Source organism: Lactuca serriola, chromosome 3 (assembly GCF_051521515.1).
Source record: "Lactuca serriola cultivar US96UC23 chromosome 3, Lser_US96UC23_V15, whole genome shotgun sequence".
NCBI classification, from domain to species: domain Eukaryota; kingdom Viridiplantae; phylum Streptophyta; class Magnoliopsida; order Asterales; family Asteraceae; genus Lactuca; species Lactuca serriola.
The window spans coordinates 291,379,135-291,451,223 of NC_136410.1; the positions used below are offsets into that span (position 1 = coordinate 291,379,135).

The following is a 72,089-nucleotide window of genomic DNA, read 5'->3' on the forward strand; positions in this document are numbered from 1 at the left end:
GTTTTGCCCTAAATACTGCCATGGCAATTTGCCATGTGATGTCCATTTCCTCAACGTCCTCCAGATGGATTTGATCAAGATCTGCAAAAGACAATTAAGGTGGAAGCTCCGCAGATACAAGTGCATTGTAACAATTAACTAGCCCTGCTGCAAAGACAAGGTTTTCATCACCCTCCTTTCCTTTTGAAGAAGAGGCCACATTTGAAGATGGAGCGGTTTGAGTAGACAGAAATGATTGACTTTGTGGGTAGTAGGGCGTGACTGGTGCAGAAGAAGATAAACCTGCAGAGGAATAGGAGAGAGAAGAAAGAGCATTGTTAGATGATATGCCAAGGTTTGCAGTCGAGTATGAGTTGACATGATTTATCTCTCTTTGCTTCTCATGAATATCACATGCTTTGATGACAGCCATCACTTCAGCTAGAGTAAGGCGATTGAGATCTTTAGTCTTTTTAATTACAGCCACATTCATGTCCCAAGATTTTGGGAGAGCATTCAGTAGCTTCTTGTTAATCTCAGACTTTGTATAGAAGATCCCTGCTACAGTCATTTATGTGTTGAGAGTTGTAAATCGCTACAGCTGGGCTTCAAGAGTCTCTCCGGGCACATAGTTGAACATGTTAAACCGTTGCCTTAACATGTCTTGGCGACTTTCTCGCATGTCCTCGTTTCCCTCATACACCTCGATAAGGGCTTCCCACAGAGCCTTAGCAGAAGTATACTCTTTGAACTCTTGAGCAATATCTGGAGATAGGGCCATAGTCAAAATGGCCAATGCCTTTTCTTGTTCTTCTACACTCTCAAAATCTTCATCAGTGTAGTTTTCGATTTTCTTGTCAACCACCTGCCCCCCAACTGTAGTGGTCATTTTGACTGGATCCTTTATGACACATTTCCAAATCTTGAAGTCCTTCATCTTTATATATTTCTCAATTCTATATTTCTACTCGGGGAAACCATCAGCGGACATGAGTCTTGGAATGCACGTGGTTGTTCCCATCACAGCATCGAGTTCTTGATATTGATTAGGATTTTGTGATTCCATTTTTTTTATTTAAATTAAAGTTTAAAATAAAACTTAATTTTCGATTTAAAAAGGATTTAATAAAATTTTTTTTTAATTTTTTTTACTGTTTATGGTGAATTCCAAAAATTAATTAATTAAGCTTCAAGACAAGTTTACTGCCGAGAAATGTTTACGGCCGTAAACTCCTTGTTTACGGCCCGTGAATTTTTTTCGTATTCTGAAACAGAAAATTAAAGACGCAATTTATCTAAAATCGATTATCAGATAATTGATTTACGGCCAATGATTTTCTGTTAAAAGTTTATTTTATTTTTAAGAATTAAATGCAGTGAAATATGATTATTTAAGCCTTAAATCAGGAACTCAGTTTACTGGAGAAGAAAATCGTTTGCGGTGATTGAGCCTTGAATAGCTTGCGGCCATCAACTGGGTGTTTACGGCCGTAAGCTAGGACCGTGAACTTCTGAACACATGAAATTCAACTGGAATAAAACCCTTCTTTCGCTGTGAATATCGGTTTGAGCAAAATCGCAACTGTAGGACGTCTTTGACACTGGTCTCACTCTGATACCAATTGTAAAGCCCGAAAACGGATCTACCAATGATCAAAGACAAATAACAGAAGCAAAAGATGAAACAATAAGCAAATAACAAACGAACCAAGCTTGCATACGCCTTAAAGCAATAAAACGTCAGATACAACTTGGAGAAAACACGAAGGCATCAACAACCTTTAAAGTCTGACACAATGCCCTATTTATAGGCCTGACTTACAACCGACTTACAACCGCAAGGAGTTTACGACCGTAAACACATAACAACCATAAACTACACAAAATCGGCTTTTCCTACACAATCACTACTACTAACTAGTATGCCTAGACCAAACCATTATACAGGGTCTTTCACATACACATAACATATAGCACATAATCTCATCCATAACACATAAGACCCTCCGTTCTACACAGTATACCACTCTAGGTAAGTATAGTGAGAAGACTCACCTCGATGTCTCGAAAAATATCTATCTCGGAATAAATGCGATCTAGCCTCCACCTAACCACACAAAGTAATACACTCATAAACACAACTGCACTCAACCCTAAAGGTCAACAAGGTCAACGGTCAACTTTGACCGGACTCGGCGAGTGCACTAGGGCGACTCGGCGAGTCTATACGTGTCTACTGACTCTCTTGGATCCTCTCTTGACACGCCGAATACTTCTCTGACTCGACGAGTTTCACCTGGCATGAATCGCGGGGCCACCACGACTCAACTCGCCGAGTCTCAAGAACAACTCGGCGAGTTCCGGCTAGACTCAATCCCCCTGACTCTCCCTAACTCACTAAGTCGACCCCTCAACTCGGCAAGACCACTCGCTGAGTGGTTACGGGCAAACTTCATGCTACTCGTCGAGTCTGTTCTTCAGACTCGGCGAGTTCATGCCATGCATAAACTCAAAATCACTTCTGAGGTCAGATCCGTTCCATACAATCATAGATCTGGCCTCCCCAAGCATGATAATCACGTAAAGTCCAAACCTTGGTGCTCAAACAACAACTATTTGCTCCTATATGATGTTTTAGACCCATATCTCATAACCCTTGGTTAAAACTCCCATGAATCCTCATAAAGCTTAAGGAATAAAGCTTATCTAGACCTCTATGGATCCCATTTCAAGCCTCATCACAAATAGGGACGAAATGGACATCAAATCTAACCAACAAAGGGGTCAAGAAACCCTAAACCCCCATGTTATCATAACAACAGAAAAGGGAGCCAAAATATACCTCCAAAATGATGCTCTGAGCTTCAAATTCAAAAGATGTCCACCTCCCCTGCCTCCTCTTGGCTGGAAACTCCTTTGCCTTGCCAAACAAAGCGTCAAAGGTTAACAATGGCCTCTTCTCTCTCCCAAAACACTCAAAATCTCTTTAGGGTTTCTCTCTGAGGTTGGTGGCCGCAAATGATGGCCATAATCCCCTTTAAATAGGTCTCAAACCCTGGAAATCAAGGCTTCATTAAACAACGTGGACTCGGCGAGTCCAGACGCGAACCCGTGTGCAATACCGCGATCCTACTCGGCGAGTTTAGACTCCAACTCGCGAGTCTCCTCACATCATTCAAAAATTAAAAGAATAAAAATAATACATGGTAATCCGGGTGTTACAGGACCCAAAAATGCCAAATTCAAGAAATCTTAAAAACAATATAAAGTTTCAGTGACTCGAGCCTCCCAGCACTCTAAAAACTCCTTTCTGCCTATTCCCTTTTATATACCCTGCTTGGGGACATAATTCCAACTATACTTACGAGCCTTTGCATGTTGACTTCAGTCCCTCGAAAAATCTCTTAGAAGCCCCTCATGGTAATAGAACGTCTATGTTCCCACAATAGAAAAGTCAAGGACGTAAATATAAAGAAATAAGCCTAGCAAATAAATTGACAAGAGTATTATTTGTTGTCTTAGATTTTGATAAAAAAAATAAAAAATATATATTATTAAGTTAATCTATAACCTTTGGGACTCGAATGAGTAAACTCTTAGGGGTGTTCCACACCTAATTGCCTAAAGTTAATTTGTTTGGGACTAATTGGTTGAAAGTTCGTTACATGTGTTCCATAGAAAGTCATGAACTTGATAATATTAAAAATATATATGTATAGGTATCCAAATAAAGCTAATCTGTGGCCTTTGAGGTTCAGGCAAGTAAACCCGAGGGATCTCTTTAAATCTAGCACACTAAGGTTATCTGGTCTGGATGTGTTGGTTGGAAGCCCGTTACATAGATTTCAAAGAAATCCATGAGCTTCATTTGTAGGAAAATATAATTAGATAGTTTGTATATATTTATGTCTATAGTTTAGCTGGATAATATGTATTATTGTATGTACTCAAGTTAGGAAAAATGCTTGGCTGCCAAAAGATTCTCTTGGACTTGGAATTAAACTTTAGACATTGGAACTAAATGTTAACTACTTTGACTGGTGCTTGAAATTTTTAACCAATCTAGATAAATATTAGGGAATTTCTAAAAAAGATTTTTTAGAAAAAGATTGTTGTTAATCAACAAATAGCTGGAGTCGGTCATTGTCATATTTTGTAAAACAAAGATGATTGAGCATATTTTTGTTACATACATTTTCACAAGAGTAAGACCATAGTTCGTTCCATGAGTTGACTCGATGCTAGTAAGAGCGAACAGATGTTGTGACTTTTGATTCTATTGAGTTGCATTATGGAATGGCCAAAAGTCTTGTCTTTTAATGTTATATAATATTGTGGGACTAACGCTAAGTTGACTCAAGGCACGACAGGTACATTCTCAACTATGCTACAAAATGAGGTTAATTGGGTTGGATCTCCTTCATTTTGTTTTGGTTATTGTTTTAAGTTTCAAAAGTTTGGATTTTGATCTTTGTTACTTTTCTTTTATTTTCTCCGGTTTAAAATTTTCTTGTTCTTTCTTAGGGACAAGAAAGGTTCAAGTTTGGGGAGATTTGTTAGGTGCATTTCATGCACTCATTTTGTAGCTTTATCTCATAAAAATGCATTGAATATAGGCTTAAACTCATGCATTTTGCATGTTTTTCGGGATTTTTCATGAGGCTATTTCATTCACACACTTTTGTGATATTTTAGGGACTTTTTGAGGTAGGATCTTGCTTGAGGAGGTAAATAAGAGATGTGGACAAAATTTCAGGTCTTGCGGAGCACCGGGGATGAAGATATTGAATAATTGAAAATTTTGTCAATACATGGATTTACACGGCCATGTAAACTATAGCCTTGAGCATCACACTTTGAAGGACCAACCAATTTAAGCAATGTACTTTCTCAATTACATGGGTCGTGTAAACGACAATGTTAATTTACATGGGCCGTGTGTAACTCCCCGTCTTTGGTATGATGCTTTCGTGGTTTTTATTTAGAAGTTTTATTGAGGGACTCGGCGAGTCTATGGCCTGACTCGTCGAGTAGGGTCGAGTTTTCGTGCACGTGTTAGTTGGCAACTCGGCGAGTCCATATTCGGGACTCGGCGAGTCTGCCTGCCTGGAAGAAACCCTAAATCCCCGGGTTGCTCACTATTTAAGCAATGCTTTGTGCCCCAAACTTGCCTCCTTTACCCTCAGAGAGCTGTGAGAAAACCCTAATCCATCCCTTGTTTGTTTTAAGTGCTTTTGTGTGCATTTTGAAGGCTTGAAGAAGAAGAAGAAGAAAGGAGCAAGGAGAAGAGGTTTTGAGCAAAGATCCAAGGGCAAAATCAGAGTTCATTGAGGTATTTCTCGGATTCCTTCTGTTTTATGCTTTAGATTTCCAATTGAACTCTTCTAGGGCTAGTTTGATGCATTCTCCAAGTCTTATAGTTGTTTGGATGCCTTAATAGGTCGAGATATCCCTAGATCTGTTCATTTAGGAGTTGTAGAGCCCGGATCTATTGCCTTTTTGAAGATGCTTCGCATAAGAACCCTAGATCTACTCTTCTAAGTGCCTTTTTAGCCTTTATCTCCTTTTTCATGTGTATGTACATGTAAAGTTGGAAACTTTACGTGGTGAATCTGTAACGCCTGTGTTTCCGAGCTTGCCATTTTTAGCAATGTAATAGTCTAGGTTAACTTTTGTAACCCGTTTTGAAATAATAAGAATGTATTATTTGAGTATTATGTGTTTTGTGCTTAATTGCTTAATTATGTGGTCTGATTAATTAAGAACAAAAATAAGCGTCAAAATTTAAGTGTAAAATAAACTTAATATCTTTGGTTAATGTTGTAGTAGTCGAAACGAGGTTTCCGAATATATATAGAACGCCCAAATCTGACTTCGTATGAGGAAGTTATGATTTATCGAAGTTCCGGCTTAGCGGTATACAGCCTGAAATACTCGAATTGAGATCGAGCGGTTGTTAGCCGAAGCAATCTAAATGAGAATCGAAGATCTCATTGTTGGTGTCGAAGCGATAAAAAGTTAGGCGAGAACGGACGTCAAACGAAGAAGTTATGAATTTATAACGAAAGTTTCTGTCGCGGCCTATTAAAAATAATTAATAAAAATAAATTCAAAATTAGCCGACGGAGTCTAAACGAAAGTCGTAGAGCGTGGTCTCACCTTTCCGTGGATATAAAGAACGTCGAAAACGGAGTTCGTATGAAGAAGTTATGAATTTCTGAAGTTTATTAATCATTTTGTATTTATTTTTAATTCAAAATCGAAGGTATTATCCGAAGCCGTGTCACCGGTGTAATCCGGAGTACGCCCCGCGTACGAGGTTACGCTATCGCGTAACTCCGATAGTGTCGACACTTCGGATGACGCATGCAATGACGATTTCGGACGCGTACGCGCTGCGTACGCCTGTACGCCCCGCGTACTCCGAGGCTCCAGCCTCTATATAAAGGATCCGAAGGCAGCCTCATTTCTTGTTCATTTTCTTCTCTTCTCTCTAGTCTTTTGCATCGTTTTTCGTGCCGAAGCTACCCCGAAGCCCCGGTATCATACTCTAGCCCCGAGGCAAGTCCCGAGATCCCGAAGATTCCGAGAAGCGCGGTTCCCGAGTCAAAGCTCTGCCCGCGAGAAGTTCGATTTTCGAAGAGATCTTCCAGATCTGCTGAGGAATACTACTTCTATAAGCCGCAGTGCTGTCGGATCGTCTTCTGATCAAGTGAGTGTGTAGTTATTTCTTCTAATACAATAATACGAAGTATTTTATATAAAAATACGTGCTATGTGTATATATTTGGTTGTGTTATGTGTGAAAGAGTATTCACACTCTTCTATCTTATAGATCTGCTTATTTCTTTATGAGATATGTGTTATGTGTGTGTGTGCCTCGTCTGTTATGTGATATATGTGTTGATTCAAGCATGCTATACAGGTTTTCTTTAAACTATGTATACAAATGTATATTTTTATCTACTAATATGTTGGGTAGAACATGGGTAGATAGTTGGTGTGTAATAAACAGATGAGAGGCCTCGATGTTGTTGTTGTTGTTGATCTAGTTATTCAGCGGAGTATGGATAACGACCACGGACTCTTTCTAGACAGTCCAGTGGAACGCTAGCAGGTTCATAACATGTAGGTGTTTTGAACGATGTGTTCACCGGTGTACTCTATCCCCCTCATGGTTGCCTTTAGGATATCTATTGTTGAGGAAACCCCTTCGCAGTGATGTCCGTCCCGATGAAAATCCTAGATTAGGTCCCTTGAGATAGTTGTTTAGGGACGTAAAGTGAGGATAACGGGAATGGGTAATCGGGATAGTGATTGGTTGGTGAAATTAAATATAACTTATTTATTGTGGGTTGAAAACCCTATATGCTCACCAGGCTCCCAAGCCTGACCCACTCAGTTTTATTTGTATTACAGGAAGTGGCACAAGGGCGTAAGATGGATGGATCATCTTGTTGTTTTGTTTACAAGTCTGTATATGTATATATTTGTTGAATGACTTGTAATGTTTATCGTTTATGCTTTATGGTCTGTATCGGAACATGACATCCCGAGTTTTGATTATATAATGAAATGCATCTCTTGATGAAATGCTTTGATAAATATTATTTTATCATGTTTTGTTTTGGGAACAAATTCCGCAACTCTTTCAAATCAAAAGGATTTACTCTGAAAATATTTAAAAGCATAAATGAAAATCAGTCTTTTCTGGCCGAGATTTTGGGGATGTCACATAATCAGCTTATTGGACTCAGATCTATCATTTGTATGCAATGGATTCAAGCAGAATCGAGTTTAGAGTAGTTGCATGGATGTGACTCGGCGAGTCGGAAGAACGACTCGGCAAGTCGGGTCGCGAGTCCCTTTTTCCCCTTTTTTGAGTGATGTCGAGTGGAAGCCTGTGAGTAGTAGAGTGGACTCAGTGAGTTGGAGAGCAGACTCAGTAATGGAGGGACTCGACGAGTTGTTCATACAACTCGGCGAGTCCAAGGCAATCTTCTTAAGCTCAAGAACAACTCGGCGAGTCGGATGCAGATTGTCGAGTTGTTCATATGACTCGGCCATAATGCCGGCCTGTTTAGCTAGCAGTCAGCTTCGGACCTCGATCTGATGTAGTAGTTAGTATGTTTGATGCCTTCGTGGTTCAGACAGGATTTATGTGTTTATGCTAGTTGATATGTTTATGCTATGTTCAGTCAGCTTCGGACTTCGGTCCGATGTAGGGGACATAGGTCCAGTCAGCTTTGGACTCCGGTCCGATGTAGGGGACGTAGGTCCCAGCCAGCTTCGGACTTCGGTCCGATGTCTCAGTCAGCTTCGGACTTCAGTCCGATGTCCTAGTCAGCTTCGGACTCGGTCCGATGTAGGGGACGAAGGTCCCAGTCAGCTTCGGACTTCGGTTTGATGTTCCAGTCAGCTTCGGACTTCAGTCCGATGTAGGGGGCAAGGCCCCGGTTAGCCGGACTTCGGTCCGATGCAGTGGGCAAGGCCTAGTATGTGCTTTATATGTTATTGTGTGGTATGTGGTAGTTTGGGGGAGCTCACTAAGCTTCGTGCTTACAGCTTCAGTTTTGGTTTCAGGTACTTCCGCAAGCAAAGGGAAGAGCTCGGGATGATGGTATCGCACACACCACAGCTACAGTTTTTATCCTGGGAGTTGATCAGCTATCTTAGATATGTTTTGATACAGTCGTGACACCGTTTTCTCATTTGTATTTTTGTAACGACCCGTTTCCGGTATGCTAATTAATTTGATTTGGGCTAAGTTTTCAAGAGGGACTCGGCGAGTTCTAGCCTGACTCGCCGAGTCAGGACGCGCATCTTGTGCACGCGGGAGCCGGCGACTCGGCGAGTCCATATCCTGGACTCGGCGAGTCCGTCCGTCTGGGTGAAACCCTAACTATGACATCCCCAAAATCTCGGCCAGAAAAGACCGATTTTCATTTATGCTTTTAAATATTGTCAGAGTAAATCCTTTTGATTTGAAAGAGTTGTGGAATTTGTTCCCAAACAAAACATGATAAAATAATATTTATCAAAGCATTTCATCAAGAGATGCATTTCATTATATAATCAAAACTCGGGATGTCATGTTCCGATACAGACCATAAAGCATAAACGATAAACATTACAAGTCATTCAACAAATATATACATATACAGACTTGTAAACAAAACAACAAGATGATCCATCCATCTTACGCCCTTGTGCCACTTCCTGTAATACAAATAAAACTGAGTGGGTCAGGCTTGGGAGCCTGGTGAGCATATAGGGTTTTCAACCCACAATAAATAAGTTATATTTAATTTCACCAACCAAACACTATCCCGATTACCCATTCCCGTTATCCTCACTTTACGTCCCTAAAACAACTATCTCAAGGGACCTAATCTAGGATTTTCATCGGGACGGACATCACTGCGAAGGGGTTTCCTCAACAATAGATATCCTAAAGGCAACCATGAGGGGGATAGAGTACACCGGTGAACACATCGTTCACAACACCTACAGGTTATGAACCTGCTAGCGTTCCACTGGACTGTCTAGAAAGAGTCCGTGGTCGTTATCCATACTCCGCTGAATAACTAGATCAACAACAACAACAACATCGAGGCCTCTCATCTGTTTATTACACACCAACTATCTACCCATGTTCTACCCAACATATTAGTAGATAAAAATATACATTTGTATACATAGTTTAAAGAAAACCTGTATAGCATGCTTGAATCAACACATATATCACATAACAGATGAGGCACACACACACATAACACATATCTCATAAAGAAATAAGCAGATCTGTAAGATAGAAGAGAGTGAATACTCATTCACACATAACACAACCAAATATATACACATAGCACATATTTTTATATAAAATACTTCGTATTATTGTATTAGAAGAAATAACTACACACTCACTTGATCAGAAGACGATCCGACAGCACTACGGCTTATAGAAGTAGTATTCCTCAGCAGATCTGGAAGATCTCCTCGAAAATCGAACTTCTCGCGGGTAGAGCTTCGACTCGAGAACCGCGCTTCTCGGGATCTTCGGGGTTTCGGGACTTGCCTCGGGGCTAGAGTATGATACCGGGGCTTCGGGGTAGCTTCGGCACGAAAAACGATGCAAAAGACTAGAGAGAAGAGAAGAAAATGAACAACAAATGAGGCTGCCTTCGGATCCTTTATATAGAGGCTGGAGCCTCGGAGTACGCGGGGCGTACAGGCGTACGCAGCGCGTACGCATCCGAAATCGTCATTGCATGCGTCATCCGAAGTGTCGACACTATCGGAGTTACGCGATAGCGTAACCTCGTATGCGGGGCGTACTCCGGATTACACCGGTGACACGGCTTCGGATAATGCCTCCGATTTTGAATTAAATAAAAATACAAAATGATTAATAAACTTCGGAAATTCATAACTTCTTCATACGAACTCCGTTTTCGACGTTCTTTATATCCACGCGAAGGTGAGACCATGCTCTACGACTTTCGTTTAGACTCCGTCGGCTAATTTTGACTTTATTTTTATTAATTATTTTTAATAGGCCGCGACAGAAACTTTCGTTATAAGTTCATAACTTCTTCGTTTGACGTCCGTTCTCGCCTAACTTTTTATCGCTTCGATACCAACAACGAGATCTTCGATTCTCATTTAGATTGCTTTGGCTAACAACCGCTCGATCTCAATTCGAGTATTTCAGGCTGTATACCGCTAAGCCGGAACTTCGATAAATCATAACTTCCTCATACGAAGTCAGATTTGGGCGTTCTATATATATTCGGAAACCTTGTTTCGACTACTACAACATTAACCAAAGATATTAAGTTTATTTTACACTTAAATTTTGACGCTTATTTTTATTCTTAATTAATCAGACCACATAATTAAGCAATTAAGCACAAAACACATAATACTCAAATAATACATTCTTATTATTTCAAAACGGGTTACAAAGGTTAACCTAGACTATTATATTGCTAAAAACGGCAAGCCCGGAAACACAGGCGTTACAATTCTCTCCACCTTAGAATGATTCCGTCCCCGGAATCACACATCAACAAACAAATGCGGATAGCGACCCATCATGTCACTCTCCGTCTCCCAGGTGAGATTCGGCCCATTCGTGTGTTTCCATCGGACAAGCACTAACCCAACCATCTTGCGTCGCAATTTCTTAGTCTTTCGGTCAACAATTGCCTCTGGTTCTTCAATCAACCTTTTGTTCTCATCAATTCTCAATTCAGAAATTGGAATTATGTCGGGAACTTCTCCCGTGAACTTCCTCAAATAACACACATGAAAAGTGTTATGAATTCCATTCAGTTCTTCTGGTAGTTCGAGCTTGTAAGCTTGGTTCCCAATCCTCTGAAGAACTTTAAACGGTCCAATAAACCTTGGACTTAACTTTCCCCTTTTACCAAATCTTATAAGTCCCTTCCACGGCGAGACTTTAAGCAAAACCAAATCTCCAACTTCAAAAGTCATCGGTCTTCGCTTTTTGTCAGCATAGCTCTTTTGACGATCCTGAGCCGCTAACATTCTTTCCCTAATTATTTTCAACTTTTCAGCAGTTTGATGAACCAACTCCGGTCCCATAAACTGCTTTTCCCCAGCCTCAAGCCAACAAGACGGCGTACGACACTTCTGTCCATACAAAGCTTGGTAAGGTGCCATCTTAATGCTCGAGTGGAAACTATTATTATAGGAAAATTCTACCAACGGTAAATGTTCATCCCAATTACCTAGGAATTCCAGAGTACATGCTCTCAGCATATCTTCAAGTGTTTGTATCGTTCGTTCGCTCTGACCATCAGTCTGCGGATGGTAAGCTGTACTTAAACACAACTTGGTACCCAATTCCTCTTGTAGACTTTTCCAAAACCTCGATGTGAAACGGCTATCACGATCCGACACAATCGTTAACGGAACACCGTGAAGCCTCACAATTTCCTTCACGTAAGAATTCGCAAGCTTATCCATAGACCATTTCTCCCTGGCCGCTATGAAATGCGCACTCTTAGTGAATCGATCAACGACCACCCAAATCATGTCGTGACCATTCTTTGTTCTGGGCAGTTTAGTGACAAAATCCATAGCAATGTCTTCCCACTTACCCATAGGCACAGGCAAAGGTTCTAAACTCCCGTACGGTTTCTGATGTTGTGTCTTGACTCTCGCACAAGTCACACACTCGGCCACATACTTTGCAACATCAAGCTTCATCGTCGGCCACCAGTAGTAGGGTTTCAGGTCCCTATACATTTTAGTGCTACCCGGATGAATCGAGTACATGGTCTTGTGAGCTTCTTCCATCAGAAGATCTCTGACTCCTCCTTTCTTAGGTATCCAAATCCGATCTTGGAACACCTTCAGTCCATGACTGTTTACACCGAACACCAACGTTTTGCCCAAACGTTCCTCCTTTCTGTCATTCTTCTCAGAAGCTTCGCTCTGAGCTTTCTTTATACTTTCCAAAATAGTTGAGACAACTTCAATTCTCAACGCTCTTGGCCTTTTCCTTTCGGGATTGACTTTCCGACTGAGAGCATCAGCAACAACATTAGCTTTACCGGGGTGGTAAAGTATCTCGCAGTCATAGTCTTTAAGTAATTCTAGCCAGCGTCGTTGCCTCATATTCAATTCTTTCTGATTAAAGAGGTATTGGAGACTCTTATGATCAGTGAAAAGTTTGCACTTTGTGCCATAGAGGTAATGCCTCCATATTTTCAGAGCGAAAACTACCGCTGCCAACTCCAAATCATGAGTCGGGTAGTTCTTTTCATGCTCTTTCAGCTGTCGAGACGCATATGCTATCACCTTTTCTCTTTGGGTCAAAACACAACCCAATCCAACCCCAGACGCATCGCTATAGACAGCGAAGTCTTCAACTCCATCGGGTAGAGAAAGTATCGGTGCCTCGCATAGCTTCTCCTTTAGCTTCTCAAATGCTTCCTTATGCTTCTCACCCCAAGCATAAGTAGCTCCTTTGTGGGTCAAAGCTGACAATGGACTAGCGATCGAAGAAAAGCCTTGGATAAACCTTCGGTAATATCCGGCTAATCCTAAAAAGCTTCGAATCTCCGTGGGACTTTTCGGTTGTTCCCACTTCGTCACAGCTTCGATCTTTGCTGGATCAACCATTATCCCTTCTTGGTTGACCACGTGACCCAAGAATTGGACTTCACGAATCCAAAAATCACATTTGGAGAACTTAGCATACAGCTTCTCCTTCTTCAGAACTTCCAACACTTCTCGCAAGTGTCTGCCATGCTTCTCCTGGCTTTTCGAGTAAATCAGAATGTCGTCTATAAACACTATCACGGATTTATCAAGGAACGGGTTACAAACCCTATTCATCAAATCCATGAACGCTGCTGGAGCATTGGTTAGTCCAAACGACATAACCAAGAACTCGTAGTGTCCATATCTAGTTCTGAATGCAGTCTTCTCGATATCTTGCTCTCTTACTTTTAGCTGATGATATCCTGACCTAAGATCGATCTTCGAGAAATAACTCGAACCTTGCAATTGATCAAACAGGTCATCAATCCTCGGCAACGGATATCTATTCTTTATTGTTGCCTTGTTCAGCTCTCTGTAATCGATGCACATTCTCATACTTCCATCTTTCTTCTTTACAAATAACACCGGAGCTCCCCAGGGCGATGAACTAGGTCTAATGAAACCGTTGTCCAATAACTCCTGAAGTTGCATCATTAGCTCCTTCATCTCCGTCGGTGCTAATCGATAAGGTGCTTTTGCAATTGGTGTCGTTCCTGGCAACAAGTCAATACGGAATTCCACTTGTCGATCAGGCGGTAATCCAGGAAGATCTTCGGGAAATACTTCCGGATAATCACACACCACTGGAATATTCTGCATCACCTTCTTTTCCTTCTTAGCATCAATCACGAATGCTAAAAACGATGTACACCCCTTGGTCAAACATTTTCTGGCTTTCATCAATGAAATGATTCCAGAATTCACTCTGCGTTTATCTCCATACACCATAAACGAATCTTTCCCAGGCGGGTTTACTTTGACTATTTTCTTCTTGCATAAAATTTCGGCGTCGTTGGCGCTAAGCCAATCCATTCCCAATACGATGTCGAAACCATTAAGTTCGATAGGCAATAATTCCTCGTGGAACTTATTCCCATTTAGATCAATTAAGATGTTTTTCATGCGATAGCTAACAGGTACAAACTTGCCACTAGCAACTTCGACTAATAAAGCATTATCTAGTCTAACAACAGGCAAAGCTAGCTTTCTACCAAATTCATGCGATATAAAGGAGTAGTTGGCTCCAGAATCAAATAAAATTTGGGCAGGCAATTCGTTAATGAGAAAGGTACCTGAAGCGACATCAACTTCATCTTTAGCAGCTTCCAGTGTCATCTGGAATGCTCTCGCCTTTGGCTTTGGCGGAATGCTGGGTCTAGCTGCCTCCTTCTTCTTCGGGCAGTCTCTCGACATATGACCCTCCTCACCACAACCATAGCAAACTTTCTTTGTGAGGTTACACTCATTGGCATAGTGCCCTGGCTTTCCACACTTGTAGCATGAGTTCGCCACCTCACATCTTCCATGATGCTTCTTCTTACATTTGTCGCACCATTTCGCTTCACCTCCACCTCCCCTCGAACCAGACTTCGAGAACTTGTTTTTCTTGTTGGACCCTGAAGTTCCATCGAACTTCCTCTTTTCTCCAACATCCATTCTTTCCAGACCCTTTTCCTTCTGCTGGGCCTCCACATTCTTAGCTGCACGAACAGCCGTTTTTAGAGTGGTTGCCATTTTGACTGTCGGACCAAAGTCAGCAGGCAGTCCGTTAGCAAACCTCTCAATCTTGGAGAGTTCCGTCGGCACTAGGTACGGAAACAACTTCATCTTCTCAGTAAATGCAGTAGCATAGTCATCTATGCTCATCTTCCCCTTCTTTAAGTTTTGAAACTCATTGTTCAGATCAATCAGATCTATCTCCGAACAATACTGCACCCTTAACTGTTCCAAGAACTCCTCCCATGACATTTTCAGGGCTTCTCCTCGTGGCATAGTATCTGCCAACAACTTCCACCAACTCAAGACCCCAGTCTTCAGTTGTCTAACCGCAAAGACGGTCTTCTGTTTGTTGCTACAGTCGCAACTTTCAAATACCATCTCCATTTCGGAGATCCAATCCATTATCTCAACAGGCTTTGGGCTCCCAGAAAGACTTGGCGGTTTGGCGCCCAAGAAATTCTTGTACATACGCCCATCCTTGTTGTTTCTCCTTTCCGGATCGTTCCTTCGTTCCTCTTGAGTCCCAACTTGACTCACCATGCGACTATTGTTCCCTTCCTCCGATTGCTCGGGAATCAATTCAGGTTCCTCAATAGGTATGACAGGTTCATCCCTATTATTATGCAACATTTGTCGCATCTCCTCCCTTTGTTCGGCTAGCATATCCCGAATCATGGCTTGCACCGCAGCCATTGTTATTGGTTCTGGTGCTGCTGCTACAACAGGTATTTGCTCAATCACTGGCGGTTGATTCCTGTTTTCATCTGCGTTTCCAACGCCACTCCTTGTTCTCACCATTTTGATCTACACACCGAATACGGTGAAATTAGATCCTCATTCATGATAGATATTCAAATCATCCTTATCACTCCGAAACGTTTACATGCTAGTTCTAATAACGTAGGCATACGCTCAGAATCCTACACACATAAGGTTCCCAGATCCGGTCGGCAACAGACCGTATATCCGAACAAATAATATCATATATGGCAACATATAACATTTAGCACATAAAACATTTTAGGCAACTTTCCTAAAATAACTAGTGCTCGTGTCTAAAATCCCACAGACACACATCTCTTCATTCCATTTAGCATTCTAAGTTTAAGTCTAGAAATCCTACAAATTCCTAGTTCGCTTAAACTAATGCTCTGATACCAACTATGACATCCCCAAAATCTCGGCCAGAAAAGACCGATTTTCATTTATGCTTTTAAATATTTTCAGAGTAAATCCTTTTGATTTGAAAGAGTTGCAGAATTTGTTCCCAAACGAAACATGATAAAATAATATTTATCAAAGCATTTCATCAAGAGATGCATTTCATTATATAATCAAAACTCGGGATGTCATGTTCCGATACAGACCATAAAGCATAAACGATAAACATTACAAGTCATTCAACAAATATATACATATACAGACTTGTAAACAAAACAACAAGATGATCCATCCATCTTACGCCCTTGTGCCACTTCCTGTAATACAAATAAAACTGAGTGGGTCAGGCTTGGGAGCCTGGTGAGCATATAGGGTTTTCAACCCACAATAAATAAGTTATATTTAATTTCACCAACCAAACACTATCCCGATTACCCATTCCCGTTATCCTCACTTTACGTCCCTAAAACAACTATCTCAAGGGACCTAATCTAGGATTTTCATCGGGACGGACATCACTGCGAAGGGGTTTCCTCAACAATAGATATCCTAAAGGCAACCATGAGGGGGATAGAGTACACCGGTGAACACATCGTTCACAACACCTACAGGTTATGAACCTGCTAGCGTTCCACTGGACTGTCTAGAAAGAGTCCGTGGTCGTTATCCATACTCCGCTGAATAACTAGATCAACAACAACAACAACATCGAGGCCTCTCATCTGTTTATTACACACCAACTATCTACCCATGTTCTACCCAACATATTAGTAGATAAAAATATACATTTGTATACATAGTTTAAAGAAAACCTGTATAGCATGCTTGAATCAACACATATATCACATAACAGATGAGGCACACACACACATAACACATATCTCATAAAGAAATAAGCAGATCTGTAAGATAGAAGAGAGTGAATACTCATTCACACATAACACAACCAAATATATACACATAGCACATATTTTTATATAAAATACTTCGTATTATTGTATTAGAAGAAATAACTACACACTCACTTGATCAGAAGACGATCCGACAGCACTACGGCTTATAGAAGTAGTATTCCTCAGCAGATCTGGAAGATCTCCTCGAAAATCGAACTTCTCGCGGGTAGAGCTTTGACTCGGGAACCGCGCTTCTCGGGATCTTCGGGGTTTCGGGACTTGCCTCGGGGCTAGAGTATGATACCGGGGCTTCGGGGTAGCTTCGGCACGAAAAACGATGCAAAAGACTAGAGAGAAGAGAAGAAAATGAACAACAAATGAGGATGCCTTCGGAACCTTTATATAGAGGCTGGAGCCTCGGAGTACGCGGGGCGTACAGGCGTACGCAGCGCGTACGCATCCGAAATCGTCATTGCATGCGTCATCCGAAGTGTCGACACTATCGGAGTTACGCGATAGCGTAACCTCGTACGCGGGGCGTACTCCGGATTACACCGGTGACACGGCTTCGGATAATGCCTCCGATTTTGAATTAAATAAAAATACAAAATGATTAATAAACTTCGGAAATTCATAACTTCTTCATACGAACTCCGTTTTCGACGTTCTTTATATCCACGCGAAGGTGAGACCATGCTCTACGACTTTCGTTTAGACTCCGTCGGCTAATTTTGACTTTATTTTTATTAATTATTTTTAATAGGCCGCGACAGAAACTTTCGTTATAAGTTCATAACTTCTTCGTTTGACGTCCGTTCTCGCCTAACTTTTTATCGCTTCGATACCAACAACGAGATCTTCGATTCTCATTTAGATTGCTTTGGCTAACAACCGCTCGATCTCAATTCGAGTATTTCAGGCTGTATACCGCTAAGCCGGAACTTCGATAAATCATAACTTCCTCATACGAAGTCAGATTTGGGCGTTCTATATATATTCGGAAACCTTGTTTCGACTACTACAACATTAACCAAAGATATTAAGTTTATTTTACACTTAAATTTTGACGCTTATTTTTATTCTTAATTAATCAGACCACATAATTAAGCAATTAAGCACAAAACACATAATACTCAAATAATACATTCTTATTATTTCAAAACGGGTTACAAAGGTTAACCTAGACTATTATATTGCTAAAAACGGCAAGCCCGGAAACACAGGCGTTACACTAACTCCCCGGGTTTGCTCACTATTTAAACCCCATTATAGCCTCCATCTCGTCACTTTCCCCCTGAGAGCACTGTGAGAAACCCTAAACCTTCCTCTTGTGAGCTTATAAGTGATCTTGTTCCATTTTGTGAAGGGGTGAAGAAGGAGAAGAAGAAGGAAGCAAGGAAACGAGTTCTAGTGCCAAGATCCAAGATCAAGTGTGAACTTATTGAGGTATTTTCGGAGTTCTCTTCTGGTTTCATGCTTAAACTTCCATTAGAGCTCTTTTAAGGGCTATTTGATGCTTGTTCCAAGCTTTATGCTTGCTTGATTGTGTTATTGAGCCGAAATACCCTTGGATCTAAGTGTTGGGGTGTTGAAGAGTCCAGATCCACTGTCTTTTTGGAGTTATATTGCTTATTAGCCATGGATCTACCCTTATTGTGCATGTTTTAGTCTTATTTCCCTCATTCATGTGGTTGTGCACGTAAAGTTGGAAACTTTACGTGGTAAAACAGCTTAATGGACCTAGATCTATCATTTGCATGTGTTGGATTCAAGAGAAATCGAGTAAAAATATGTTGCATGGCGGCGACTCGGCGAGTCGGAGGAACGACTCGACGAGTCAGGTCGCGAGTCCCGAGTTCTTCAGTTTCTTCAGTGTCGAGTGTACGAAGTGAGTTAGGGAGTGGACTCAGCGAGTTAAGAGTAGACTCAGTAATGGAGGGACTCGGCGAGTTTGTTCATACAACTCGGCGAGTCCAAGGCAATCTCCTTGAGGATTAAGAACAACTCGTCGAGTCTGTTCATCTGACTCGGCGAGTCGGATGAAGATCATCTGAGTTTTTGGATCCAGAGGGTACTCGTCGAGTCGATGCCACACTCGACGAGTAACAGCAGGTAAGAGTTGAACGGAGAGTCTAGGACTCGGCGAGTCGGGTATCCCGACTCGGCGAGTCAGCCCTGAGTAAGTCAACTTTGACCAAGGGTAAAAGAGTCATTTTACCCTGAGTGTAGTGCTAGTGATTGATTGAGTGTGTTTATGGATTTGTAGCCGAGGAGATTCAGGAGCAGCAGCCGTTAGCTTTCCGAGCCGCACTCTCATCCGCTAGCTTACGAGGTGAGTTTCCTTCCCGTAGGGGCGGGTCTAAGGCCACAATGCCGGCCCGTCCAGTTAATAGTAGTTTCCGGACTTCGGTCCGATGTAGTAGTTAGTATGTTTGATGCCTTCGTGGTTCAGACATGTTTTATGTGCTATGTGTATGTGTTTATGTTCCGGGCCACGGCCCGATGCAGTATGCAGTATAAATTGTTATGATATGCTATGCTATGCGCAGTCAGTCCCGGACCTCGGTCCGATGCAGGGGACACGGTCCCAGTTAGTTCCGGACTCGGTCCGATGCAGTCAGTTCCGGACTTCGGTCCGATGCAGTTAGTTCCGGACTTCGGTCCGATGCAGTCAGTCCCGGACTTCGGTCCGATGCAGTTAGTTCCGGACTTCGGTCCGATGCAGGGGACAAGGTCCCAGTCAGTTCCGGACTTCGGTCCGATGCAGTTTTCCGGGTCCCGACCCGATGCAGTGGGCAAGGCCCAATATGTGTTTATATGTTGTTGTATGGTATGTGGTAAGTTGGGGGAGCTCACTAAGCTTCGTGCTTACAGTTTCAGTTTTGGTTTCAGGTACTTCCGCAAGCAAAGGGAAGAGCTCTGGATGACGGCATCGCACACACCACCGTTTCAGCTTTAGTTGGATTTGATTTAGTTGTTGTTTTGGATATAGCATGTTACATTTTCCGCACAGTACCTTATTATCTTTTGGGACATATCACGCATGGTTTATCTATATGATACTCTGATTATAGTTTTGATGGTATTAAAAACGAAATTTTTGGGTCGTATTTTTGGGTCGTTTCAAGTTGGTATCAGAGCCCTGGTTTGAGGGATTCGGATACACTCACGGGTGTATCTGAACTCAAACTAAAGGGAAATAAAAGATTTTTAATAAAATGTTTTTACAAAAGAATTTTGAAAACACTTAGAAGGAAAAGAATTGTTTTAAGAAAAAGGTGTGTGCATGCGGTCAACCGAGCTCAAGTAAGTACTCCCAAATTACCCATACAAGTTATTTGTTCAATTTCAGTTTAGTAGAACAGCATGCTAGAATAGGACTAAGGGTGTAGGAGAACGCCTTATGTGCCTGCTTATGTGTTACAGCTCTATGGATATTGCATGCTGGAATTGAGTAGACAGCAGTAGGATAGCCTGTTTAGGTTACGCCTGATCGTATGAGCTTAGCATCCTATGCTAGTGCAGTTTCTTGTTATAAGAATAGCTTGTGTGAGTCTGTTTCCCTTGTCCGAATGCTGCTTGCTTTGTGCTTAGTGGGATTCCGAGTAATGGGAGTTAGCCATTAGGTGGACACGTCACACCACATGTAATCAGGTTTGAATAATCCCAGAGTGCTGGAACTGGCCCTACTGCGCAGCTCTTGTTTGAGTCCAACCGTTGTAGGGACGGATCTTTTACTTGAAGGATTATCCGATCCTCATCACATGTGATGGTGTTCAGGTGATGGCTAACTGGCAGTGCAAGGAGACCTACAGCAGCTGAGGACCAGTCGTATTGAGCTCGAGTTTTCTCTAGGGCAAGCCTAGGGTGAGAGTAGCAGGGAATAGCAGCAGTAGAAGTGACTTGGGGAAGTCGAGGCAGTTCTTGAGGAAAGTATGGATAGATGTGGAAGGTAGTAGGGGCCCATACTACTGGAAGCAGAGGATCCGTATTCGAATCAAGGAAGGCCAAGATTAGACCAGGAAGCTAGTAGTCGTATCATGATCCCTTGAAATATTTCAATGTTCTGATGTTGTTATGATATGTTTCAGAATGGTAGTTTTGCGTCCGAGGCCAGCAGCCGGCAGTTCAGATGTCGGAGGAGGATCAGGATCGGGATCCGACCCGGAGGTCGGACAGATCGATGAGCAGACCAGAGAGTTCCTTTCTTCTGAGATTACTCGCATCATACATGAGCAGACTCCTGTGATCTTCGGTTCGATCAAGGAGGGCATTTTGGAGATGATGGATGAGAGACTGAGTACCTTCCGTACTGAGATGGCGGCAGTGATGGGGTCGCGCACACTCACTTTCAGGGAGTTCAGGGCATGCGGGGCTCCTGACTATCACGGGGCACGGGACCCCATAGCGAGTACCAGGTGGTTGGCGGATGTGGCCAACGCATTCCGCACTAGCAGATGTCCTGAGGGGGACAAGGTCAGATTGGCGTCCTGTCTCCTGAAGGACAGGGCACGTGACTGGTGGGAGGAGGTAGGACATACCATCGGGGATGATGCGGCATTGGATGCCATGACCTGGGCTGATTTCTCTACCAGGTTCAGAGCGGAGTTCGCACCGGTCATTGAGGTGCAACAGTTAGCCAGGGAGTTCCAGGATCTTACCCAGACTACCGAGACAGTGGCGGAGATCACCGCCAAGTTCAGGGAGCGGGCCCTTCTTGTTCCTCAGTATGCAGCAGACGAGGAGATGAAGAAGGCCCGTTATCACGAGATGTTGCGGAGCGACATTCGTATGTTTGTGAGCCGGTCCAGTTGCAAAACACTGGACGACATGATTGCTAGAGCCAGAGAGAGGGAGATTGATCTCGAGATGGAGAGGAAGAGGAAACCGGAGGCGGTTTCGGGTGCAGGCAGTGTGGGCAAAAAGCCCAAGGTTTCAGATCACAGGTCCAGGGGTCAGCAGAGCCACGGTCGATGTGGCAAGTGTGGGAGGTTGCACGAGGGGGCGTGCAAGGCAGGGAGTTCCGGCTGCTACAAGTGCGGTCGGACCGGGCATATGAGTAGGGATTGTACGGCCCCTGCCACTACGGTTACAACATCGGATCTGATTTGCTTTCAGTGCAATCAGAGGGGACACAAAAGGTCCCAGTGTCCCAGTTTAGCTGCAGCAGGGAAGGTGCATGCACCCGCCCCTGCTACTTTGAGGATCACAGATGGCCGTCAGGGCCGAGCTGATGCGCCAGTGGCGAAGAGCAGGGCATTTCAGATGACAGCAGAGGAGGCGCGAGCGACTCCTGATGTGGTGACGGGTATGTATATTTCTTTCATCTCTTAATTATTAATATATCGTTTGAATATTATTTGATGGTACGCTTTATTTAGGGTCGTTCTCGGTGAACGGCATCCCTGCTTTGGTATTGTTTGACTCGGGGGCCACCCGATCATTTGTATCGCTTGCGCTTAGCAAGAGATTTAGCAGAGCTCCGGGGGAACTGGATTGTCCGTTAGAGGTTGAGATAGCAGATGATAGGACCGTGAGGGTCGACAAAGTATATAGAGGGTGTTCCCTTCAGATATTTGAGGAACAGTTTTCAGTGGACTTGGTTCCGATTCCCCTGCGCGGGAATAAAGTTATTGTGGGAATGGATTGGCTAAGCCCCAATGGGGCGGTGATTGATTGCGAGCTTCAGCTAGTGAGGGTTCGCACTCCCAGTGGGGGAGAGATAGTGGTTCAGGGCGAGAGGCCCCAACGAGGATTGACCTTCTGCTCTGCTGCTAGGGCGAGGCGCTACGTTCAGCAGGGTTGCGCCGGTTATGTAGCCTACGTCTTGGATGCCCGGGATAAGGGCAAGACGACGATCGATGATGTTCCTATTGTTCGAGATTACCCGGATGTGTTTCCCGAGGATTTGCCGGGGATACCTCCTGAGAGGCAGGTTGAGTTCAGGATCGATCTGGTTCCTGGTGCGGCTCCGATAGCCAAAGCACCATATCGACTTGCTCCCCCTGAGATGCAGGAGTTGTCTACACAGCTTCAGGAGCTGTTAGACAAGGGTTTCATTCGACCGAGCAGTTCGCCTTGGGGAGCGCCGATCTTATTTGTGAGGAAGAAAGACGGGTCGCATCGGATGTGTATCGATTACCGGGAGTTGAACAAGGTAACGGTGAAGAACCGTTACCCACTTCCGAGGATAGATGACTTGTTTGATCAGCTCCAGGGAGCGTCTTGGTTCTCCAAGATCGACCTACGCTCCGGTTACCACCAGATGAGGGTCAGGGATGAGGATGTGCAGAAGACTGCTTTCAGGACCCGGTATGGTCATTATGAGTTTGTGGTGATGCCATTTGGGCTCACCAATGCCCCAGCCGCGTTCATGGATCTCATGAACCGCGTGTGTAGACCGATGTTGGATCGGTCAGTGATAGTGTTCATCGATGACATCTTGGTGTATTCCAAGACGCAGGGACAGCACGAGGAGCACCTGCGGGAGGTGTTGGAGACTTTGAGGAGGGAGAGACTGTTCGCTAAGTTCTCCAAGTGCGAGTTCTGGTTACGCGAGGTGCAGTTTCTTGGGCATCTCGTTAATCAGAAGGGTATTTTGGTTGACCCGGCCAAGATTGAGGCCGTGATGCAATGGGAGGTCCCGAGGTCTCCATCTGAGATTCGGAGCTTCCTAGGATTGGCAGGGTATTATCGGAGGTTTATTCAGGATTTCTCCAAGATAGCAGTGCCGCTCACCCGACTAACCAAGAAGTCGGTAGTTTTTCGTTGGGGGCCTGAGCAGCAGGCGGCGTTCGAGACTCTCAGGCAGAGATTGTGCGAGGCTCCGATCCTTACCTTGCCAGAGGGTGTTGAGGATTTCGTGGTCTATTGTGATGCTTCGATCACAGGTATGGGAGCAGTGTTGATGCAGTGAGGCCATGTGGTGGCTTATGCTTCGAGACAGTTGAAGCCTCACGAGGCTAATTATCCTACCCACGACTTGGAGCTGGGGGCAGTTGTATTTGCCCTCAAGATTTGGAGGCATTACCTGTATGGGGTCCGCTGTACTATCTACACGGACCACAAGAGTTTACGATACCTTATGGATCAGCCGAGTTTGAATATGAGACAAAGGAGATGGTTGGACGTGCTGAAGGACTATGACTGTGAGATCCTGTATCATCCAGGGAAGGCCAACGTGGTGGCCGATGCCCTGAGCCGCAAGGTGTCGGCGGCCCCTATCAGGGATTTGTGTATGAGAATGACGGTAATCACTCCTTTGTTGGAGCGGATCAAGGAGGCTCAGATGGAGGGTCTCAAGGAGGAGAGGCAGAAGTGCGAGAGGATAGTGGGTCGAGTAGTTTCGTTCGATTACGACAGTCGGGGTTTGATGACGCTTCATGGTAGGGTGTGGGTACCGTACTGGGGCGGGGTACGGCAGGTATTGATGGACGAGGCTCATAAGTCTCGATTTTCTATCCATCCAGGGGCGACGAAGATGTATCGAGATCTTCGACCTGATTATTGGTGGCCCTGCATGAAGCGGGACGTCGCTTGGTACGTTGAGAGGTGCCTGACCTGCCGAAAGGTCAAGGCGGAGCACCAGAGACCTCACGGCAAGATGCAGCCGTTGGATATTCCCGTGTGGAAATGGGAGGACATCACCATGGATTTTATCACCAAACTTCCCAGGACCGCACGTGGAGTAGATTCGATATGGGTAGTGGTGGATCGGTTGACGAAGAGTGCCCATTTTATTCCGATCCAGGAGAGTATATCGGCGGAAAGGTTAGCCGATATCTATGTGCGAGAGATTGTGGCACGTCATGGAGTGCCGGTATCGGTAGTGTCGGACCGAGATGTTCGCTTCACGTCCAGATTCTGGAAGCGGTTTCACGACGAGATGGGTACTCGTCTCCATTTCAGCACCGCTTTTCATCCTCAGACTGACGGGCAGAGCGAGAGGACGATTCAGACTCTCGAGGACATGCTTAGGGCATGCGTTCTGGATTTTGGGGGCTGTTGGGATACGTATCTTCCCTTAGCGGAATTCTCGTATAACAACAGCTATCATGCGAGCATTGATCGACCTCCTTTTGAGATGTTATATGGCAGGAAGTGCAGGACCCCGATTTGTTGGGGCAAGGTCGGTCAGCGGGTTATGGGGAGCACTGAAGTGGTGCTCAAGACGACGGAACTGATCCAGCAGGTCCGTAGTAGACTGCAAACTGCGCAGAGTCGGCAGAAGAGCTACGCCGACAAGAGGCGTTCAGACTTGGAGTTCCAGGTAGGAGACATGGTTCTTCTGAAAGTCTCACCTTGGAAAGGTGTCATCAGGTTCCGGAAGAGGGGCAAATTGGGCCCCAGATTTATTGGTCCTTTCAGGGTTTTGGCCCGGGTGGGTCGGGTTGCTTACCGGTTAGATCTTCCTGAGGAGCTCAGTTTGATACACAACACCTTCCACGTGTCGCAGTTAAGGAAGTGTCTAGTGGACGAGACAGCGGTCGTTCCCTTGGAGGATATCCAGGTCGATAGCGGCTTGAATTATATCGAGAAGCCGATAGCAATTTTGGAACGGAAGACCAAGACCTTGAGGAACAAGGTAATTCAGCTGGTAAAGGTGCAGTGGCAGCATCGGAAGGGGTCTGAGTGGACATGGGAGGCTGAAGAAGAAATGAGAACGCACTACCCGGAGTTATTCGCAGATCCAGCCGTAGCAGACTTCGAGGACGAAGTCTGAAACAAGTGGGGGAGAATTGTAACGACCCGTTTCCGGTATGCTAATTAATTTGATTTGGGCTAAGTTTTCAAGAGGGACTCGGCGAGTTCTAGCCTGACTCGCCGAGTCAGGACGCGCATCTTGTGCACGCGGGAGCCGGCGACTCGGCGAGTCCATATCCTGGACTCGGCGAGTCCGTCCGTCTGGGTGAAACCCTAACTCCCCGGGTTTGCTCACTATTTAAACCCCATTATAGCCTCCATCTCGTCACTTTCCCCCTGAGAGCACTGTGAGAAACCCTAAACCTTCCTCTTGTGAGCTTATAAGTGATCTTGTTCCATTTTGTGAAGGGGTGAAGAAGGAGAAGAAGAAGGAAGCAAGGAAACGAGTTCTAGTGCCAAGATCCAAGATCAAGTGTGAACTTATTGAGGTATTTTCGGAGTTCTCTTCTGGTTTCATGCTTAAACTTCCATTAGAGCTCTTTTAAGGGCTATTTGATGCTTGTTCCAAGCTTTATGCTTGCTTGATTGTGTTATTGAGCCGAAATACCCTTGGATCTAAGTGTTGGGGTGTTGAAGAGTCCAGATCCACTGTCTTTTTGGAGTTATATTGCTTATTAGCCATGGATCTACCCTTATTGTGCATGTTTTAGTCTTATTTCCCTCATTCATGTGGTTGTGCACGTAAAGTTGGAAACTTTACGTGGTAAAACAGCTTAATGGACCTAGATCTATCATTTGCATGTGTTGGATTCAAGAGAAATCGAGTAAAAATATGTTGCATGGCGGCGACTCGGCGAGTCGGAGGAACGACTCGACGAGTCAGGTCGCGAGTCCCGAGTTCTTCAGTTTCTTCAGTGTCGAGTGTACGAAGTGAGTTAGGGAGTGGACTCAACGAGTTAAGAGTAGACTCAGTAATGGAGGGACTCGGCGAGTTTGTTCATACAACTCGGCGAGTCCAAGGCAATCTCCTTGAGGATTAAGAACAACTCGTCGAGTCTGTTCATCTGACTCGGCGAGTCGGATGAAGATCATCTGAGTTTTTGGATCCAGAGGGTACTCGTCGAGTCGATGCCACACTCGACGAGTAACAGCAGGTAAGAGTTGAACGGAGAGTCTAGGACTCGGCGAGTCGGGTATCCCGACTCGGCGAGTCAGCCCTGAGTAAGTCAACTTTGACCAAGGGTAAAAGAGTCATTTTACCCTGAGTGTAGTGCTAGTGATTGATTGAGTGTGTTTATGGATTTGTAGCCGAGGAGATTCAGGAGCAGCAGCCGTTAGCTTTCCGAGCCGCACTCTCATCCGCTAGCTTACGAGGTGAGTTTCCTTCCCGTAGGGGCGGGTCTAAGGCCACAATGCCGGCCCGTCCAGTTAATAGTAGTTTCCGGACTTCGGTCCGATGTAGTAGTTAGTATGTTTGATGCCTTCGTGGTTCAGACATGTTTTATGTGCTATGTGTATGTGTTTATGTTCCGGGCCACGGCCCGATGCAGTATGCAGTATAAATTGTTATGATATGCTATGCTATGCGCAGTCAGTCCCGGACCTCGGTCCGATGCAGGGGACACGGTCCCAGTTAGTTCCGGACTCGGTCCGATGCAGTCAGTTCCGGACTTCGGTCCGATGCAGTTAGTTCCGGACTTCGGTCCGATGCAGTCAGTCCCGGACTTCGGTCCGATGCAGTTAGTTCCGGACTTCGGTCCGATGCAGGGGACAAGGTCCCAGTCAGTTCCGGACTTCGGTCCGATGCAGTTTTCCGGGTCCCGACCCGATGCAGTGGGCAAGGCCCAATATGTGTTTATATGTTGTTGTATGGTATGTGGTAAGTTGGGGGAGCTCACTAAGCTTCGTGCTTACAGTTTCAGTTTTGGTTTCAGGTACTTCCGCAAGCAAAGGGAAGAGCTCTGGATGACGGCATCGCACACACCACCGTTTCACCTTTAGTTGGATTTGATTTAGTTGTTGTTTTGGATATAGCATGTTACATTTTCCGCACAATACCTTATTATCTTTTGGGACATATCACGCATGGTTTATCTATATGATACTCTGATTATAGTTTTGATGGTATTAAAAACGAAATTTTTGGGTCGTATTTTTGGGTCGTTTCAATTTTAGTATGGTTTTGAGATTTGCAACACATGGTTTTATTATGATATACTCCGTTTTATGATTTTGGTTATATTAAAAATGAAATTTTCGGGTCGTATTTTTGGGTCGTTTCACCGTGTAAACGTGGCCGCGGGTTAAAAAGTAGTTTTTCATCTTTCTTAAAAGAGTACAACCGGTTCCATTTTTTTCATGTCGATTTTTAGAGCAGAGACGGCGATTTTCTTGAGGATTTTGGAGTTGATTAACACTTGGTAACATTTGATTTAATTTTGTAAGAACTTTAATTTCATTTATAGATTTGTGATCTTGTTCTAGTCATAAGTGGCTAGAACCGTAGTTTCTCCAACTTTATGTCTTGACTTCTTAGTTGTGATTCCAATCATGTGACTTGATGTTTGCTTTCAATTTCTATCTAGCGAATTTGATTTTCTTTCAATCAAATTTTTGATTCTAATTGTGATTCTTATTGGCGATTTGAATTATGGGTAGGTCATTCAAGTTATCTAATTGCAAAATCTATAATTGTTTTGTAAATTGGACTAGGTAACAAGTACTAAACTGATTTCTATTGAATGAATTCAGTGTAAATCTTATTCACACATTCTTACGCTCCCGAGCTTATGAGGAGTATTGAGTGTTGTTGGGAACATTCACATAAATCTCATTGCAACCTTTTTATTTCTATCTAAGAGCTTGTTTAGACTTAAATTAGAAAGCTAGGTTATTTTCAAAGAACTTGTTTTGAATTTGACAATGTGGTGAATGGGAAGTGTTAGAGCTTGTTAGCACTTCCAAGTACCAACTTAGATAAAATTGAAGAAATATCATCTCATCCACAGAATCACATTGCTAAATGGTATCTTGAATATGGTTATTTAATTGGTCATTTACTTATTGTTTTATTCTCTTGTTTAAATCATTGTATATAAACCCCCCTTTCCTGGGTCTATTATTGTACCTTCCGCAAAAAGGTATAAACATTTGTTCCGTGTCTCTGTGGATCAACCCTGCTTACCTTGTATTACATTTTTAGTGCAAAGTAGTTGTGTTTTTGGAGTCATTTTGTACCCTTTTATTTGTTGGCTTTGACACGCCTAACACCTACTAAACCGCCCCTGTGTATGCAACATTACCATCGACATTGAAGGCCACCTAGGAACCGCCCCTGTGTATCCCACATTACCATCAACATTGAAGGCCACCTAGGATATTCCATACCCCATGCCATTCCACAATGCCTTATCAACTAAAATAAATAATGATGATACTTTAACACAAAAGCAAAAGAAATACACATATATCCAGTTAGTAAAGGTTAAAACAACAGAAATAAACACCAAAATAATAGAAGGATGCACAGAAGAAAAATTACACATAATGGCTACACACTATGAACACTTTACCAGGAATAACAACAAAGTTTATAAGACAACCGTAAACAACAGTCACTAAGGAAAAACTCTAGAAACAAAAGCCATCGACTCACTATGGAAAAAATGCAAATCAAGACCATCTTTAATAGCTCAAAAGATCATCCAGGGGAAGAATGGTCATAAAACAACAAAATATTACATCATTTTAATAAGCTTCAACAACAACACCAAATAATGATGAGAGTTACAGGGCATAAGCACAAATATGTTTTACCAAATTCAGTTAGCAACACTAGTTACGAGGAAAAGAATTCCCTGTCAACAATAGGTAGAAAGGTTGTCATTACGTGGAACTCTTGTCAAGTAAAGAAGAAAACAAAAGGACAACTACTTTGTTGGTTGTTTGATGTTGGTTTTTAAGTTATAGCAGTGATTATATTTTCAATTTGTTTTGCTGGTTTTGATGACTTTATACTAAACAAAACATGAGTTGGAATGATATATTGAATTCTTGGGTACATAGCAATAAGTCGAACGCTCCCCAAATGATCAGACTCTTAATATTTTAGTGGGACAATACAAAAAAACAAACCCAATAAAACATTTTTCTTTATATTAGTACAAGTTATGTATTTCATTATTAGGTATAAGACTCGTGTATTACATGAGTTAATTAAAAAAAAATTAAATATAAATGTCTAAATATTTAAGAACTTTGGATTTATAAAAAAAATAAGAAAAATAATGAATTATTAAAATTGATTTTTTTATCTTTTAAATTTAAATAAATAAACAAAGTAAACTAATGAACTTCAATTTGGAAATTTCAAAATAAGAAGGTAAGTCTATTAATGAAATTGATATTCATTAATTACTATATTTTTTTGTAATTATTACATTAAAGTATTATGCAAAATTTATTAAAATAGAAAAATCCGTGAAATGACATGTGGAAAAGAAATTAATTCAAAATAATCACAAAATAACATTTGACAAATTAAACGAGAGTGTGACATGTAACAAAAAATATTATTTATTAGAGAGTTGATTTGCATAATTTGTTGGTATCTTCTATCGAAACCATACCTTATACTAGGGATGAGCATTAGGACCGCCGGAACCAGAACCGAATCGGAACCGAACCAGAACCGGAACCGATATTGGTAACAAGGTTCGGTTGCCGGTTCTCCATTTTTATGAAAACCGATCTCGGTTCTAAAAACCGGAACCGGTTTGACAATTTTCCCGTTTTTTAAAATGTGCATAACTCACTCATATGAAGTCGGAATTATTTGATTTTTTTTTTCCAACATGTAATTTGGAGTTTGTAATTCATTTCTGACTATACAAACATATGTTTTGGTTAGATATTGAATCAAACATATGACCCGAAAGAAAGAATATCGATGCTGCATTTTTTCTATTTCAATTTTTTTTTGAATCTGTCCCATTTTTTTAAACGTGCATAACTTATTCATATGACGTCAAAATTACTTGATTTTGTTTCCAGCATGTAACTTGGTGTTTATACTTCATTTTATACTATAAAAGAACACATATTTTGGTTAGATATTGAATCAGTTATAGACCTTGGAAGACAACATATCGATGCTGCATATTTTCTGTTTCAACATTTTTTTTGGAATCTGTTCTGCTTTTAAAATGCACGTAATTCACTCATGTAATTTAGTGTTTGTACTTCAATTTAGAATATAAAAAGTCATAATTTGGTTAAATATTAAATCATCTATAAGCTCATAACATATCATCTATAATATTTCAATCGGTTCTAGTTTGAAAAATAACCGAAAAACGGCTACCGATCCGGTCCTTATAATATATGAAAACTGGCTTCGAACCGGTGAGGTTCTAAATTTTAAAGCTCATCCCTACCTTATACCAATTGAGCGCCTTATTACCTCCATCCCTTCAACCATCCATGTCTGATTTTTAGCCAATCGTCAACTGAAACCGGAGAAAATTATTTCACAGGGAGAAGTAGCTATCTCAATGCACTCCAATCTGTAAATAAGGCAAGTTTTTTGGAGGGGAAGATAGAAAAACCCTATTTCACTTCTGCGGATTTTCAATATTGGGTTCAATGGAATCGGGTAGTACAATTGTGGATTTTTAATGCAATTTGTAAAGTTTTGAATGACTTTGAGTTTGGGTAACGATTTACTCAGCGGAATGCACAACAAGAAAGGTCGGCAATTTCTACCAGTCCTACCTGTGGGATTGATTAAGAATGCAAGATATGTCTGAAGAAGATAATGTATTTAATTTCTTGATGGGTTCTTAATTCGATCTCAAATCTTGAGCATCGAAGTCCAATCAAACTTGGCATTTATATTGGGAGTGATTGCATTAACTTGCATCCATTAATGGTAAAGTGGTAAACCAAGACTAGACACTTTGTAATGCTCTTCGAAACTTAGCACACTTGCTTGTCTTTTTGATAAATGCTCTCTAGAAGAATATTCTTATCTGCCTCCTTTAATTATGGAAATTATTAAAAATTTCTTCTTGTTCTTGTTTTCCCACTTCACAATTCTTGAAGCAAACAACAAGATTAATCGTATTCAAGCTCCCTTTATATTGCATATGAAATCATATCTGATTATTCCTGAATTCCAACCAAAATGTTCATTCTTCATATCATCTTCACCTTTCTAGCTACAACTCTACTACTAGTTCTCATAACCTTTTTAGCTCTCATACTAAAAATCTTCATCGGAAAATCAATAAAAGACCCAAAATACCCCCCGGTTGTTGGCACTGTTTTTGGTCAACTCTTCTACTTCAATAAACTTCATGACTATTTTACCGATATTGCCCTCAAACACCCTACTTTCAGGCTTCTTGCCCCCGATCAAAGTGAACTATACACTACTGATGTTCGAAATATAGAACACATACTTAGAACCAACTTTGAAAACTACTCAAAAGGCGAGTATAACAAGGATATAGTAACTGACTTATTTGGCAATGGGATTTTTGCAGTTGATGGCGTTAAGTGGAAACAACAGAGAAAGCTTGCAAGTTTTGAATTCTCAACAAGAGTGTTAAGGGACTTCAGTTGTATAGTTTTCAGAAAAAATGCAGCAAATTTGGTTAGAGTCGTTTCAGAGTTTGCTAAGGCCAATAAAGTTTTTGATGTACAAGTAAGCCTCTTTTTTTTTCTTCCTTTAATCAACTTAAAAAGACTTTTACGCATACATGTAAGTATGCAACCCTCTATTGATGCATGTGGGATGAATTGTTATAAGATCATTGAACTGTTGTGTCTTAAATTTTTTAGAACTTGCTTATGCAATGCACCTTGGATTCAATATTCAAAGTTGGCTTTGGAGTTGATTTGAATTGTCTTGAAGGATGTAGCAAAGAAGGGGGTGCATTTATCAAGGCCTTTGATGACTCTAATGCATTAATATACTGGCGCTATGTAGATCCCTTTTGGAAGCTCAAAAGATTTCTTAATATTGGTTGTGAAGCTAATCTTCGAAAAAACATCAAATTGATCAATAATTTTGTTCTCAATTTGATAAGCAAGAAAAGAGAGCAACTAGAAATGAATCAACACTATGTAAGTTTTATGCTATCTCTATTAATTAAGTCGCTAAATCAAATAAAATAGTCAAAGCAATTTGTGTTTTTTCAATTAATTGACTTTTGTGGTAAACTATTGATTTTAAGAATGAGGAGAAGGAGGATATACTTTCAAGATTTCTGATTGAGAGCAAGAAGGACCCGAGAATGAATGACGAATATCTAATGGATATAATCCTCAATTTTCTGATTGCTGGAAAAGATACTAGTGCAAATACACTTTCTTGGTTCTTCTACATGCTTTGCAAAAATCCACTTGTGCAAGAAAAAGTTGTTCTAGAAATACAAAAGCTTATTGGAAATCAAGAAAATGGGTCTACAATCGAAGATTTTGTTGATAAAATAACTGATGAAGTACTTGAAAAGATGCATTATCTTCATGCAGCTTTGAGTGAAACCTTGAGATTATACCCTGCAGTGCCTCTGGTAATTATAAAGATCTTTTAAGAGATTGACTTTTTTACCATTTTAATTGACTTGCTAACAAAACAAACTTATTCTAAAAATGGTCAAAGTTTCTTATAGTTTTCACGAATTAGAGATTTTAGACAAACACAACATCATAGTGCTATTTTTTTTACAAGCTTATTCTACAACCACGGTTAATTCAGGACCATAAATTGTCTACAGTGGGGTTACAAATAAACCATTAGGTAATTTTTTAAATAAATTACATTTTTAGTCCTTGATTATAGTTGACTTTTGCAATTTTGGATCTTAAAACATTTTTGATCCCTACTACAAGTAAACATATATTTTTTGGACGGAAATTGCAAAAATCAGCTATACTCGCAACCAAAAACAATATTTTCACATGTATCAGGAAAAAAAATGTCACAGAAACCTCAAAAAATAACCCAAATTCCAAAAAAAAAAAAATGTTTACGAAAATTGCAAAAATCGACCGTACTCTAAGTACCAAAAGTCAGAAAAACAATATTTTTACTTTGGATAAGGAATGAAAAATGTTACAAGAACCAAAAATAATGACCCAAATTCCAAAAAAACGATTTGAGACAAAGAAAAAAAACGACCATACACTAAGTACCAAAAATGCAATTTGTTATAATTATTAATTATTGTTGTTAGTAATAGATAACTCGAATATATTTGTACCCTTTATCTATATTGTTATTAATAAAATTAGAAACTTAAAAAAAAAAACTTTAAAACATCTTTGTAAACTTATTTTATAGGTGGAATTCACCTACATTATATGTAAATAAATAATGTATGCTATATCTTGTTGTATATTTTGTTCTAAGGATGGGAGAGTTGCAGACATGGATGACAATCTCCCTGATGGCTTCAAGTTAAAAAAAGGGGACGGTGTGTATTACATGTCATATGCGATGGGAAGAATGGATTACATATGGGGAGATGATGCTGACGATTTCAAACCCGAAAGATGGATAAATGATGATGGAGTTTTCCAACCAGAATCTCCTTTCAAATTCGTAGCATTTCATGTAAGTAAATGTCATTCGCTATTTCACTATATGGATCGTCTTTTGACTTTGAAGTCAAACTTATTGCTACGAAGTCACGAAGATAGTCTTCAAGTAATGTTTGGTCTATCGTTATATTTACCTAATATAATATAGGGAAACATCATGAAAATAGATCATACTTTAATAACACCAAATCTTATTTTTTTTGCATTGATTTTGATGCAAAATTGCTTCCAGACAATACCAAAAATAGCGTTGAGAATAATAAATAGCAAATATCATGTTAAAGAATTTATTAACATCAAATTTGGTTTTTTATTTTTATTTTTATTTTTATTTTTAGTTTTATTTTACAAATCGGTCTTTCAGTATTAATTTTTATGTTTTTTGTTGTTTATTATTTGTCTATAATAATGTGTGTGTAATTTTTGCTATTTGGACATGTTATATAACAAATCACGTTGATATTATTTTATTATGGAATTTGATGTTTTAATAAACTTATTTAAACATATATAATGTTTTTTAAGTTTAATGTTTCATACTTATTTAAATGGTTGTTTAAATACTATAACAATTAATTAAATATAAGTAATTTATTTTGATTATAATTGTCTAATAACATACTATTTAAATTATTGGAATATTATATATTAAATTTTAAAAGTTCGGAAAAAGGATAAACCTAGAATAAGTTAAAAGAATAATTACTTTTGCAGCAAATATTCCAACATTTTATGATTCTAGCCCAATTTTGTTTGGCACATATAAACTAGTTTAGTTTTTGAGTTTATTAGAATGTTTGATGTGACCACAAAAAATGCTTATGATAATTTTTTAATACACTATTTTTAATAGCTTATTGATAATATAGTTTATGAGTTAAAACTAATTTTTTTTTGCTAACACGCTAGAGACGTCATTGGTTGAAATGACGTTGGGATTTAGTTTGAAAATTATATTTTCAAAACATAATTCACTTTAAAAGATAATAATAATAATTATTAATTACATTTTGGGTCTAAAAACCAATATGATAAAGTTGTATTTGTAACATGACAAAGTTATAAATGAAACATTATAATACTTTTATATTATCTATTTTCGATTTCGATGTTAGTGTTCGAATATATGAAATTTGTATTTATTTTCAAAGTCACCACATTATGTGTTAAATTCGGTTATTTGCAAGCCGGGACCATATATTTCATCGAGGTTAACATATAAATTACTAAATATTATATTTTCATTCCATTTCCCGTATAATAAGATCCAAGCAAAATCCAGAAAGTATGGCAATTGCTGAATAAGTGTTCACATGTTTCTTTTCTTATGATTACTATGTATGTTATGGACTCTAATATGACAACTTAGCAGGCTGGTCCAAGGATCTGTTTGGGGAAGGATTTTGCATATCGTCAGATGAAGATAATTTCGATTGCTGTTCTTCGTTTCTTTATGTTCAAATTAGCCGATGAATCAAGAAAAGTGACTTATAGAACCATGTTCACACTTCACATTGACGAAGGTCTTCATCTTTTTGCGGTTCCAAGAACATCATTATAAGAATGATCATAAACATAAGTCTTGTTATGTTAGTATATATGAATTACTTTTTGATATGTAACACCCTAGCTTTAGAAATATAATTTTCTAACTATTAATAAATGTTTTCTAGAATTTCCTTTGATTCTAAACTAATTATAAATACTCAACTATTTATGTTGCAAGTATCCAAATAATGATTTGGGGAAGGGATGAAAATAAAAAGTAAATTTATCGGGTGGCTTGGCAAGATGTCTTAAGTCCTAAAAATCTTTGTGGCTTAGGGGTTGGAAGTCTTAAATGGTGTACCTTTGCCTTCAAAGTAGTTGTCCACATTAAATGTAGAAGACAAACCTTTATGGATGAACGAAATTGTTGCCTTTAATAATCTCACTATCTATGATGTAAACCCTTTGGCCAAGAAAGGTTTACCATGGGTTTCTTATCAATTCCAAAAGTAAGGGAAGATCTAATGGATTTGGGTATGGACTTTAAAAGTTTGTGTTGTAGAAAGCCTTAGGTATAAAAGAAAATGATAAACGAAAACATATATGTGAAATATGAGAGATCAAAAACGAAATCAAAGCACACGTAACACATGGATTTAAGTGGCTCACACTATCTTGCCATAGGCTACGTCCACTGTTGAACAAGAGAGAGAGAGATTTTATTCCACACATGCTTTTCTGCTACAATGTTACAGATACGGTCGTTCATAAATATATAAACGAGAAAATCTGACATAAACCTAAAAGGCAAAGCCCGAAAAAACACACACACTAAAAAAAGCCCAAAAAAGTTTCAGTCTTTAAAATTCCAGATCTGATGATAAGTCTCTAGATCTAACAATCTCCCACTTGGAGGCTTGATCAACATTCAACTGCCAACCAAGTCCGTATTCTATGTAACACCTCTCTCTCTCTCTCTCTCTCTCTCTAGTCCCTGCCTCCTTTTCAAGTTTCTAGAACCTAGCTGAAGCCATGCACATCTTCAACTTATGAGTTGGTAACACCTTAGTAAACATATCAACTAGGTTCTTCGTACCAAGGATAGTGAAAACATACACAGTAGTGCTTTTTCCCGCATCCGCACATCCCCCTAAATCAGCATTAGTTAATCCTTCCAAAACCACTTTATTTCTGTTGAAACATAAAACGACTTTAGAAGTACCTTTCAAGTAACGTAGCAGCCACTTGAACCCATCCCATTGCTCTTTACCCGGATTTGACATAAATCTATTCATAATTCCTACTGCATGTGCAATGTCCGGTCTGGTGCACACCATAACATAGATCAAGTTGCCAACTGCTGATGTATATGAGATTTTGACCATTTATTCTCTGTCTTCATCCGTCTTTGGGGACTGTTTCTTTGAAAATTTTATCTGACTTCCCAAAGGTGTACTTCTTGGTTTTGCATCAGTCATGTTGAACTTCTCTAGAATCTTTATGATATAATTTTGCTATGAAAGATCTACAGTTCCAACAACTCTGTCTCTGACTATGCTCATCCCAAGAATTTGTTTGGTAGCTCCCAAGTCCTTCATCTCGAACTCTTTGGAGAGCCGCTGCTTCAGTTTGTTGATTTCATGTATGTCTGATCCAACAACCTGATGGGTTTTAGCCATAAGAACATCCTATGTGCTCATGCAAACCCTAATGCTTGGATCTAGGTTTCTCTATTGTACATGCAATTCATCCAAGACTTTAACCTTAGTTCTAGCATACAATTAATGATATTAACATGTGAAAGGGTTTTAGATCTTACCTTGATTGTTATGTAGTAATAACAATCTCAAATCCTCCTTGTAATGACTTTAGAAAGCTTAGAGTCACAAGTGTCACTCCTCTAATGGTTCACAAACACCAAGAGCAAGAGGATGAAGAATAAGGAGAGAGGAGGCTGCCCAAAACGTGTAGAAACTCCAATGGAACTCTTTTTCACATTTTTGGGGCTTAAGGGTACTATATATATATATATATATATATATATATATATATATATATATATATATATATATATATATATATACATGTAGGCTATTAGGGTTTTCAACTAGGAAACCCTAATCTGACTGCTTAAGCCCTAAGCAGCCCATGGACCCTTTTATAATATCCTTTGGACGATTTCTAATGGGTTTCCCCATAGAATTCGTCCAACCTATTATTCCAAGGTAATCCATAGCCCAAATGCAATTATCTTATAATTACAGTTCCAGTCCCTTAAGTTTAATTAATCTCTTTTAGCCACAAAATTAATTATCAATTAATTCTTGAATAATATTAATTAAACAATATGATTTCTCCTTTAATATATTATTCTCATAATATATTAATAAATCATAATTAATCTTCTCTCTTCATAATTCATCCTATCAAGTTGCTTTGGTGAAGGCAACCCAAAAGGACCATGCACCATCGGGTCAAGTACATACCAAAATAGTTATGGACTTAGACAATAATCCACCACAACCAACGTATCATCAACATATAATGTTGGGTCAAAAATGTGGTTTATACTTTACTTTTCTAGAAAAATGTATTTTTGTGTCTTGGACCGTAAACAACTTGGTGTTTACGGCCGTATACGTGTTTACGGCCGTAAACAGGTTTATGGCCGTAAACCCATTTACGACCCATGTTCACCAAGCCTATATTCTCCAAGTATAAATATAGGTGTAAGGTGTGAGGAGTAGATTGATGAATAGAAGAGAGTTTACGGCCAGAGAGAGAGAGAGAAAGGAGCGTATGTGTGTAACTGTGTGAATCTTGTATCCGGATCATCATTATATTCAATGCATACAAGATTAATCATATTCTTCTTCTCTTTCTCTTCTATTTTATCTGACATCATTTGTTTGATTAGGATTCTGCACCATCAAACAGATCTAATTGATACACAGGCAAATTAGGGACTTACACTTGGTATCAGAGCTTGGTTGTATCAGTTAATTTTGTCAGATTCAGAGCATTATTTGATCTTATTTTCAAAATATTTTTGCGTTTTTTGGATAGATCTCTGAAAAATAAGGGGGGTTTGTTCTTCGTGTTTTTCATAAAAAAGGTTTTTGATCGAGTTTTGGAGCTTCAAAGTCGAAAAATCGGTGTTTTTAGTCGAAATCTGCGAGGGTGTAGCGGAGTTTGCGGCCGGCGGCTAGGGTTTCGGAGTTCACGGCCCGAGGTTCACGGTCCGGAGTTTGCTTCCCGAGGTTCACGGTCCAGAGTTTGCTGCCCAAAGTTCACGGTCCGAGCTTGCTGCCCGAAGTTTACAGTCCGAGCTTGCGGCCTCGGAGTTTACGACCGGCTTCGGTTTGCGGTCCTCGGTGGTTTACAGCCTCGTCCTCACATAGCTTCTCGCCTCGCATCAAAAATAAGACACGCTTTCGAGGTGCTGGGGATCGAACACGCGACCTCCAGCTCATAAACACAGCGTCTTACCATCTTAGCTAGCAAGCTCCTTGTGTCATTCCTCCGAAGTTTAAAACATAACCCGTCTTTTTCGCTTCAAGTTTCGCACTTTTGACACTTTTAACCCCAAAATTCAATTCCTTTTAATTTTAAATTCATTTTTCATCCAAAATAAAAAAAAATAATAAATAAATAAATAAAATAAATTAAATTAAAATTAATAAATAAAATTATATTTTAATTTTTGACTTTTATTTTTTAACTTTTGACCTTAAATTTTGACTTTGACTTCCAAGTTAGACCTTTGACTTTAAATTTTGACTTTTTCGTTTAACTTTTAAATTTTCAAATTTAGCTTTTCGGTTTGACTTTTAAGTTTGACTTTTCAAGTTTGACTTTTGAGTTTAACTTTTTAAATTTGACTTTTAAGGTTGACTTTTGAGGTTTATTATCAAAGGGTTTGACTTTTAAGTTTGATTTTGGCTTCTAGTTGTGCTTTTTAATTGATTTTAAGGTCTACGAGGGAGTTGAAAACATGAAAGAGATTCGTCAGGTTATGTTAAGACAAAATTTCAACATTTTCGATATCCCTGGAGAAACTCTCGAAACTCAGTTGCAACGATTTACTACACTTACTACTGAGATGAATATAGCTGAGATCTTCTTGTCTAAGTTTGAGATAAACAAAAAGCTACTGAATTCACTTCCGAAATCGTGGGATATAAACGTGGCTATCATCAAGAATATAAAAGATCTCAATCATCTTAGTCTTGCTGATGTAATTGAAGAACTTGATGCTTTGAAGTGTGGAAATACAATGAGTTCTGTAAGCCTTCCGGACAATGAAGTTTCATGTTCTCAATCATGTGAAGTTTCATGTACGCTATCTAGTGAAGATACGATTAAATTTCTTCGAGAACAAATTGATTTATTAAAAAAAGAAGTTGAGGACCCGAGATATAAAGGATATCAACTCAGGAAAGGACAGAAACCCCTGAAGGCTGAATTAGAAGCAAAAACCAAAGACTTTAGGAAGCTTCAGGAAGAGTATAGCAACAAGTGTGAAAATTATGACTATATTAAGAGACAACTTGCTGCTGTAACTGAAGAACTTGACACATTGAAAATTAAGTGTGGAAGAACAGATGTCAGTTTCAAAAATTATACCGCGTCAAGTCAGACAGTCGAGTCCTTATTTGAAACCCAATTAAAATTTAAAGATAATCAAAACAAAGGTATAGGGTATGATAGTGTTCCTCCACCTTTCAATCATAACTACACATCCATCCCTATGACACAGGAAGAAATTGCCAGGGAGGCACATCTTTAATATGGCAAATGAGCTGGATTTGTGTTAGGAGGAGTTATTAATGTTGAAAAGACTAATGTTTCTACTTCATGTGCAGGTAAAGTAGTAGAAGATGAGAGCAAGGAGAGCACTACTAAACAAACCAATGACTCTTTGAACTCATAATCTGTTGCTTCGAATTCTGTTACTCCTAAAAAACATGCCGTTGAGAAATACAGGCCTCCAATTCCAGCGCAACAGAATGCTTGCTACAAGTGTGCGTGTGGGAAAAGCAAGAGACAAGGCATGGATACGCCACCAGGGGTAGGAAGAAACAACTTCACACTGAAGAAAAATACTTGTTTTCACTGTGGAATACCTGGACACATTGCCAAAAATTGTCCTAATCGCGCATACGTTCCCTACTATGCACAAGGCTGGCAGAACGCGCCAAGAGGGAGATTTTTCAAAAGAAACCCATCAAGGTCACGTTCAGACAATGCCGACTGGAATGCCATGAAGGCCAAGCATCCGAATCCCAAGGGCAAGAAGGAAATATTAGCCAACAAGCCCAATCCAAAAGATGATCCAGTGATATAAAGACCGGTTAAGTCAAAGTCATCTCGGCAGCCGGCTTCAAGTTCTAAAGCAAGTGCCGAGGCACCCATCGGATCGAACAAGAAATGGGTTAAACCTGAATATAGATGGGTACCAAAGGTGAAAACTCCCAAATCTTCTAATGACTCTAATAGTTCATCGTCTTCTGTTTGTGATAAGCGGGATATGTCATGGGAGAGAGTACCCTGCATTGATGACAAAGGTCGACCCAGTTTCAAAATGGACTGGGTTCCAAAGACCAACCAATCCCGCTCTGTGTTGGAGCAGCTATAGAGGCATATCATCAGACTTCGATTTGTTGGTAGCGGCTGCTCCTGGCATATGATTGGGGACATCTCTCAACTGTATAACATTCAGACCTTTGTTGAGATTATGTGTCCTTTTGCGGGAAAGGAAGAAAGGAAGAGATCACAAATGGGGTTAGTGCTTAATGATATGAAGAATTTTTGGATCTGTTATGAGATTATGCTTGCTGTTCTCAGACCTTCTGAATGCAGATTCAATCGGTGAATTACGGTTTGCGTTTTCTTCTCTATACTCTTGAGTTTTTCTTAAGCTGATTCGCTTTAAAGATAAAATTTTGTTTTAGGATAGTTTAAATTTGCGCATTTACTTTTGTTTCTCTCTTATGCACAAATTTAGGGGGAGAAATAAAAACAAAACAAAAATTATAAAATTTAAAAAAAAAATCCAAAAACATTAGAAATCAGAAAATCAAAAATATGGTGTTAATGGAATGTGCTTGCAGGAGATGTTTTGGGAAGTGATATAACCATGTGATAATAGGCAATCTGAATCTGTGTAAGGGACTAAATCTGAATTGTCTAGGCTCTATGTTCGATGCGCTGGTAGGCAAGAGAGATTAAAATGGACTTGACTAGGAAGATTTGAACTTAAGGAATTCAAGGACTTGACAAATTTTGAACTAGTTAGATTCCTTTAGCCTGACTATACGACGCTCGGATAGCTTAAGCAGGGAGATATACATGAGAATCTACCGGTCACATTATATAACCCGTATCTAGAACTGTGGATTCACTTTTCCTTGATGTGTGGATTCTGTCCTTAATTCCGGTTGGATGGGGTGACTAAGGAATTCCGATAAATTAGGTCTATAGAAGGTTATTTTCTTTCTTTCTGTCTGTTAATCATATGTTGCCTGCTCTGCGTGATCGGGAGATTCGACCTGGACTGTAACATATGCAACTCTATTTCTCTGCATCTTCTATCTATGCAATTCTTTCTATCTGTTAGCCATATACTGTCTCCTTTGTGTGACTCATAATCCGACCTGGTACACAGTATATGCACCATTCTCTTCTCAATCCCTCTAAAAACTTCAGTTAGTCATATGTTTCATCCTCTGCGTGATTGGAAGAGATCTGACCTGGATGTACATCATATGCATTCTAAATCTATTTTCTCTCTTAATAATTGTCTGCTCACCCGGTGTAAGGAGTATTCTGGAAGTCCTTGATGGCTAGGGCGTATCAAGAAGCGGGAAACATGTTCTAGTACAATTAAAATTGAACACATGCAGTTTGTCTGTAGATCTCGCTGCTCAATTTAGGTGGACAACAATATCTTTGGTCATCGTCAGCTGAATGGTCCTTAAGGAATATTATCTAGGAACTTAGGATCACATTGTCTTGTCACTTATAGTATGTCCTAATTTTGTCACAATCTCTCGTGTTTAAGTGGACCACAATACCGGCAATTGACCAGATCTATTCATGAAGGGAGAGGTATTGATAAACGGATAAAGGCTGTCTAAAAACTTTGATCCCAAATCACTCTTAAAGTTAGCTATTATTTTTGTTTTTGTTAAGTTTCTTCATAGTGTTCTTCTAATTTAAATATAAGGGGAGAATTAAAAAAAAAATCAGAAAATTCAAAATAAAAAATAGTGTTATTTCTGTTTTATTTCTTGTTCAGAAAAATAAAAAATCCAAAAATATTTTTTTATGTTTTATTTTTTGTTCAGAAAATATGAAAAACCCAAAAATATTGTGTGCTAAATTTTCTTTTAGTTTTGTTTTGTCTTGAAAAGTGATTTCAGGTGAAGATGAAACTGATGGAGTTTGTGTCGAAGATTTCTGAGCCAAAGGCTTCGTCCGTGAGCATCGAAGAATTCTCATTCGAAGGAGCAAGAAATGAAGATTATTCTTTCAACATTCAATCTTTCAACCCCAGAAGCAAGGTGAAGCAAAAATTGAAGATTATGTGACAGATTGCATTGAAGCCTCCTAAATCAGTTTGCTGCTATCGTTGTACCTACTAAAGTGATCCATAAGATTATTTCTCTTTGATGTTCTCTCTGAAGGTTTTCAAGCTGAAAGCGTTATCTTTCAAGAATCGGTACATCAAGCCTCCTCACCAAATGTGCGTTCAATGCCAAATTATGAAGAAAACCTCAAGTGCTCAAGATGAAGTCATTCATTAAAGATTCATATGTTCATCTTAATGCTGTGAAGAAATCGAAGGTTAAAGCTGAAGCCAAGCTCCCATTGAAGATTGACAAGAAGAGCCAACTACTTTTTAGGAGGAGCTTGTTGGGTCAATTAAGAAAAGAAAGTTATAAACCAAGGGGGAGATTGTTGGGTAAAAAGTATGGTTTATACTTTACTTTTCTAGAAAAATGTATTTTTGTGTCTTAGACCGTAAACAACTTGGTGTTTACGGCCGTATACGTGTTTACAGATGTGTTTACGGTCGTAAACCCATTTACGACCCATGTTCACCAAGCCCATATTCTCCAAGTATAAATATAGGTGTAAGGTGTGAGGAGTAGATTGATGAACAGAAGAGAGTTTACGGCCAGAGAGAGAGAGAGAGAGAGAAATGAGTGTATGTGTGTAACTATGTGAATCTTGTATCCGGATCATCATTCTATTCAATACATACAAGATTCATCATATTATTCTTCTCTTTATCTTCTATTTTATCTGACATCATCCGTTTGATTGGGATTCCGCACCATCAAACGAATCTGATTGATACACAGGCAAATTAGGGACTTACATATAATAAAAGAATAATGTATGAGGAACTTAACTTCTTCAGATAACAACAATGGCCCATCTCACATCTCTTGTACCCATTTTTCTACATGAAGTTGTCGAATTTTAAATACCACTACCTTGGGGCTTGTTTCAGTCCATATAAACTCTTCTTCAGTTTACACACCAGATTCTCCTTACCATTCACCAAAAAACCTTCTGGTTAGGACATGTAAATATCTTCCTTAAGTTCTCCATGTAAGAAAGCAGTCTTAACATCCAGCTGTTCCAGATGTAAATTTTCAGCAGCCACAATACTCAAGACCAGTCAAATAGTAGTCATCTTCACAACTGGTGAGAAGATTTCATTGTAATCAATCCCCCACCCTTTTTGTTGGAAACCCTTTACAACTAGTCTGACATTATACCTCTTGCTGCCATCGGATTGATCCTTGATTTTGAACACCCATTTGTTTTGCAAAGCTCTCTTTCCTACTGGTAATTTGACCAAGGACAAGGTATGGTTCTTTTCAAGTGAATCCAACTCCTCCTTCATGGCTTTCTTCCATTTTATGGAGTCTTTCAATTTCAACACCTCTGGATAAGACTCTGGCTTTCCATTCTCTGTCAGTAACATGTAATTAACCGATGGATAATATTTGCTAGTGGGTCTTCGATCTCTGGTCGATCTTCTAAGGTTAGGAGTTTCAACGCCTGTATGGTTTGGGGCTTTGTTTTCTGAATGATCTGGTATTTCAGTTTATGAGTCTTTATCTTCTTCAGAACTCCCACTGACTTCAATATTTACTATATCTTCAAAACTCACACTATTTCTGAGCCTTCACCTATTTCAGGTTGTAAAACATCAGCATTTGTCAAATCTTTGAACACCACCTTCTGAATTTGTTTTCTTTTGCTCATATCTGTAACTATATCATCTTTATAGAGGGCATCTTCATTAAAAGTGACATCTCTGCTGCTGATCACTTTCATGGTTTGGTTTTCCCAACATCTATAGACCATATCATCCAGCCCGTACCCGATAAAGATATACTTCTTAGCTTCTACTTCAAGTTTGTCTTTTTCTTCATCTTTAACCTTGACATAAGAATTAAAACCAAATACTTTAAGGTGAGAGAGAGAGAGACACTTCCCTTTTATGCCATTCCTATTCTAGAAATTTAAACCTAATGGGGACTGAGGGTCCGCAATTTATAAGGTAAGTAGTTGTGCTCACTACGTCTGCCCAGAGCATTTTTGGCAACCCTGCATGTAACCTCATGCTCTTAGCTCTCTTGTTTAATGTTTTGTTCATCCTCTCTGCAACATCGTTTTGCCAAGGTGTTTCTGGTACAGTCATCAACATTCTAATTTCGTGTTCTATACAGTAATCGATAAACTCCTTGCTGCTGTATTCACCCCTATTATATGACTTCAGACATTTTATCTTCAGATTTGTCTCATTCTCCACAGCAGTTTTAAATCTTTTAAATGTAGAGAAAACATTGGATTTATTTTTTAGAAAGTAAACCCATACCTTTCTTGTAGTATCATCTATAAATGTAATATAATACCAGGAACTTCCTGTCGATGAAACTGATGTGGGACCGAAGAAATCATAATGTATTAGCTCAAGCTTCTCTGATTTTAGTGGTTGGACCTGTTGGATTAATGTCTAAGTCCATAACTATAATTGGTAAGACTTGACCCGACCCGGCATGGTCCATTTGGGTTGCATGGCATCATGCATTTGGATAGACTATAATGAGAGAAATAACACTTAAGGTTTGTTAATATATTATAAGTTCTAATATATTAATAAGATAATTTAATTAGTATTGATCAAGAATTAATCTAGGATTAATTAAGTGATCTAAATAAGACTAATTAAATATATGGGTTGATTGTGTAAATCATCCATACTTATATAGTGGGCTAATGCTCCATGGATTGTCAAGTTGGGCTAAAACCCATAAGATGCTCCATGGTGTATTTGTACCCATGGATCATGGAAATGAAAGGCCATGAAAATTAGGGTTTACATGGTGTAACCCTAACTATATAATGATCTTATTCTTGGAGAAAATTGGCCACTATGTGTGAGAATGAAGGGCTAGCCGATTTTTGTGAAGTATGAATTTCTCTCAAATCATTCCATGTGTATTTGGTGTTGTGTGAACCATTTGAGGTTTCACACTTGGGGCACTAGGCACTCAAGATTCATGAAGACATTCTACATCAAAGAGGTATGTAATTCTAACTTAATATATATTCATATGAAGCAATGTTATTATGCTAGTTAGGATGAATACCTTGGAAAGTTCATATTTGCATCTATAATAGAGAAAACATAGATCCAAGGTATTTAGGGTTGCATGTACACATAGGAGTGTTAGAATGTTCAAAACCCAACAGTGGTATCAGAGCCTAGGCTTGCTTTCTCTTATACTTGATGCAAATGTGTTTTTTCAAAGTTGAATTTGTCCAGATCATAACACTCGACAAGTTTATGCCAAAAACTCGACGAGTTCATCTTTTCGGGCATGAACTCGACGAGTTTCTTAAGGAACTCGACGAATTTTGGGTGCTGACAGCTTGTTGTTTGCTGTTTTCGCTGAAATTGGACTAGGAACATTACCCTAAGCTGTTTTTGAACTTATAAACTTGTTTTTGATGTGGTAATGTTCAAGCTAATCCAAATTCAAAGATAATTGTCAATAGATTCATGTTTTGTATTAGTTTAAAAGTTATGCTAATTACATGAATAAGTTTGATGTGAATTATCTTTGTTCATATGAGTTGCTTAGATTAACAGGGAACTTAATTGATTATGTGTTTTCAATCCATTTTAATCTAAGAGATGATTCTAAAATGTGTTTTTGTAACTTGTCCTCAAGTTATTTAAAGGTTACATTTAAGTTTCATAAAACTCATAAAAGTTGGCAATGGTTACAAAAAAATGAAGAGTCTTGTCCTCAAGTTATGGTGTTTCAAGAGTCACTTCATTAAGTAATAAAATGTGTAACCTTAATTAATTCCATAAATTATAAAATAAAGAAAAGTTACATTCTTTTATTAGTTTAAAGTCTTCCATAACTTGTCCTCAAGTTATGGAACTTGCTGAGTTTTTTAATTCACTACTAGAAAAACAGCCTTTTACGACGCTCATTGCGCGTCGTAAAAGGCTCAGACGATGCGCAAATGCGCGTCAAGAAAGGCCATGTCATAAAGAGAGACAAAGCACTTTTGTGCGTCGTCTATAGACGATGCGCATTTACGGCGCGCATTTACGACGTGCTGTTATGACACACAATGCCTATCAAGGAAGGCCCTGTCATAAAGGAAGACGACACGCATTTGTGTGTCGTAACCTTACGACACGCGTGTTTATAACACATAATGCGTATCAAGGAAGTCCCTGTCAAGAAAGGACATGTCATAAATGAAGATGACACACATTTTTCGTATCATAATTTTAAATGTTCTAAAAAGATATATTTATATATTTATTAATTTTTAAATTAAATTTGCATTTAATTTCTCATAATAGAAATAAAATATCATATACAAAAAATACAATCCATTGCATAAAATTTAATGTCATACAATTCTATTTTTTACAATATCTAAATTTGCATCTAATGTACTATACATCAAATTCCAACTAAGTAAAGTTGCATCTTGCCTTTCATAATTCTTTAAGACTAATGCTCCAAGTAGCTGATTATATGGATAAGCAGTTGTACATTGGCCCATCTCACTCAAGAATGACTTAGCCAAATTCAACTCCAAGTCTTTACTGCATCTTGCTGATAATGCTGCAAGATTTGAATCAAGTGGCTTCATATTCCTTTCTTCCATCAACTTTACCTAATGCACAAAATACACAGAAACAAAAAAAACATTGTAGAGGAAGGGGTAATTTGGGAAAATGTGAGGGGTATCCTCTGCAAAACAAAACAAAAAATATCCTTTGCAAGATTTGCTCTTTAGTATCCTCTGCAAAACAAAACAAAAAATATATATCAAAAAATGAAATTTTTTATAGTTTTATATTATAATTATGCCTAGAGTATTGCATACCTAAAGAACCATTTGTTAGCTCTACCACAACTAACATACATCTCCCACGTTCTCTTTCTCAAGTTTGGTTTCTCCTTCAGAACCCTGCATGATGAACATGCCCCAATACTATTGAAAATAGCCACAACTTTAAACAATCAAAGACAAAAAAAAAATGTATGTTCTGTCTTATGATCATTGTCCTTATGGGCTCTAGGTTAATTGGATGTCTGAGGATAAAATTTTGTTAAAGGCTCCATCACTTCATCACTAAGCAGCCTAAACCTTTTCTTCATTGACATCTCCAAGAAATAGCATTTATTTCAGTAATTAATTTAACATCTTACTTTTATTTCTTTCTATTAAGGTTTTGTAGAATTTTCAAATTAGAATACTATAATAGGAAAAAAGTGAAGTGAAAGTATATAATAAAGAAATAGATGATAGTAGATTGTTGTATATAAAATATAATATACTTGAACAATTGAGAGAAGGGAGTCAAGGCCATCTAATGCTGAAGCACGCGCAGGAACTCCAATGACAGGTAAGGGTGTCAATGCAACTAGCATACCTAATCACAAATTTTGGAAAAATATGAAAAAAAACGAAATTGTTGTATTTGGAAGAAATAAAAGTAAAGTAGAGAATAAAACCTGGCAAATGGGCTGCACCCCCTGCACTAGCAATAATAACTTGGATGCCTCTACAGCTACCATACCTAATCACACATTTTGGAAAAAAATGAAAAATAAAAAAAATGAAATTGCTATATTTGGAAGAAATAAAAATAAAGTAGAGAATAAAACCTGGCAAATGGGCTGCACCCCCTGCACTAGCAATAATAACTTGGATGCCTCTGCAGCTACCATACCTAATCACAAATTTTGGAAAAGAATGAAAAATAAAAAAAAATGAAATTGTTGTATTTAGAAGAAATAAAAGTAAAGTAGAGAATAAAACCTGGCAAATGGGCTGCACCCCCTGCACCAGCAATAATAACTTGGATGCCTCGTTCTCTAGAAGATGAAGCATAAAAAAACATCAATTCACCTGTTCTGTGTGTTGATACTATTCTAACCTAAATGATAAACTTTATTTTTCTTATTTAATTACCCAAGTATTGCTTTGTATTTGGATTTAAATGACTTTCAAAGTACAATGTTGTAATAAATAAATAACAAATAATAAAAGCCAAAAGATGAAGAAATAGCAATACCTCCAGTAGTATCATGTTAAAACTAAGACTTTTCTAAACAATTCAAATTTATTATGTCATTAATATAGGCTCTTTGTGATAAATGTTCAAAAAAATGACTTTAACCCTAAAAATAGGGCTTATAATTTAATGTTGTTTGACAAACTTCATTGTTTAGAAAGTTTACCAGTACATGCAAGCGGGGTCCAAGGTGTGTGAGTGGTTGTAAACAAGCCAAATGTTGAGACATGGCAGAGGACTGTTGTGTGTGCCCAAATTCAGGAAGATGTGATGATTGAGAATATTGACCATGTTGACCATGAGTCAGCGATTGAATATGAAACTGACCCTGGTGTGGAAGACTTTGCATATGCTGTTTTGATGATGTCTGCTGATGTTCATCATCTTGTGGATGTGGCTGAAAATAATTATTCACCAAATCTTATTATTATCATAATTATTCAAAATTATTTAATCAATAATATAATGGTGAAAAGTAAAAGATGTTACTTCAGTAAGAGAGCAGTATCCTTGAGCAACAGACATTGGAGAAGAATTATCAGCACCAGGAAAAGTCTAAACTCAAAACAATAATATGTCATCATTATTCATTATCTTCAATATTAATATAAATAAATAAAATCAGCATAGAAAACTTACAGAAAAACTAGAAATGCTTGAAACAGAATTGGATGAAGAACGCCTATACTTATGTCTTGGAGCATAAAACTTATAGTCACGAGGTGAAACTGCCACATCACTTCTACCAGTCAACCTTTTGAACCTACATACATCAAAAAAAATTAAATCATCATCTATAATAATAATAATAATATAAACGTATTACTATTAATTATTTTTAAAACGATAATGAATATTGTTACGACTCTGCATCATCTATATGTGTAATAGTTGGCTTCTCCATGATATCCAAACCATTAACTACAACAAAACGAACTCGTTTCTAAACACAAACTCATCCGGAGACTTAGATATGTATTCATGAATTAGTGATTACCCATCTTTGTATAGAATAACAACCACCCACATATCAGATGGAGCTTGTGATACCTCACGCACAAAATCGGATCCTAAAATGGGAATACCTGACCGAAACTTTGCAACTTTCACTGTTTGCTTCATCTCTGCTAACCTTTTTCTCCTTCAAGAACATAAAAGAAAATGAAACCATGAAAATCTCACATGAAGTTTAATGTCCTCATAAAATGAGATTAGGATTGAGGGAGTTGAAAGTACCTGTATTCTTCAAGGAAACGATTGTCATCAAGATCATCTTCTAAATCTTTGAGTTCTTCTTTTGTCTTGTTATCGATCCAAGATTTGGTTTTAGGTTTGGAATCTTCATCTTCTGCAGCACTGAAAGGATCGGGTTTAAAGGCAGGGGGTTTGGGAGGTAAGTTCCCAAGTTTTCTTTGAATATCATCCCATTGAGTTGATGCCCCTTCAACATCTTTGTAGACAAAGTGGTAGTATGCTATTGTTGCTAACTATTTATTGATCCTTGACTTGTGAAGATAAGCTTTATCACTTGGCTCCGAAGATCTCTGCAAGCATAACGAATAATGGGTATTAAGACTTAAGAGATTACTAGAATATGTCCAAACATCTAGTGTAAATGGATAAACCGATCACAAAGCAAGGTAAAGACTTGAGACTCAAGAGATGTTTCATGTTTGTTGTTTACCTTCCAGATGCAGCAGCAACAAAGAATTTCTCTGTTCTACATATGGGATCAGGGACAATGAAATAAGTTGCCTGATAAGACCATTGGTGAGAGACTGTATATTTTCCCTTTTAATGGCTGAATCATCTGCTGGAACTCCCGTCTTTGCAACTTATGTCCACTCAATATGAACCACTTTGGTTCTTCGGGGCTCACCTTCTTAGATTTGGGGGTAATCTTCTCAGATTTCTGTTTGTTTTTATTTTCAATAGGAATTTGCGTATTTTCCTTTTGTGCTTCAAAATCACACACTCTGGAACTTGGTTTACCCTTCTTGTTAACAGTTTTTGTTTCGGTTACTTGTTTGACAGAATTAGAAAGACCAATATCTTTCTTAGTTTTGCTTAGAGGAAGTTTATTTCTTTTAGTTGCCTTGTTGTTGTTCACATTATCTGTCCCTCCCTAAACCTTATCCTCATTTTCCTTTTCAGATTTTGAATACATATGTTCAGTGCTACTGTCATCATTCTTACAAACACCTTCTAATGTTGTCTGCAAATCATTTACATTTCTCTTGCTTCTCTTAGAAGCTCGAAGTGGAGTTACTTCTTCCCTAATTTCAACTTCCTTCTTATCACTTGCATCTTTGACTGAAAGAGTTGGTTTTTTCTTTGACTTTTGGGTTGGAGGAAGTTTTTTCTCTCTCGATGCTTTAGTACTAATCAGATGTTTCTCAATAGCATCAGATTTGTCCACATTGACAGAAACTGAGTTCCCAGCCTTTGAAGCGTCTTCATCTTTTTCATTACTTTGATTTACATCATCACCATGTGCATTTTCTTCCATCACTATATCAGCAGTATGTAGCCCTAGTCCATGCTCCTCTTTATCCTCTGGAGACTCAGTTTCATCATCCATCTTCTCAATATCCATCTCCTTCTCTATCTCTGTACTTGATTTTGCCACTGGCTCTAACTTCTGATAGTTGAAAAGATTCTTGTCATCACCTACTCCCTGAACATCAAACCAATCATTATGTGGCTCACTGTTTTGTAGATAAATAGAACCTTTTTGATCCACAGTCTTCTTTTTACCTAGATTCTGTTTAGGGGCCAAAAATTTCTTGGCAATTGACTTCCTTCTCACAGATTTTGTGCCTGATTCAGCGCTCTGTTCATTTATCTCCAAGTTTGGAGTACTGGATTTCTCAAGATCACAAGTTACTGCAGAAGGAGATGATTTCTCAAGACTTTGCATCACATGTTCTGGCTTCTGAGCTGCAGGTATTTCAAATTCAGATTGTAGTAACATATCAACATCTCTGCTACCAAACTTTGATGCTACACTGGGACCACTACTGTCCACAATACTCTTGAAATCTGATCGTCCTCCTAAGTAGGGTCTCACCCGACAATAAACTCTAATATTTCGTATTTAAAGAAAATAAATCAACTAGATCAGTTAAATGAAAACTAGGTCAACACTAGCTAGACCATGAATGTGTATACCTAAAACAACAAGATCTTGGACCTGATTATATAGATTTAAGTTTTCGTCAAGAACTCTCTGATACCCAGAAGCAGCGCTAGCTAGACCATGAATGTGCAGACCTAAAACAATAAGATTTTAGAATGGTGATAGAATGAAAAAGAGAGAGAGGAAATTGTTGAAAAATCTACCCAGATTCTTAACTCCTCATGGAATTTCATTTGCATGAACTGCATCCAAACTTTTGTGATTGTAAGAGTTTATTTCAGCTCCTGTGACATCAAGAGATGCCAAGAATTTATCAAAAGCTTACATAATAAAAGTGATAGAATCTGAATTACAACCACATGTAAATGAAACAAAGGTATTTGTATTGTTTACCTTTTAGATCGGTCTAAATGAATTGGTACCATATGATCGTCTTCAGCTTTGCGAAAGCTTCTAATGGTACATTTTTTTTCTCAAACCTGCAGCAAAGCTTATGTCAGGGCATGTGAAAGTAATATTCTACAAACAATGAGCTGGATTTGTATCAAGCTGAACAAGAGTCTCAAACCTAATAAGAGAACAAAAAATATACCTAATAAGGGTTTCATTTTGAAGAACACTCGCAATTATAAAGGAGATTAGAACCATGTTCATAAGAAAAGCAGTCAAAGCAGAGGAAATAAAAGATTTTGGATTGAATATCAAATTATAATGTCCTAATATGTTCTAAAACTAAATAAGTAATAATAGGTGTGTACGTGTTCTTGTAAATATCCAATGTATAATAGCTACATCAACTTTTTCTAAAGCAGACACCCCGAAAAGAAATGGTACCTTCCAAAAGACTGATTTCTGAAGCAAACACCCCGAAAAGAAAAACAATTTCTAAAAAACTGCATTACTCCAGACATACTGGCATTTCTGGAAAAAAAAATTCCAAAAATCAGCAACATTAGTAATGATAATACCAAAAAACCCTTATTACATGTACTACAATAAAAACCACCAAAAATGATTACAGTTTTAAATTTCAAGCGTATTGAACCTCTATTATCAAATAACATTTCAGCAGCAGCAGTTACAGCTGCAAGCAAGACCTGAGCTTCCTTATGGCTTCTCCATTTTCTCCCCTAATCCTTGACTTCTCTAACCTTAGAAAGATATTGGCTCACCAATGCAGTTCCTTATAAGTTATTAACTCTAACAAATCCTTGGTTCAAGCATTTCATCGAACAGTTGGACTGCATAGTAAAACACCCTTTCAAATCTCAATATAAAATGGGCAGGACAAAGTAATGTAAAAACAAAGCAAAAACATAATCGACACATAAACCCTTGAAAAAAAAAATAAACACCTGGTGGGAAAACATCTGAACAACCACTGCCATCGGCCCATGAATAAGCTCTAATCTCAAGCTTTGTGCGCTTCGAGCGGGGTACAGAGGAGGTCTTCAAACAACAAAAGAAGTGCGACGACAGAGTCATGGTAACGGAAGAGAAAGACAGGAGAAACTTTAGGAAACATAATTGGCTGTAGAAAAAATGTACAGATGGAGAATATGATGTGTGAAAGCTATCGACGTATTGAGGCACCTTGTTTTGTTTTTTTTTTTCCAGAAGTTGACTCTTTCAAGAAACATGAACCATCAGAACAACCGACAGCAAGGACCTATGATAAATTCAACTGAATAGATAAAATAGATCGATATCATTCATATTAGGTTGAGAAGAAAAGCCGAGCAAGATCAAGTAATGACAAGAAGAAAGATTGATTACGGCACAAAAGAAATATTCAATGAAGCAAATAATTCTTACCATTTGTTTGGGACAAAGAAAAGCTCGTCTCTACTCTTTGAAACATTCATCATACATGTGTCACCCTAAATGTTCCTGTTCGTCTTTCTCCTTCCCTCTCACTTTCTGGTAACGGTGGGTTCAATAAAAATAGAAATTCGTGTTAGAACAGATATAAACATTAAACATATATTAAAAATGGGGATTAGGTTTTGAGAGTGAAAGAAGGAGGGGATCATGCTAGTAAACGACAGAGAGGCGGACCAACCAACGTCTATTGTGGCCGACTCCATCTCCATCTTCTCTGGTCGTCACCTGGTGTTGATCAGTGGAAGAAAGTGGCCCCAATCGATTAAAAGATGTGGAGGTTAGACTGGATAAGGGTTTTCCACAAGGGTATGGAGATAATTGTGAATGGGCGGTGGATTATCAGAAGAGGTTTGACATCGATCAGCAGAAGGTGTAAGGATTAATCCAGTTGGATGAGGCGATGAATGAAAGAAGGCGGTGAGGTTAGTCTAGTAATTTGGAAGATAGATGGTGATGGGGAAGAAAAGTCGTCTTTCATTGGAAGTCGAAGGCGGTGGGAGACACTGAGAAGGGTCGAAGAAGCAACATATGGTGGAAGGTGAATGGAGGTTTAAGAATCGAGAGAGAAGAAAGAAAGAAAGGGGGTTTTCGGCGGGGATGAGCTAGGGTTTTCAGCCGGTGGAAACAAAGCGGGCTTTTTAATTTTTGGATTTCATTTCCGCCTTGGATGAAACGCGCGTTTCATTAAAATTTATAAAGCGACATGGTTAGACGACACACATTTTCTTTAAGGTGCCCTCCGTGTTTTTTTATATTTTTTATTAGACACTAATTTTAGGGCGCGCAAAAATGCGTGCCTTCTATGCTTCATATTTTGGAAAACTGACATCAATTTTTAGAGCATGCTCAAATGCGTGTCTTCTATCAGCGCGTGTCATTGATTGCGCGTCGTAAAAGACTGTTTTTCTAGTAGTGATTAAAACTACTTTAAACACATAAGTTATGGAATTAATTAGTTTTGAATAGTTTTAAAACTTGCCCTCAAGTTTTGGAATTTGAAAAGTTTTCACTTATGAATACTTTAATTCCAAGTTAGCCCTTAGAATTTTAAAAGTTAAAATTCAACTCTTATACTTTATAATATTATAAGTTAATAATATTTATATATATGTATGTGACAACCCAAAGTTTATTCCGTTATATTACCCCATTTCCGTTAACGGAATATTCCATTTTATAAAAGTTCCGTTAATTTGGGGTCGTCAAATAAATAAATAGTTATTATTTATTTATATTTCATGTGATTATTATCATAGCAAAATAAATATAACTCGTAAATTTCATTCCATTTAATGGAATAAAGTTATATTAATACGACCATTTAACCCAGGTAAAAAGTTTAAACCTCGTTAAGCTTTAGCATTGGGTAGTCGTATATCGGGTGCAACACCCGAGACCTATATAAGGAAGGTGGAACACTTCCTAGAACCCTTTTACCACCCTAAACCCACTTCCTCTCTCTACTCTCTCTCATCAAGCCCGATTTCGCCTCAAATCCGCGAGTTTCCGCCTCTAAATCGTAAGTTCTTGCACCCTAGCTTATTTTACAACCCATTGCATGTCATTATAGCTCAAAAATCGTCCAAGAAGGCAAGGAGTAAGGAGTTTACGGCCCAAGAACACTCTAGGGCCGTAAACCCCTAAAATGATGCCAAACTTGCCCTAAAACTCCTCCTTAAGGTTGGAAACTAAATTAGGATTAAGCCTAGAAGTGTTTGAACCCCAAAACAATAATTGTTAGGGGATAAAAGAGGGTTTACGGCCCAAGCACATGCTTAGGCCATAAACACCCTCTAACCATGCAAAAATGCCCCAAAAACACTTCCAAATCATGTTTATGCTTGAGATATGACTTAGGGAATTTCCATTTCGAGTTTGGAACAATTAAACATCATCATTTGAGGGGTAAACTAGAGTTTACGGCCCAAGCATATGCTTAGACCGTAAACTCCCCCAAACTATGTCAAATGAGAGTTTAAGTCCCCTAAATGACCCTATACCTTCACTAGAAATTGTTGGGATTGAGACAAGGACCTTAAAATCAAAGATTGGAGGGTGCACAAGAGTTCACAGCCTAAGCCATGGAGCTTGCGGCCGTAAACTCCCAAGGAGTGGCCTTTGGTCCATAAACTCCAAGGGAGTAAGCTCTTGGACCCTTAGACACCCCTTTATCCTTGTATAAATCCCTAGAACGACTTCTAAACCCTTATGAGACTTGAAAGCTATCAAAAACACTCCTCCCATGAGTTTACGGCCGTAAACTCATGGGGGATGTGGCCTCCTAACCGTGAACTCACTTAAAATGAGTTTTTAGGAGAGTAAACTCTTTATCCAAGCCATACACACCTTTAAATGTTGCCCGGGACACCCCCTAGCACTTAATCAAAGTGTTTTTCGCACCTTAAGATGCGTATACTTGTTTAATTAGTATTATATGTACTAACTGTATGTAAACATATGTTATCACATGTTAATAGGTCACTAAGTGTATTCAAGTCTTTACTTGACACCGAGCACCCAACCGGCACCTTCGTCGGAACCACTTACATCAGGTGAGTTCATACCCCTGAATGAACCTTTTAAATGTTTTTACATGTTTTAATGGGGGGGGGGGGGAATACAAGTTAAACATGCCAGTTATCATATCAATCACATGTGATTGATAACCCGCATGCACAAGGATTTATTACACTGTCAACTGTTTTTACCAAGTATGATACTGTGAATGGTTTTTCCAAAACGACTTTACTTGTTCAAATCTTTACTTATATTGTTTTATCAAAAATTTTTTATGAAAGGTTTCCAAAGGAATTCTAAAGGTTTTCAAACTTATTTTACAAAAGAATACAGAGTCGTGATTTTCTTAAGTATAAAGGTTTTCCAAAGTTTTTATCAAAGTTTTCTTCCATGTTTTATACTCCTACTTGGTTAAGATACTACTGCTTCACTTCTACTTAGTTAATGCTCCTACTTGATAACGCTTTTGCTTCGTAAAACACTTCTACTTAGTGATACGCTTCTACTTCACTTATACTTGATAACGCTTCTACTTCACTTATACTTGATAGCGCTTCTACTTCACTTATACTTGATAACGCTCCTACTTCACTTATACATGATAACGCTTCCACTTCATTTATACTTATTAACGCTTCTACTTCACGATACGCTTCTACTTCACGATACGCTTCTACTTCACGATACGCTTTTACTTCACGATACGTTTCCACTTAGTTAAATGTATGCCTGTGCATGTAAAGTTGTATAAATAATGATTAAAGGACTTAGGAAGGCTAGTTCACCCTATTTCCTTTTCTTCGTTGAGATGTGGTCTGGTGGGATCGGATATCCATCCGAAGGTCATTTGATCATTAATTATATATCATGTATACATGTATAGACATATGGGTTTACATCGATCGGTTCAGTTATGAGGCTCTACTACTAATCCAACACTTTCATCAGAATTCACTGTTTGGGATACATCTTCAGGACGCGACCTTCTCTGTTGTCTATTTGGTAACTAGAGTCTCTTGTAGGGAGAGCGGACATTGTGTGTATAGATCTATACGGGATTGACACCCCACACCCTGACTGCTAGCTACAGTCCATGGCCTACCAAGCCAAGGGGTGACAAATGTCATACTTACACCGACGCTTGTAGGGCGTCAAGTACTCTAGTATCAATTATTATGGTTACGAGTATCTCCATGTTACCTTATAATTCATGGTCTTAAGGTAACGATATTTAACACTGTATGCTGGAAACACGCTCTTGGAATTACACTGTTTTAGACCGTACTAGCTGTATCTTTCATTTGATACTATCTAGGGTCTGTATTCACTGTTTTAGACCTTACTAGCTGTATCTTTCATTTGATACTGTCTAGGGTCTGTATTCACTGTTTTAGGCCTTACTAGTTGTATCTTTCATTTGATACTGTCTAGGGTCGGTATTCACTATTTTAGACCTTTCTAGCCGTATCTTTCATTTGATATCGTCTGGGGTCTGTGTCTCCTTTTGTTAGACTGAGCCAGGTGTGTCGTTCATTCGATACTCTCCTGGAGTCTATGATTCCTTTTGCCTTAGTTAGCAGTCTTCATTGCTGAGGCATATGTTATTTTCCCTGATATTCTCTTACTTTCTTTAAAATCAAATCCCGTATTTTGATAATGATAGTGTTTAAGGGAAAAATACTTTTTACAACATAACTCTGACCAGTCTAGGTAGAAGACTGCTTTTAAATAGACAATATAGGATTTTCTGGAAAGGACTCTAATTCACCGTATATCCTAAAAACTACTACGTATATAAATTTATTTGAATAAAATGACACTAAATACTTATGAACTCACCAACATTTGTAAAAATGCTGATACTCGCTTTTCAAATAACTTGTATCCTCAGGTCAGCAATAGACAGGTACATCCCCGGAGCTTTTGATGAAGACAGTTTAGTACCAAGCTGCACTTATATTATCACTTTGATGCTTCTATGTAATGTAAACCATGTAAAACTATTACTATTAATGCAATGGTTGTTTTATTCTGATTTACTATACTGCATATGTTGTGATACTTGACATGACGTCATCCACCCCAAAACGTTTCCACCGTTTCGGTTTTGGGGTGTGACAATGTATAAGAGTAAAGTCAGTCTTACCGTTAGTATGCCTCATTCACGAAGCCGGTCTATAAGGGGGGGGGGGGGTATAAGGTTACTGCCTATAAAATGGCAATTTAATGGGTGTCCACTCTCACCCACCGCTTCCTTAACCGGTGGAGGGTCGTTAGCCAAACGGGTAGGAAAAGGACTAGAATTTTCCCTTCATTAAAAGTATTAATGATAAATACTAAGTAACTAAATCTTTTATAAATACCCAATCTTAGTTACTTAGGAAAAAGTGAATAAGGTGCTAATCGATGAAATTACACTTTGCACTTTGTTTAAGTCGGTTAGTGGAGCGTGTGTGGTTAACCGGCACGCTAACCTGGACTTAACAAGGAAGGCAAAGGGTAACTAAATGTTTATCATAGTATCGGTGCAGCGTGTGTGCTTAACCAACACATTGATTAAGAGGTAAACACTTAAGGGTACCAAGTATATTTGCATGGTTATTCACACCTTGTTTTGTGATCCTCGACATCCCAGTCACAAAACCTGAAGGGCACACTCGAGATTGAAACATGCCATTGACCAGTTCAATGAATCTTAAAAGATCTAGGAGTTTCAAATCCAAGTAAAACCTAATTAAATTATTTCGTTTTCATGGTGGAAATTGGTGAATCGTCATTCGCCTACCTTCAAATATTTTATAGCTTGGATTACAACATCCCTCTTCGAAGTTGTAAAATATTGTGTTGGGTCCTAGCCTTAATATTTCATATTGGGTGTTATATTAGTGACTCTAAATCAACTATCTTAAATATCTCCCAAAAGATGTCTATTTTAGACATCCATGATCTTCCCAAATCTCTTGAAACAAGCTTTCCTAAATGAAGATGATGTCCCATGGAAATCATACTTTTTGCACCTCCTCCAATTATTCTCCCCAACCCACAAGTTCTTGAAAATTTTAAAGTCACGCAAGCCCTATTTGCAGGCTAAGGTCTAGGTGTGATCACATCTTGGAGATGTCACATATTGACAACCCAGGAGAGTTGGGTGTCAAAGTCTTGAGAAAGTTGGTGGCTCAACTACTTTCTAAGTCACATAGTGAGTTCCTTTGGGACTCCTATGAAACAGTCTATGACAAGACCCTTAATGATCTTATCTATTTTTGAAGGTGAACTTCCAAAACTTTATGGACATTGACAATGATGACATTGGATATCCAGTAAAGCTCTCTCTTCCCAATGGAAAGGGATCGACCATAGTCAACCCGATTGACCAAATGGTAAAGAGAAAGGCTAAGTCTGTGATAGTCCCATGTTCCATTACCAAAGCGTCCATATGTTAAATTGCCAAAGGAAGGGGCATTGATTACGAAGCTGCCAAATTTTACCTAAAGATGTTAAAGTCAATAAGTTTGACTCTACTTCAGGTAAAGTCCACTATCTAACTCTGCTAAGTTTCTATTCTGAGACTCTTGATACATGATGTGACTGGGTCACATGTTGATGTTTTAAGAATCAAAGAAAAGTGAAAGAACTTAAAGAAAGAATATGTTGAATCTGATCGTGTAGATGGATTTCTATCGCATAGTTTGAAGATCGGATTCTTGAGCTACTTCTTAGGAGTTATGAGATATTGCTTATGAATAGATCACAAGAAGTTTTCATATGGATTGTAAGGATAAGTTTTTCCGCAAAGTTTTAAAATAAAAGGAAAATTTTGATTTTATTTATTTTATGTATCCTTACAATGGCGTTTGTGGAAAATTGTTGCTTATAAGATTCCACTGATAGCAATATTGGAAAGTGAATTTGATTCTTTCATTTGTGGTAATGTCTAAATTTACCAAATAAGGAAAGATCCTCGTCACCCTAGTTTCAATTGGACCGAAACTTGGAATCATGCAAGTTGTATAGTATGATAGATGAGAACTTTCAAGCATTGGAAAAACTAAGACTAACTACTTGTTCACATGGATGTATGAGTCAAGTAAAGGACTAAGGGATCGAGTACACATTCTTGTGCACTGATTAAGTCCACCACAAAAGATCTATAAGACTATTCTTCATGATTTACTAAAGTTTAGTAAATATGGTTACACTTACAAGTTTAAGTGTAATTCTGATACACTGAGAAAAAATCTCGATGTATGGCAGAACGAATGAGAAGAATCAAATTAGGCAGAAGGATAAAAGTTTCTCAAATCTAAAAAGATGGGAGAGTACTATAGTATCATGTTATATTATCATCTTAATGATTAAGAGACCTTATCACAATTCGTCCTCTAAGTGCATTCTGATAGTTAAGAAGAGGAGTTATGAATTGTTGAAGTGGTTAAATCAAGAAGATAAGTCATACTTCGTTCCAAAACAAGTCTTAGAGTCATACTCAAAGATTGTAATTTGAGTGACACATCTTAAAGAACGTTTTTTAACACTAGTCAAATGTAAGAGTAAAAGGTTTTCTACTCTTGTACATTTGAAATTGGTAAGTTGTAATGTTTTGGATAAAACAAAGACCAACTAAGGCCAATTGTGTGAAGTATTTGTCTTGATTAAAATCCACACTATCTCTTGAATATTTGAAAAGAGAGTCTTATATGTCAAGAGGACAGTGGGAGTCTTAAAGGTCTTGAAAGTCTCAAGAACTAATCAAGAATAAAACCTGAAGTTCTTCACTAGCACACGACTTAAGGTTTATAACCTATCGTGTTGACATATTCTGTGCCCATTCCAATTAAAGTTGGCTTTGCATATGAGTTCATAGATTTCTCAATTGGTTGCACAATAACTTGGAAGCAATGGCAGGCCCTTGAGCTTCCAGATGGCAAGAAATTAAGATTGATTTTAGTCCATATGAGTTTGGATTTGTCATTATCCTTGTCTTGTGACTATGGTTTTGACAAAATTCACATGTATAAGAACACATACACCATTAAATCTAAGTGTCATAAGGTTTCTCGCCGATTCATGAAAATGATGGTGAGGAAACACTTCCACTAAGTAGATTTTAGCTAGGTAGCAATTGTGATATTTGCATTCTCAAAGTCGTTAGTGGGGCGTGTGTGGTTAACCGACACACTAACATGGACTTGTGAGAAGTGGTAAAGGTCTAAACAATCGAGACTATGATTACGACATCCCTTTTCATAGTTCTTAAAATTGTTTAGACACACTTGTGAGCTATCTAAGATAAGGTGTATGATATTGATAAAGTTTTATCAAAGCAATCTAGTATTAGAAATCTGAACTTTGGTAAGGAAGTCTGTAAAGTATTGTTTTTCTAGAAGTTTAGTTGATTTCTGAGTACATGTCAAGGCTAGTGGGAGCATAAGTGTTATGCTAATAATCATCATGCAAGTGGGAGCATGATAATTATGATAAGTATTGCAAGTTAGCAATGTTAATTATAGAAAAACAAAAGGTTTCAATTGGGAAAAAGTCGTTTTGCTATAATTAAGGGAGAGGAAATTATACTTCATCTCAAATCTAAAAGCTTAGATTGAGGTTTTAATCGTATTTAGTCAAGGATATATATATATATATATATATATATATATATATATATATATATATATATATATATATATATATATATATATATATGAATTTCATGTTGGAATGGCTCAACATAAGGAAATTCTATATATGGGTCGATTATTTGCATTCTAAAATTCGATTATGATTACGAAATCCCTTTTCATAATCTGAATTATGAGAACTTGGCAAATTGAAATTGAAATATTATAGCAAAAGACTGGTTTAGTCTTTATGTGAGACATCATGAATCGTGTCCCATATGCTTCAAATATAGGATCGATTGCATGTGCTATATTCATCCTTTCTAAAATTTTCCAAATGCATGGGGCATTAAAAAGGGAAAAGGTCTAGAATTGGATTTGACTTAAAGGATTAAACTATGGTCGAGTACAATCTATGGTTTACCAAAGATTGGTTGCTCAAGGAGAGTTGGAAGTATAGTGATAATTCTGGAAGGACCATATTGACATAATCTGTAAGGAGGCAACTCTTGTTCAGAAGTGATAGTCAAAATGGAATATGAAAATGTTTCAAAGTTAGAAATTATGCAATCTGTGTAAGGTTAGGAAACTTAATGCAAGAAGGATGTTTCCAAGGAGTTGATCTCCTTTGGAATGCTGTGTAATGTTTATTGTCAAGTCTTTGCGACTTTGTGCATAATAATTACAAGAGGATCTATGCATATAATTTTAGAATCTAACAGATTTCAGTAAATGGCATGAATTTGGAATTCTTGCATTTGCAGTAAGGATTTGGGACTGTGAAAAGAGGATCATTGGAGTTATGTTCAATTGATCTATTTCACAAAGTAAAGATCATAGAAAATCATAGTATGCATACTTGGTGTATGGCATGACTAGTGTTTACAAAACATAGTGTACATGCTTGGAGCATGGGATAACTATTGTTTTAAATTCAAGAATAAAGTTGATAGCTGAAACAGTATACAATGAATAATGTGTAATCATATGGTGATAAATAAAAGGTGTTTTACTTATGTTCATAGGTTTTGATACCATATTGGATTCAATTATTATTGTGTTTCACTTTGCATGTTTTAACTTCCAGAATAACTAGGTCATTGTTCAGGATGACTAAGTTATTCAAACCATCCACAGTCGGTCATATGTTGGAAGTAGATATGAATTAAGACTGTCATGGGTTGGCTTGTAGAGTTCTAAGATGTTGGACAAAGGGCTACAACACTCATGAGTGCTCATAAATTCTGAGTATGGGATTCAACCCGCGCTCATTGGAATCACTTCATGGATTTTATCATGAGTGATCATGAGACGGTAATATCTTATATTCTTCAAACCTAGAGATATGAGTTGTTACTGAGTTGGTTGAACATTGATTGCACGAAAATGCATTGGTAACTCGATGTTATAAAACATGCCTTTATATATGATTCAACAAGTATTAGAACAAGCCATATGAGTCGAATTTTATCCATTCCTTTTACATTCGAATAAAAGCGATATCTGTGGGCCCCTCGATGATTTGGTGATGACAAATGTAAGTGCTCGGCCGGGCCTGGACTGATTTGATTTGTTCAATTAGTCAGTCGTCATAAATCGAAAATCGGGAAACAACAAATGGAAAGAGAAAATGATTATAATCCATGTATCAGTCCATATGATATCTAGAATGGAGGAATATATGATCCCTTATCTAATGGACAAGTCATTGGCAAAGGTCAGAGTTCATCGACAAGGTCAGAGTTTGACAGAAGCTTTTGAGAGCTACGATTGCTGATCAGTTCCTGAAGTCATACACAATAATAGTTTTAGACTTATCCAAGTGGGAGACTGTTGGATTAATGTCTAAGTCCATAACTATAAAGGGTAAGACTTGACCCGACCCGGCATGGTCCATTTGGGTTGCATGGCATCATGCATTTGGATAGACTATAATGAGACAAATAACACTTAAGGTTTGTTAATATATTATAAGTTCTAATATATTTTTAAGATTATTTAATTAGTATTGATCAAGAATTAATCTAGGATTAATTAAGTGATTAAAAGAAGACTAATTAAATATATGGGTTGATTGTGTAAATCATCCATACTTATATAGTGGGCTAATGCTCCATGGATTGTCAAGTTGGGCTAAAACCCATAAGATGCTCCATGGTGTATTTGTACCCATGGATCATGGAAATGAAAGGCCATGACAATTAGAGTTTACATGGTGTAACCCTAACTATATAATGATCTTATTCTTGGAGAAAATTGGCCACTATGTGTGAGAATGAAGGGCTAGCCGATTTTCATGAAGTGTGAATTTCTCTCAAATCATTCCATGTGTATTTGGTGTTGTGTGAACCATTTGAGGTGTCACACTTGGGGCACTAGGCACTCAAGATTCATGAAGACATTCTACATCAAAGAGGTATGTAATTCTAACTTAATATATATTCATATGAAGCAATGTTATTATGCTAGTTAGGATGAATACCTTGGAAAGTTCATATTGCATGTATAATAAAGAACACATAGATCCAAGGTATTTAGGGTTACATGTACACAGAGTGTTAGAATGCTCAAAACCCAACAGGACCATCTTCACGAAAGTAACTCTTTTCTATTTACCGAATATGCATGGTTCACAAAAGTTGATTGTCACATTCTTCAGCTGTGAGATCCTGTCCTTTGAAGAAAGCATCTTCATTCCCTTTGCACTCATATGGCCAAGTCTTTGGTGCCATAAAGTAGATGAGTCCCCCCATCTCCAACAGTTGCATTTGCTTCTCCTGAGGTCAATTCCACGATATATAGAGTTCCCTTCTTCTTTCCTTGAGCAATGACCAAGTCCCCTTTAATAACCTTCCAATTATTTTTTTTCCAAACTTTACATCATGTCCCTCTTCATCCAGCTATCCCACTGAGATCAACATTTTATTTAGATCAGGAATGTATTTCACATCCTTCAAAATCCAGGCAACACCCATTGGAGTTTTTAAAGCTACATCTCCAATACCGGTGATCTTCATAATTTTACCATCTGCTAGACGAACAGTACCGCTATAAGGTTTGAGATTTCTCATGATTTCTTTATTGTGGCAAGTATGAAACGATGCTCCTGCCGAAACATCCCAAAAATACAGTCTAAAATTTACGTTTGAAAAACACTAACAAAACATAATCATCCATGATCAATAAAAGAAACCAAGTATCATGTATCTCAAATCTCGTATCAAATACTGTATCAAAACAAAATGGGAAATATCAGAGTCAACCAATCCCAGGCTGAAGACTGTGGTGTGTGTGTGTGTCATGCCATCAACTCGAGCCCTTTCCTTGGTTCGCTGAAGTACCTGAAACCAAAACTAAAACTATAAGCACGAAGCTTAGTGAGCTCCCCCAAACTACCACATACCATACATAAAGAAAATATTGGGCCTTGCCCACGGCTTTGGACCGAAGTCCGGACTAACTAGGGCCTCGCCCTCTGCATCGGACCGAAGTCCAGAATAACTTGGGCCTTTCCTGTGACGTCCCCAAAATCTCGGCCAGAAAAGACCGATTTTCATTTATGCTTTTAAAATATTTTCAGAGTAAATCCTTTTGATTTGAAAGAGTTGCGGAATTTGTTCTAAAAAACAAAACATGATAAAACAATGTTTACCAAAGCATTTCATAAAAGAAATGTATTTTCATTATAATCAAAACTCGGGGTGTCATGTTCCGATACAGACCAATAAGCATAAACGAATACATTACAAGTCATTCAACAAATATAAACATATACAGACTTGCAATCAAAACAACTGATGGTTCATCCATCTCATGCCCTCGCACCACTTTCTGTAATATAATTAAAACTGAGTGGGTCAGGCTTGGGAGCCTGGTGAGCATATAGGGTTTTCAACCCACAATAAATAATCATATTTAATTTTCACCAACCAACAATAACCCAATTACCCATTCCCGTTATTCTCACTTTATGTCCCTAAAACAACTAACACAAGGGACCTAGTCTAAGAATATTTCATCGGGGCGACAACACATGCTTCGGGGGTACCTCAGCAATATAAGTCAAATAAGGCAACCATGAGGGGGATGGAGTACAACAAATGAACACCCGAGTTCATTAACACCCACAGGTGGCGAACCTGCTAATGTTTCCACAAGACTTCCTAGAATAGCCAGTGGTCGTCATCTAAACTCCGCTAGATGACTAAATCAAACAACAATGAGGCCTCTCATCTGTTTATTACACACCAACTATCTACCCATGTTCTACCCAACATATTAGTAGATAAAATATACATTTTTATACATAGTTTTGAAAACCTGTATAGCATGCTTTAATCAACACATAATCCACATAACAGATGAGGCACACACACACATAGCACATATCTCATAGAGAATAAATCATATCTATGAGATAGATGAGAGTGAATACACATTCACACATAACACAACCAAATATATACACATAGCACGTATTTTATTTAAAATACTTCCTATTATTGTATTTGGAAAAGGTAACTACACACTCACACTTATAAACAACAATATACTTAATACACTCAAACCAAACTCATATTATTATTGTGTTTATGAAAGGTAGTATACACTCACTTGATCAGAAGATGATCGGACATCACTACGACTTGCAGAAGTAGCAATCCTCAGCAGATCTGGAAGATCTCTTCAAAAATCGAACTTCTCGCGGGCAGAGCTTCGGCTCGGGAACCGCACTTCTCAGGATCTTTGGGATCTCGGGACTTGCCTCGGGGCTCGAAAATAATACCGGGGCTTCGGGATATTTCTGGCACGCAAAACGATGCAAAACGGGAGAGAGAAGAGAAGAAATTGGCAATTGGGTCGGCTGCCCTCGCATCCTATTTATAGGAGGCTGGAGCCTCGGAGTACGTGGGACGTACTGCAGTACGCAGTGCGTACTACTTCCGAAATCGTCACTGCATGCGTCATCCGAAATGTCGACACTCTTCGGAGTACGCGGGGCGTACGTCGGATCAGGCCGGTGACTCGTCTTCGGATAATGCTTCCGAATTTCCATTTAAATTTAAATACAAAATAATTAATAAACTTCAGAAATTCATATCTTCTTCATACGAACTCCGTTTTCGACGTTTTTTATATCCACGCGAAGGTGAGACTATGCTCTACAACTTTCGTTTAGACTCCGTCGGCTAATTTCGAATTTATTTTTATTATTTATTTTTAATAGGCCGCGACAGAAAAACTTCGTTATAAATTCATAACTTCTTCGTTTGACGTCCGTTCTCGCCTAACTTTTTATCGCTTCGATACCAACAATGAGATCTTTGATTCTCATTTAGATTGCTTTGGCTAAAAACCCCTCGATCTCAAATCGAGTAAAACAGGCTGCTCACCGCTAAGCCGAAACTTCGATAAATCATAACTTCCACATACGAAGTCAGATTTGGGCGTTCTATATATATTCGGAAACCTCGTTTCAACTACTACAACATTATTCAAAGATATTAAGTTTATTTTACACTTAAATTTTGACGCTTATTTTTATTCTTAATTAATCCAACCACATAATTAAGCAATTAAGCACAAAACACACAATACTCAAATAATACAATCTTATTATTTCAAAACGGGTTCCAGAGGTTACCCTAGACTATTACATTGCTAAAAATGGCAAGCCCGGAAACACAGGCGTTACAATTCTCTCCACCTTAGAATGATTCCGTCCCCGGAATCACACATCAACAAACAAATGCGGATAGCGACTCAACATGTCACTCTCCGTCTCCCAGGTGAGATTCAGCCCATTCGTGTGTTTCCATCGGACAAGCACTAACCCAACCATTTTGCGTCGCAACTTCTTAGTCTTCCGGTCAACAATTGCCTCTGGTTCTTCAATTAACCTCTTGTTTTCATCAATTCTCAATTCATAAATTGGAATTATATCGGGAGCTTCTCCCGTGAACTTCCTCAAATAACACACTTGAAAAGTGTTGTGAATTCCATTTAGTTCTTCAGGTAATTCGAGCTTGTAAGCTTGGTTCCCAATCCTCTGAAGAACTTTAAACGGTCCAATAAACCTTGGACTCAACTTTCCCCTTTTACCAAATCTTATAAGTCCCTTCCACGGCGAGACTTTAAGCAAAACCGAATCTCCAATCTCAAAAGTCATTGGTCTTCGCTTTTTGTCAGCATAGCTCTTTTGACGATCTTGAGCTGCTAACATTCTTTCCCTAATTATTTTCAACTTTTCAGCGGTTTGATGAACCATCTCTGGTCCCATAAACTGCTTTTCCCTAGCCTCAAGCCAATAAGACGGCGTACGACACTTCTGTCCATACAAAGCTTGATAAGGTGCCATCTTAATGCTCGAGTGAAAACTATTATTGTAGGAAAATTCTACCAAAGGTAAATGTTCATCCCAATTACCTAGGAATTCCAAGGTACATGCTCTCAGCATATCTTCAAGTGTTTGTATTGTTCTTTTACTCTGACCATCAGTCTACGGATGGTAAGCTGTGCTTAAAGATAACTTGGTACCCATTTCCTCTTGTAGACTTTTCCAAAACCTTGAGGTGAAACGGCTATCACGATCCGATACAATCGTTAACGGAACACCGTGAAGCCTCACAATTTCTTTCACGTAAGAATTCACAAGCTTTTCCATAGACCATTTCTCCTTGGCTGCTATGAAATGCGTACTCTTAGTGAATCGATCAACGACCACCCAAATCATGTCGTGACCATTCTTTGTTCTGGGCAGTTTAGTGGCAAAGTCCATAGCAATGTCTTCCCACTTACCTATAGGCACAGACAATGGTTCTAAACTCCCGTAAGGTTTCTGATGTTGTGTCTTTACTCTCGCACAAGTCACACACTCAGCCACATACTTTGCAACATCAAGCTTCATCGTCGGCCACCAGTAGTAGGGTTTCAGGTCCCTATACATTTTAGTGCTACCAGGATGAATCGAGTAGATGGTCTTGTGAGCCTCTTCCATCAGAAGATCCCTAATTCCTCCTGACTTAGCTACCAGGATGAATCGAGTAGATGGTCTTGTGAGCCTCTTCTCAGAAGCTTCCTCTTGAGCTTTCTTTATACTTTCTACAATGGTCGAGACAACTTCAATTCTCAACGCTCTTGGCCTTTTCCTTTCAAGATTGACCTTCCGACTGAGAGCATCAGCAACAACATTAGCTTTACCGGGGTGGTAAAGTATCTCACAGTCGTAGTCTTTAAGTAATTCTAGCCAGCGTCGTTGCCTCATATTCAATTCCTTCTGATTAAAGAGATATTGGAGACTCTTATGATCAGTGAAAAGTTTGCACTTCGTGCCATAGAGGTAATGCCTCCATATTTTCAGAGCGAAAACTACCGCTGCCAACTCCAAATCATGAGTCGGGTAATTCTTTTCATGCTCTTTCAGCTGTCGAGACGCATACGCTATCACCTTTTCTATTTGGGTCAAAACACAACCCAATCCAACCCCAGACGCATCGCTATAAACAACAAAGTCTTCAACTCCATCGGGTAGAGAAAGTATCGGTGCCTCGCATTGCTTCTTCTTTAGCTTCTCGAATGCTTCTTTATGCTTATCACTCCAAGCATAAGTAGCTCCTTTGTGGGTCAAAGCTATCAATGGAGTAGCAATCGAAGAAAAGCCTTGGATAAACCTTCGGTAATATCCGGCTTACCCCAAAAAGCTTCGAACCTCCGTGGGACTTTTCAGTTGTTCCCACTTCATCACAGCTTCGATCTTCGCTGGATCAACCATTATCCCCTCTTGGTTGACCACGTGACCCAAGAATTGGACTTCACGAATCCAAAAATCACATTTGGAGAACTTCGCATACATCTTCTCCTTTTTCAAAACTTCCAACACTTCTCGCAAGTGTCTGCCATGCTCCTCCTGGCTTTTCGAGTAAATCAGAATGTCGTCTATGAACACTATCACGGATTTATCAAGGAAAGGATTACAAACCCTATTCATCAAATCCATGAATGCTGCCGGAGCATTGGTTAGTCCAAACGACATAACCAAGAACTCATAGTGTCCATATCTAGTTCTGAATGCAGTCTTCTCGATATCTTGCTCTCTTACTTTCAGCTGATGATATCCTGACCTTAGATCAACCTTCGAGAAATAGCTCGAACCTTGCAATTGATCAAATAGGTCATCAATCCTCGGCAACGGATATCTATTCTTTATTGTTGCCTTGTTCAGCTCTCTGTAATCAATGCACATTTTCATACTTCCATCTTTCTTCTTCACGAACAACACCGGAGCTCCCCAGGGCGATGAACTAGGTCTAATGAAACCTTTGTCCAATAACTCCTAAAGTTGCATCATTAGCTCCTTCATCTCCGTCGGTGCTAATCGGTAAGGTGCTTTTGCTATTGGCGTGGTTCCTGGTAACAAGTCAATTCTGAACTCCACTTGTCTATCAGGTGGTAATCCAGGAAGGTCTTCGGGAAACACTTCCGGATAATCACACACCACTGGAATGCTCTGCATCACCTTCTTTTCTTTCTTAGCATCAATCACGAATGCTAAATATGATGTACATCCCTTGGTCAAAAACTTTATGGATTTCATTAGAGAAATGATTCCAGAATTTACTCTGCGTTTGTCCCCACACACCATAAATGAATCCTTCCCAGGCGGGTTTACTTTAACTATCTTCTTCTTGCACAAAATTTCGGCATCATTGGCGCTAAGCCAATCCATTCCCAAAACGATGTCGAAACCATTAAGATCGATGGGAAATAATTCCTCGTGAAACTTATTCCCATTAAGGTCGATTAAGACGTTTTTCATACGATGGCTAACAGGTACAAACTTGCCACTAGCTACTTCGACTAATAAAGCATCATCTAGTCTATCAACAGGCAAAACTAGCTTTCTACCAAACTCATGCGAAATAAAGGAGTAGTTGGCTCCAGAATCAAACAAAATTTGAGCAGGTAAATCATTTACGAGAAAGGTACCTGAAGCGACATCAGCTTCATCTTTCGCAGCTTCGAGTGTCATCTGGAAGGCTCTCGCCTTCGGCTTTGGTGGAATGTTGGGTCTAGCTGCCTCCTTCTTCTTCGGACAGTCTTTCAAAATATGCCCCTCTTCATTACAACCAAAACACATCCTTTTGTTGTTCGGACATTCATTGGCAAAATTTCCAACCTTCCCACACTTGTAGTAGGTCACATCCTCGCTACATTTCCCAAAGTGCTTCTTTTTACACTTATCACACCACTTCGCTTCGCCTCCTTTTCCTCCAAACTTTTTCGAATCAGATTTCGAAAATTTGCCCTTCTTACTGGAACCAGATGTTTCCTCAAACTTTCTTTTCTCACCAACCTCAACCTTGACGGTGGTTTTTCCCTTGATCATGTTTTCAACAGACTTGGCAGCCCAAATAGCTGCCTCTAGAGTAAGTGTCTGACGTACTGGCACCTCGTACTCCCATGGGAGTCCCTTTGCATACCGGTCCACCTTTGTCAACTCGTCTGGGACGATACGCAAGTCAAACTCCATCTTATCGGTGAAGCTATTGGTGTATTCATCAACTGACATGCTGCCTTTCGTCAATGTCAGGAACTTGTTCTCCAACTCCAACAAATTTTGATCCGAACAGAACTTGCGCTTGAACTGCACCAAGAACTCTGCCCATGACAATTGTAGTGGCTCATTAGGGCTTAACGTCTTCCCTAGAGTGTTCCACCAACGA

The 72,089-nt window shown here is 38.9% G+C and overlaps 1 protein-coding gene across 2 annotated transcripts; it reads left to right on the top strand.

The window, feature by feature from the left end:
- The first annotated feature begins 30,867 nt into the window (after positions 1-30,867).
- Positions 30,868-35,742, top strand: CYP704A2 (cytochrome P450, family 704, subfamily A, polypeptide 2). Of its 2 annotated transcripts, XM_079032344.1 has the most exons (6): positions 30,868-31,220; positions 32,018-32,178; positions 32,316-32,600; positions 32,711-33,049; positions 33,889-34,092; positions 35,452-35,742. In XM_079032344.1, the coding sequence occupies exons 1-6, from the start codon at positions 31,169-31,171 to the stop codon at positions 35,638-35,640; spliced, it is 1,230 nt and encodes a 409-aa protein (XP_078888470.1). In that variant the 5' UTR covers positions 30,868-31,168; the 3' UTR covers positions 35,641-35,742. The 2 variants fall into 2 exon arrangements, with proteins under 2 accessions (XP_078888470.1, XP_078888469.1); XM_079032343.1 differs by lacking the exon at positions 30,868-31,220 and having other exon boundaries at positions 31,410-32,178.
- The last annotated feature ends 36,347 nt before the right edge of the window (positions 35,743-72,089 follow it).

What these genes read in the sequence shown, in the direction of transcription:
- CYP704A2 (XM_079032343.1), top strand. Translation starts at nt 31,657, where the DNA reads ATGTTCATTCTTCATATCATCTTCACCTTTCTAGCTACAACTCTACTA. An exon ending in ATAAAGTTTTTGATGTACAA is followed by an intron (nt 32,179 to 32,315) that starts GTAAGCCTCTTT and finishes TAAATTTTTTAG; the next exon opens with AACTTGCTTATGCAATGCAC. An exon ending in TATACCCTGCAGTGCCTCTG is followed by an intron (nt 33,050 to 33,888) that starts GTAATTATAAAG and finishes TTTTGTTCTAAG; the next exon opens with GATGGGAGAGTTGCAGACAT.